We start from the raw sequence: 71,903 nt of genomic DNA, 5'->3' as shown, positions 1-71,903 counted from the left end.
TCCGAGGAGTTTAATGGCTCCTAAATGTCTGAAATCCAACACTGAGAATGCTTCCCCCACCTCCACTTGGGTAGAGGAATAAGAAACATCACTAGATCAGGGGTGAAATGGTACCGGTTCACACTGGTTCAGGAGAACAGGTAGTAATAAAAGCTACCAGTAAAAAAAAGCTACTGGTTCAGGTGAACCAGTAGTTTAAAAAAACTACTGGTTCATCCGAACCGGTATATCCAACAATCAGCTGTGCCGCACAGTTTATATTTGCTAGAAATGCAGGAAATCCTGCTTTCTAGCAAAGCTAAATCGCACGGCACAGCTGTTCCCTCCCTTGCTGTTCTACTTACCTTGTCAAGCCTTTTTTCATGTGCAGCGTGCATCTGGCGCACACCGCGCATGTGCGGGCAGCGAACCGGTGGCAAACCACGGAGGATTTCACCACTGCTGTAGATCTTTCAATCTGAATTTGGACAAATGCAGATCGTAATGGAGGCAACTGGCAAGATTCATATCCGTTATTGTTGCAGGGAAATCTACGGCTTTGCCCCTTTCTTAGGAGAGCTTGTTTCCATTATAATGCACTCGCGGTGGCCAAGATACGGAAGGCTACAGCAGTCTCTTTCATCCTACGCAAAGCTGACCTTACCACATTATCTTTAGACCTCTATTTGTCAAGGAAAAATGGGAAGCTTTTATCCAATGAATAACTGCAAAGAAACAGATGGCAAGCATACGCTTTCTACCTTGTAACTTAAAGCTGGATTAGCAGAGGGAGGTGGGCATTGCGCTCCAATACACCTGCATAACTTCAGGTTGGAGTGGCAACCTGGGCTGAAAAGATCTCTTATTGCAAATATATTCTTATTCCAAATCTTCCTTTTAAATCAGGACTGGAGAACGATAGCAGCATAACTAATGGATTAACAGAGCTGGAAGGGACCTTGGAGGTCTTCTAGTCCAAATCCCCTGCTCAAGCTGGAAACCCTACACTGCTTCAGACAGGAGACTGTCCAGTCTCTTCTTAAAAGCCTCCAGTGATGGAGCATCCACTGCTTCCGAAGACCAACCTCCTCCTAAAAACTTCCAGTGTTGGAACATTTACAACTTCTGGAGGCAAGCTGTTCCACTGATTTCCTGATGCCTGTCAGGAAATTTCTCCTTAGTTCTAAGTTGCTTCTCTCCTTGATTAATTTCCACCCACTGCTTCTTCTCCTGCCTTCAGGTGCTTTGGAGAATAGCTTGACTCCCTCTTCTTTGTGGCAGCCCCTGAGATATTGGAAGACTGCTATCATGTCTCCCCTAGTCTTTCTTTTCATTAAACTAGACATACCCAGTTCCAGCAACTGTTCTTCATATGTTTTAGCCTCCAGTCCCCTAATCATCTTTGTTGCTCTTCTCTACTCTTTTTAGACCAGGAGAAATCCATTCTGTCATGGCCATGAGGGCATCACATTGTCATCCCTGCCTCAATTGAAACCAAGCAGCCATTCAGCAGTTTCACGTTCATTAAATTTATTTTTATCCCTTCCGCAGGCCTGCACTGGGACCAAATACATTTGGAGGCAGGTGCGCTCTTCCTTTGGGGTCTTGCTGTGCGAGTTTCAAGTCGCCGTGTCTTTCTGCTGGGCTTCATGGGCACCAAAGCCTCCCGCCCTGCTTCTCGTGGCATGCCATTCAGCTTCTCTTGTGTGGGCTAATAAACCCTCCCAAAGAAACGACACACATCCATTGTCGGGCAGGAAGACAGCCCACTTGAATGAATAGCTCCGTCTCGGAATCCTTTCCGCCATCGGACAATCCATTAACCAAATAAAAAGGAACTCCCAGCCACGAATCTGGCATTGTGAGAGGCAAGGTGTTGGTTGCATAGCCTCTCCTGCTATCATGGCTTCGGCAAAAGGCAGGAGCTGAAGGGTTTTTTTTTTTTTTTTAGCCCTATTGAGGATATTAACTTTCCTTTGAAAAGCTCTCTCGCTGAGCTCCGTGGACACAAAGCGGGGATCAAAGAGAGCCGAGGGCCTTCATCTCCCTTTGCTTTGCAGATACAAAAGCCTTCGTTTTTAGCAGAAGGAGCTCAAGATGGCCACATTCAGTGATCTCATTTATTTACTGTCAAAAACGCCTGAAGTGCAAAAGTGTGCCAGGGAGCCTTGCTCAGAAAAGAAAAAGACAGGCCCCAGGCTGGCAATTGAATACGGGAAAGAAAGAATAGAATAGAATAGAATAGAATAGAATAGAATAGAATAGAATAGAATAGAATAGAATAGAATAGAATAACAGAGTTGAAAGGGACCTTGGAGGCCTTCTAGTCCAACCCCCTGCCCAGGCAGGAAACCCTCAGGCAGCCCCTGAGATAGAATAGAATAGAATAGAATAGAATAGAATAGAATAGAATAGAATAGAATAGAATAGAATAGAATAACAGAGTTGAAAGGGACCTTGGAGGCCTTCTAGTCCAACCCCCTGCCCAGGCAGGAAACCCTACACCATTTCAGACAAATGGTTATCCAACATCTTCTTAAAAACTTCCAGTGTTGGAGCATTCACAACTTCTGGAGGCAAGTTGTTCCACTGATTAATTGTTCTAACTGTCAGGAAATTTCTCCTTAGTTCTAAGTTGCTTCTCTCCTTGATTAGTTTCCACCCATTGCTTCTTGTCCTGCCCTCAGGTGCTTTGGAGAATAGTTTGACTCCTTCTTCTTTGTGGCAACCCCTGAGATATTGGAAGACTGCTATCATGTCTCCCCTAGTCCTTCTCGTCATTAGTCTAGCCATGCCCAGTTCCTGCAACCGTTCTTCATACGATTTAGCCACCAGTCCCCTAATCATCCTGGTTGCTCTTCTCTGCACTCTTTTCTAGAATCTTAGCATCTTTTTAATATTGTGGCGATGTCATAAACAATAACAATCACCATTTCATAAGTACGGAGACCGAAGGGCTACGGATACGAACAGGGTCACTGTCACTGAGAAGAAAAGGATCCATTTCTAGAATGGAATGGAAGGTCGAACTCCATTGAAGCCAAAATGAAAGCGATTTGAATATGAGAGCATAATTAAGGGGCATCATGAACTTCCGTTGGAAACAGGAGCAGAAGGGACAGGGGATTATATGGATCTCCCTACATGAATATCCAACCTTAATAAAGACAAAGCTAGAACAGATATTAAGTGATCAGATAAAAGAAAGTTACAGAAGAACGTAAGTCGTGTCCTGCTGGATTAGTTGTCCGGAACAAAAAATTAGGAACATGCATTTAGTTGAAATTCAGAAGATTTATTGCTCAAGGCTGTACATGAGAATCTAGTCAATGGAAGTCCAATACTAAACTGGCATCAGATAAGGGCCAACAGAATTTAAGAAGGGTTGGACTTTGACTGTTTATTGGAATGTAACAATTCTAGACTGATCACTCATTTAACCCTGCCTTTCCAGCTCTGCCTGCTGTTCTTCTACATCTGGATTTCGGGTCCATCTAATCCAGCACTCTCTTCTCATAGTGACAAACCAACTGCTCAAGGAAGCCCTACCAACAGTGAGAACCATTAACCAGTGGAACAGCTTGCCTTCAGACATCACTGGAGGTTTTTAAGACGAGATTGGATAACTTTTTTTTTTTTTGAAATGATATAGGGTCTCCTGCTTGAGCAGAGGTTGGACTAGAAGATCTCCAAGGTCTCTTACAACTCTGTTATTCTGTTATTCCTATGTGGCATTTCCGCAGTTGCTAAGTGAACCAATTAGTTGTTAAGTGAATTTGCTTGTCAAAAGCTGGCTGGGAAGGTCTCCAATGTTGGTCATACGATATTTGTGATGATGCAACTGTTGTCAATACACACCAGTTGCCAAGCGCAGAAATGTTGATCACGTGACTTTGAGGATGCTGGGATGGTTTTAAGGAAGCCCTACTAACAGTGAGAACAGTTAACCAGTGGAACGGCTTGCCTCCAGACGTTGTGGGTGCTTCACCACTGGAGGTCTTTAAGATGAGACTGGACAGCCACTGGTTAGAAATGATAAAGGATCCCCTGCTTGAGCAAGGGGCTGGACTAGAAGACCTTCAAGGTCCCTTCCAGCTCTATTCTGATTCTTACGATCAGGAACTGACTGTCTCTCAACGGATGCCTTCAGAGGCAGTCTACTGCCCTCATGGCTAACGCCATTGTTTCCCACCATTTCCTTCATTGGTCCGACCCTTTTTTGAAGCCAGCCAAACTGGTAGTCAAAACCACATCTTGTGGTACAGAACATTCTAGAACAGGGGTCTCCAACCTTGGTCACTTTAAGACTTGTGGACTTCAACTCCCAGAGTTTTGGGAGTTGAAGTCCACAAGTCTTAAAGTGGCTAAGGTTGGAGACCCCTGTTCTAGAATCACTGTTTGTCCCTTCTCTTCGACTAACAGCTGAATTACGTTTAACCCTAGAGAGAGATCTCAAGTGTTTTCTCAAAAAGGCAAAAAGGGGAAAAGAATAAGGCAGAAGAAACTGTAGGGAAAACATTCCCGTATTTCAGGGGTCTCCAACCTTGGTCCCTTTAAGACTTGTGGACTTCAACTCCCAGAGTTGAAGTTGAAGTTGGGACTCTGGGAGTTGAAATCCACAAGTCTTAAAGGGACTAAGGTTGGAGACCCCTGCCATATTTGACTTAAGCAACTGTAGCTCATACAGTATTGGGAGCTTTCCTTGTGATTATATTACAAAAGGCTGGGCGCTCTCATCTTTGGCATTCAGCCAGAGATCTCTCTTCTTGTGGTGACAGGTGGAAAAAATGAAATGGCCCGAAGCTCTCAACATTTCTGTCTATTTGCCACTTAGTTGAGCGCTAAGAAGAGCAGGGGGTTAGTTAACTTAGGCTGAGAAGCCGTGGAAAGGACCATATTCAAGTCCCACTAACAGGAGCGAGAGGATTAATACATTCCTGAAAAACAAACAGTAGCGCAGCCGCTCCCGTATCCTGCCTTGTTTTCACAGGCTGGGTAATATGTGCCAGCTCTTAAAGTCTGAATCTAGAAAGAAGCATGTTCACATAAACCAGAGTGGGCAACCAACACCTGCATGCTGAATGGAATCCCCTCTTCCACTTTTTGCAAAAACTCAGCTCCTCAAAACGGGTTCCTTGAGATTCAAGAGAAAAATGATTATTTTCAGTGGGGGAGTTTGGCTATATATGGGGCGCAATGGCATAGCAGTTAAGACATTGGGCTCACTGACCGAAACATTGCCAGTTCGAGACCCAGGCACTGCTGGACGGGGTGAGCTCCTATCCTCACCTCAGCTCCTGCCCATCTAGCAGTTCGGAAGCATGCAAATGCATGTAGATAAATAGGTACCACAGTGTTTGGAAGATAACAGCGTTCTGTGCACCTTGGTGTACAGTCATGCTGATCACATGATCATGGAAACGTCTTATGGCAATGCTGGCTTACTCGGCTAAGAACTAGAGTCGGACACGACTGGACAAGGGAAATATTTACCTGTAAAGGTAAAGGTTCCCCATGTACATATGTGCTAGTTGTTCCCAACTCTAGGGGGCGTTGCTCATCTCTGTTTCAAAGTCGAAGAGCCAGTGCTATCTGAAGACATCTCTGTGGTCATGTGGTTGGCATGATTCAACGCCAAAGGCGCACGGAACGCTGTTACCTTCCCACCAAAAGTGGTTCCTATTTTTCTACTTGCATTTTTTACCTGCTTTCGAACTGCTAACTGCTAAGAAGCTGGGACAAATAATGGGAGTTCACCCCGTTACGCGGCACTAGGGATTCAAAAACCACTGAACTGATGACCTTCTGATTGACAAGCTCAGCGTCTTAGCCACTGAGCTACCTTACCTCTACTTTGCCTTTAGTTTGGCTATGCATCCATGTCCCTGTGAACTTCTACATTCGGTGGTCTTTCAAAGCCAGAAACAGAGAGAAGAAAAACTGGGACATGACCCCTTTCCCCAATTTAAATGTAAAGGAAACTGTAACACATTTTGTTTTTGTGCTGGTCCTGCTACCGTTTGCGGTGTGGCACAGCATTAAAGGCAAAACCAATCCTTGCCTATGAAAATATTGCCCATCTCTGTCTGCTAAGATCAGAGTCACTATCACAGATTACAGCTGACATAATCATAACCCAGTCACTGGTTTAGATGATATTAAAAATCAAGTTTGGGACTGTAAATACTTGGAGGTTCAGAGAAAATACTATTTTTTTTTTCTTTTCAGTTGAGGTGCTATTTTTTTCTTTTCAGCTGAGATGCTATTTTTTCTTTTCAGCTGAGATTTTATTTTTGTTTTCATCTTTTGTTCATCTGTCATTTTTTAAAATACATCCCCTGGATTACCAAACTGTACCTTGAGGGCAACTTCACTTGCATTTAAGTTCTACTTCAACGTTAGCCACAGGAGCGACTAAAAAGAGAACTAAGAATTCCTGGAACTAAAGAGAAATTTCCTGACAGAGAAACAATTTACCAGTGAAACAGAAATTGCCTTCAGAAGCTGCGGGTGCTCCATCACTGGAGGTTTTTAAGAATAGATTTGACAACCATTTCTTTGAAATGGTCGACAGCCATGATGGTGTTTGGAGGCCGTACGGGTCTGGATGGGGAGAAACAGGCTCAAGCTTAATCCCTCCAAGACGGAGTGGCTGTGGATGCCGGCATCCCGATTCAGTCAGCTGCAGCTACGGCTGGCTGTTGGAGGCGAGTTATTGGCCCCAAAGGATAGGGTGCGCAACTTAGGTGTCCTCCTGGATGATCGGCTGTCGTTTGAAGATCATTTGACGGCCGTCTCCAGGAGGGCCTTCCACCAGGTTCGCCTGGTTCGGCAGTTGCGCCCCTTCCTTGATCGGGATGCCTTGTGCACGGTCACTCATGCGCTCGTTACCTCTCGCTTGGATTATTGTAATGCTCTCTACATGGGGCTCCCCTTGAAGTGCACTCGGAGGCTTCAGTTAGTCCACAATGCAGCTGCGCGGGTGATAGAGGGAGCTACGCGTAGCTCCCATGTAACACCGCTCCTGCGCAGACTGCACTGGCTGCCTGTGGCCTCTCGGGTGCACTTTAAGGTGTTGGTTACGACCTTTAAAGCGCTCCATGGCTTAGGGCCTGGGTACTTATGGGACCGCCTGCTGTTACCACATGCCTCCCACCGTCCCGTACGCTCTCACAGAGAGGGACTTCTCAGGGTGCCATCCGCCAAACAATGTCGGCTGGTGGCCCCCAGGGGAAGGGCCTTCTCTGTGGGGGCCCCCACACTTTGGAACGAGCTCCCCCCAGGTTTACGCCAAATATCTGACCTTCGGACATTCCGTCGCGAACTGAAGACATATCTTTTTATCTGCGCGGGGCTGGCTTGAACCAAATTTTAACCTTAAATTAAATTATTAATTTTAAATTTTAAAATTTTAAATGGGTTTTAGTTTATGCAAATTTTTAACTTTTCAGGCTAATTTAAATAAGTTTTTTAAATGGTATTTTAAATTGTACATTGTTGTTGGTTTTACTCTGCCTGTACACCGCCCTGAGTCCTTCGGGAGAAGGGCGGTATAAAAATAAAAAAATAAATAAAATAAATAAATAAAAATAAATGGTGAACCTATGCCATGTGTGCAGGAGTGAAATGCTCCCGATCCAGACCGGATCACCCGATCCAGTAGCAATGGCAGCGTGTGGTTCGGAGAACCAGGAGCAAAAATCCCTGCCCCCCACCCCCATGCCCAGCTGAGCCACACAATCATCAGAGGTTTTTTTAAAAAAACTTTTAAAAGCATTTTTTCTTCGGCTGAAAAAATGCTTTTAAAAGTAAAAAAAAAAAGCCTCTGAGGATCGCGTGGCTCAGCTGGGATCGTCAGAGGCTTTTAAAACCTCTTCAGCCAAAGAGGTTGTAGAAAGAATTCTTTTAAAAGGCTCCTCTGACGATCCCAGCTGAGTTGCCTAAGCAAAAAAAATACTTTTAAAAGAAAAGAAAAGCCTCTGACAATCAGGCAACTCAGCTGGGATCATCAGAGGACCCTTTTAAAAGCATTTTTTCTATAACCTCTTCGGCTGAAAAGGTTTTTTAAAAGTAAAAAAAAAAAGTTGGCCACATCCACCCAGTCACATTACCCACCCATCCCACCAAGCCATGTGTCGTGTCCCCCTCCCCCTCCGACAACCGGGTCTAGGAGGTCCGTATCAAACGTGACAACGAAGCCTCTGCAGCTTGTCAAATTCCTTCGAGGTTTATCAGGGCAGGCAGGAGTCCAAGTTGTGACTTCAGCGATATGGTCCGATATCAGCAAACTAGATAAGACTTTGCTTGACTCAAGATTGGAATGCCACAAGCAGGTCCTTTATATAGGCTGTGGGGTGTGGCTCCATGACTCAGCATTTATCCAGGCCTGCCCCTCCCTTCCTTCTGCTGGTGTCGCCTCTCAGATCTCCGGAAGCGAGGATCCTCCCACTTTGAATTCTCTTCAGCTGGAACTGCTGTCAGTAATTCCAGCACGTGGCTGGCTTCCTGCTCACATGCTGTAGGAGTGAGGTTTATCAGGTTTGTTGTTCATTCCTGGAATCCTCTCCGGGCATGGGACCAGGGCCGGGGGCTGGAGGCATGACAGGCCATTCATCTTCATTATCAGACTCGGAGTCTGATAACAGGCCCGGGTGGAGACGGGAGGGGCCCGGCTGAGGAGAGGAGGTTGGACGAGGCACAACACCACGCCCACAGAACCGGTAGTAACAAATTTTACATTTCATGTGTGCCAGAGGTGGCGTGCAGAGCCCTTTCTGTGGGCACATGCACCATTGCCAGCTGGTCTTTGCAGGTGTTGGAGCACCAGAAAACAGCCTGAAAACGGCCTGAAAAATGGCTTAAAAACAGCCCAAAAAACCCGCAAAAAACAGGCATATGCATGCTGGCCAGCTGGTCTTCGGGTTTCCGGTGCTCTGGCAAGCGCTCGTGTGCACACGCCCATGCATGCATGCTTGTTCCAATTTGGGCACTCGGTGTTGAAAAGGTTCGCCATCACTGGTCTAGGGTTTCCTGCTTGAGCGGAGATTGGACTAGAACAGAGGTCTCCAACCTTGGCAACTTTAAGACTTGCGGACTTCGATTCCCAGAGTTCTGGGAATTCTGGGAGTTGATCCACAAGTCTTCAAAGTTGCCAAGGTTGGAGAACTCTGGACTAGAAGACCTCCAAGGTCCCTTTCAAGTCTGTTATTCTGTTTTTGGCGACCTTCTCAGCCAGCTGAGAAGGTTGCCAATATTGGTCACGTGACATCTGAGATGCTGCAATGGTCGTCGATACACACTAGTTGCCAAGCACTCAAATGTTGATCCCATGACTGTGAGGATGCTGTGACGATTTTAAGTGAGGACTGGTTATAAGCCATTTTCCCCCCAATGCCATTGTTAACTTTGAACGGTCACTAAACAAATGGTTGTAAGTCAAGGATTACCTTTAGCTGGTTCTGTTCTTGCCTTACCTTGTTTCCCAGGCTCAACCTTTCATGAATGTCACCAAAGATTCAACTGACTGCTGAACCCAGAGTTCTGAGATCCAAAACTAGGAAGTGACAAAGATATTTGGTATTGTGTTGGTTTTCCTTATTCTCTTTTGTATGATATTCTGTTTATTCTTGACCCTTCTTTATTGCGTATGTAAGATTTGTAAACTTAGCTACTTCGTGTTACCTGCTTGCCATATGGCTGTTGTATGTGTTTAAAATTTGAGCAAAATTCTTATCTTGTATAAGAAAAATGAAAATTTACCATACCTGATATGTATTTGTATAAACCTTTTTTGACCAATAAAAACTTTTTGAACAAAAAAAAAAAAAAAAAAAAAAAAGATTCAACTGACTGGACAAACAATGGAAAACAGCAGAACTGGAAACAGAACAGAGTAACAGAGTTGGAAGAGACCTTGTAGGTCATCTAGTCCAACCCCCTGCTCAAGCAGGAGACCCTACACCATTTCTGACAAATGGCAGTCCAGTCTCTTCTTGAAAGCTTCCAGTGATGAAGCTCCTACAACTTCTGAAGGCAGCTTCTGTTCCATGGGTTGATTGTTCCCACTGTCAGAAAAGTTCTCCTTATTTCCAGGTTGAATCTCTCCTTGTTCAGTTTCCATCCATTATTCCTTGTCTGGCCTTCTGGGGCTTTGGAAAATAGCTTGACCCCCTCCTCTCTGTGGCAGCCCCTCAAATATTGAAACACTGCTATCATGTCTCCCCTGGTCCTTCTCTTCACTAGACTGGCCATGCCCAGTTCCTGCAACCGTTCATCATATGTTTTAGCCTCCAGTCCCCTCATCATCCTGGTTGCTCTTCTCTGCACTCTTTCTAGAGTCTCAACATCTTGTTTTATAGTGTGGTAAGCAAAACTGGATGCAGTACTCTAGGTGTGGTCTTACTAAGGCTTTATAGAATGGTATAAATGCCTCACATGATCTTGATTGAATCCCTGTTAATGAAACTTTGGGAGCAGGGAAATGAACAAATGACTGAATGTGGGCAGATCGGCCCACCTGTGGGGCAGGTGATGGAAAAGCTCCCATTGTATCACTTACAGGGCAAGATCAGCCCCTGCAGGAACGTCATGCATCTTTTGTTGAAATTGGAAAGCGGAAAGCAGGAGAACCTGTCTGAGAACTTGGCTGGGCATCCAGTCCTAATAAAGAACAATGTGACACACATAATTTGTCAAGGGTGTTTGGTTTGTTTCCCCCCCACCCGTTCTCCATGGGTCAGTATTTCAGGCATGAGTGACGAGAGGTTTTAGAGTTGGGTTATTTTGAATGATGACTAAAGAGGACACACTGGGAATAATAGCAATAGCACTTAGACTTATATACCGCTTCACAGAGCTTTACAGCCCTCTCTAAGCGGTTTACAGAGTCATCTATTGCTGAGTCCTCATTTTACCCATCTCGGAAGGACGGAAGGCTCAGTCAACAACCTTCCATTGAACCAGTCAGGACTGAACTCCTGGCAATAGGCAGAGTTAATCTGCAATAGCAATGGCACTTAGACTTATATACCACTTCACAATGTTTTACAGCCCTCTTTAAGCGGTTTATAGAGTCAGCCTATTTTCCCCTAACAATCTGGGTCCTCATTTTTTACCCAACTCAGAAGGAGGAAGGCTGAGTCAACCTTGAGGCGGTCAGGATCGAACTCCTGGCAGTGGGCAGAGTTCATCTGCAATAACAATAGCACTTAGACATATACCACTTCACAGTGGATTCATTTTCTTCCCTTTCCAGACTTAAAAGTCTTCCGAGTGGATTGTAAAATGATCACCCCAAGAGGAACAGCGACTGGGTCAGAGATCAAAGGATTTGGCTTTGGCTTCATGTATTATTCAAACCCAGCCAGCTGTGATTTATCCAACAAAGGTTAGTTTGTCCATCCTTGGCTATTTCCTGAGACCAAATGAGGCTCCTGGTTTCTTGTCCAAAACTGGTTGCGCACCCCCCCAAAAAAGGGGGAATGGGGGTTGAAAATAAAAGGAATAAGGAATTATAGGACAAGAATTGAACCACTATAACAAAATTACAGGAATCACATTCGCTGTTAAAAATGGTCAAATTAGGGTAGTAAAACTTTGAATACTTTACCTGACTCTGTGGTCTCTTCCCATAATCCTAAAAGTTTTATCCAAAAACTTTCTACTATTGACCTCACCCCATTCCTAAGAGGACCATAAGGGGCGTGCATAAGTGCACAAACGTGCCTACCGTTCCTGTCCTATTGTTTTTCTTTTCTTCTTCCTATATATATGCTTATACCTCCTTATATTTACCCATATATGTGTTTATTTACTATATAATCTTTTTGTATGATACCTACATATATTGTTGTGACAAAATAAAATAAAAAAAATAAAATAAATAAAAAACAAGCCACGAGAAGACAGAAAGCATCATTGGTACATTACTGATTCATCCTGAAGTTTGTTCCTCTAATCTAGTTTTATCTGGCTAACTAAAACCAGAAAGTTTTAAGGTTTTAAGAAAAAAAAAATAGACTAAAAATTGCCATTCTTTAAAATATTTAATTCTACTACCCTTCTGGCTTTTCTTTGACAAATGGCACACATGCACTGTTCTTAGCTGCTTGGTTGCAGTGTCCCTGGGCCACGCGATCTCCTTTCGCGACCTTCCGACAAGCAAAGTCAATGGGGAAGCTAGATTCATTTAACAACCGGGTTACTCACTAAACCAGTAAACTTTGCAAAGCTGGCTGAGGAACTCTGGGAGTTGAAGTCCACAAGTCTTAAAGTTGCCAAGGTTGGAGACCCCTGCACTGAACAACTGCAGTGATTCGCTTAACAGCTGTGGCAAGAAAGGTCATAAAACAGAGCAAAACTCACTGAACAACTGTCTCTCACTTCACAACAGAAATTTGGGGTTCAGTTGTGGTCGTAAGTCGAGGATTACATGCATTCTGCTATTTTATATTATTTTATATTTTATTTTATTTCTGTTATTTTATTCAGTTTGTTTTATTATTTCATTTCATTTCATTATATTTTATTTTATTTTATTTGTTATTTTATTTATCTGCTTATTTATTTTATTTATTTAATTCAGTTTTGGACTTCTGGCAAATGACTCTACTCCACTTCTCCTAGGCTCATCAACCGGGGCTCCAGTCCACAAAGCTCAAAGGGGGCCTCCTTGGTGCTCTCTGACCTTGATTGTTTTCTTGCAGAGGTTTCATTACCCACACTAGGTAACATCATCAGTGCTGCGGTAGAAGGGAGTGAGGTTTTGGGGTGGAAGAGAGGAGGAGGAAGAGGAGGAGGAGGAGGAGGACTGTGTGGTCTTTGGTGCTGGCTGAGCTTGCTTCTTTTCTTGCAGACGTTTTATTATCCACACCAGTAGTTGCTAGAAAGGATTGAGGTTTTGGGATGGAAGGGAAGAGAAGGAGGAGGACTGCTGGGTCTTTGACGCTCTCTGAGCTTGCTTCTTTTTCTTCGCAGGCGTCTCCTTAGCCACACTAAGTAACATCATCAGGGGTCGCGCGGCAAGACTGCGAGAAAACAAGCACCCAGGAGCGCTCCTTCCAACCGCGAGCTACAAAGATCCTGCTTTACGGGCAGCGCAAAGGCGTTTCTGCACGGGGCCAGAGGCGAGGCGCTCCCTTCGGAGCAGCTGTCACCGCCAGCCTCCCTGCCAATGCCGAGGCCCGGCCCTGGGGCCAGCTGCTGCCTACCCACCGTTCCCTCCCTCCCTTCCCTTTCCCTTCCCTTCCCCACCGCTGCCAGTTCAGCTCCTCCCCTGCCGCTCACTTGCTTGGTTGATCCGGCTCGGAGCGCAGGAGAGCCGAAGCGGGGAGCGTTGGCTGGCTGAGCAGGTGGGCAAGCAACCCAGCGAGGAAGAAGAAGAAGGAGAAGAAGCCCCGCGATCCTCTCTCTCGCGCGCGCAGAGGGCCGTGCGCGCCCTCCCTGACCCGGCACCATGGGGCCGGCGGAGCGAGCCTGCGTCCTGCTTGCCATCCTGCCCGCCGCCTTGCTCGCCCTGGCACCGCCGCCGCCGCCCGCCTCCCTCCCACTCGCCGCCGCCGCCAAGAACGCCAGCAGAAGCAGCAGCAGTATCATCCCCGGCGAGGGCGACACTCGCGACCCCCAGAAAGTCGGCGCCGCCTCGCCTCCGCCGTCTCCGCAACCCTCCGCCGGCAATCATAGCGGCGGCGGTGCCCAGCGCAACCCGGTCCTGGCGATGCTGCGCGATTTGCCGGCGCTCAAGGCCGCTGTCATCGGAGCCTGCGCGGCCAGCGCCTGTCTGATGGCCTGCCTGCTTTTCCGCGTCCTCAGGTGCGGCGGGAGGAAAGGGGCGTGAGGGTCCCACCCTGCCCGCGCCAACCCTTTCGCTCCTGGACCCCTAAAGCCCTTTTCCCCCAGCCCTCTATGCCAACCAAGCTCCTTTGGCAGCTTTTCCTGCGGGGGGGGGGGAAAGGTGGGGGGTGAAGGGAAGGTGCCTTTCCAGGGGTGAAATCAGTGGTGGGATTTCAAGTAATTTAACAACCGGTTCTCTGCCCTAATGATTTCTTCCGACAACCAGTTTGCTAAACTGCTCAGAAAGTTAACAATCGGTTCTCCCGAAGTGGTGCAAACTGGCTGAATCCCACCACTGGAAATCCAGCAGGTTTTGACAGTTTGTGGAGAACCGGTAGCCGAAATTTTGAGCAGTTTGGAGAACCAGCAAATACCATTTCCGGCTGGCCCCAGAGTGGGGTGGGAATGGAGATTTTGCAGTAACCTTCCCCTGGAGTAGAGTGGGAATGGAGATTTTGCAGTAACCTTCCCCTGCCATGCCCACCAAGCCACACCTACAGAACCCGTAGTAAAAAAAAAAATGGATTTCACCACTGTGCCTTTCTATCCTGCTTGGAGTGGGTGGGTTAGAAACTCTGCCCATCCATTATCTTCCTAATGCCCCCCCCCACCCCCACTACAATCTGACAAGGTAGGCCAGGAGGTTACCTCTGCCTTCCTGGTTGAAAAGTAAAGGGGGTAAACCCAGTTTGTGATTTCAAACCCACAAGGTTTGAATGTTCTCAGCCTGCCTCTTTGCATTTTAGGCCAATATGGGCTGTAAGGAATGATAAGGTGCATTATTTTCTTCATGTATTCCCAACTTGTGCTACTGTAGATGTCTAACAAAGCTGTGCATTCTTCTAAGGCAGCTCCTATAGCTGCCTTGACATAAGAGACTTGAGAATATAAAAGAGTAATTGCTTAAGAAGACAACCCGATCCTTGCCTGTGGCTTTCCCTATCCTGACTTTTGAACTTGCTTTGTTCTGTTGGCATTGGCCTAAATCGGAAATACTTCACGATTCTTTTGAGAAGGGCTTCTCTACTCCTATGCAAAATTCAGAAGGCGAAACCTTGCCGGGCACGTTTTTTACATTATGATGCCTTTTTTGCTTGTGAAGAGGCTTGAAAGCAGTTTCCAGCAGCCGATGGTTTAATGGTGAGGTGATGAGATTTAAACCGAGGCTATTCTGAATTAAAACGGAGCAATTTTGACCAGGCTGGACCGCAGTGGAGTGTGTGAGCCCTCCCCCACCACAGGGACAGCACTCGTTAAAAAATGTGACTTTTCAGGGAGGACTGTGGGAAACTTCCTTATTTCCCTTCTGAACAGGATATTTTTTCTGTAAGGGTGGAAACATTTCCCCACTTCGGGATTTTTTTGCAGCTTGATCTTAACGGGGACCTGAGCAATCAGAGCAGTAAATGGATACCAATAGCGCTTAGACTTATATACCACTTCACAATGCTTTACAGCCCTCTCTAAGTGGTTTATTGCTGGGTTCTCATTTTACCGATCTCGGAAGGATGGAAGGCTGAGTCAACCTTGAGCCGGTCAGGCTCGAACTCCTGGCAGTGGGCAGAGTTCATCTGCAATAATAATAGCACTTAGACTTATATATCACTTCACAGTGTTTTACAGTCCTCTCTAAACAATTTATAGAGTCAGCATATGACTCCCAACCATCTGGGTCCTCATTTTACCCACCTCGGAAGGATGGAAGTCTGAGTCAACCTTGAGCCCGGTGAGATTCGAACTGCCCAAATTGAAGGCAGCCGGCAGTCAGCAGAAGTAGCCTGCAGTACTGCACTCTAACCACTACGCCACCGCGGCTCTAGGAAGATGTTGGTGATGCAAATGGCAAGAAGGATTAACTTTTCAAGTGCTGAGTTTAGGATTGCTCTGACATTAGCCACCGGAGCGCCAATCCTTGCTTTTAGTCCTCTTCTCTATTCAACTGCCTGACAAACTCATCCTTTATCGCTGGAGCCAGCGTAATGTTGTGGTTAAGGCATTAGGCTAGAAACCAGCTGACGGTGAGTTCTAGTTCCACCTTGAGCACAAAGCCAGCTGGGTGATGCTGGACCAGTTCCCTGTGCTAGGAAGGAGAAGGCAACATAAGTAGCAAAGGCTACTTCCAAAATCTTGCCAATAAAAAGCTGCAGGGACTGATACAAGCAGTTGCCAAAAACCAATACATACTTAAAGGGGTGTGTGTATAAGGAATGTGATTCCTTATATATATATCTAAGGAATCACATACATGTAATTGTATGTGATTCAATACATGTAATTGAGCCTGGCATTACAGCCATAAGTCATTGCAATCATTAAGCAGGTCACCATCTGATTTTATACCTTTTTGTGACAGTTGTTAAGCGAACAACCGTGGTGGCTCAGACTGCTAAGACAGTCTGTTATTAACACAGCTGCTTGCAATTACTGCAGGTTCAAGTCCCACCAGGCCCAAGGTTGACTCAGCCTTCCATCCTTTATAAGGTAGGTAAAATGAGGACCCAGATTGTTGGGGGCAATAAAAAGTTGACTTTGTATATAATATACAAATGGATGAAGACTATTGCTTAACAGAGTGTAAGCCGCCCTGAGTCTTTGGAGAAGGGCGGGATATAAATGCAAATAATTAAACAAACACAGAGAGTGGTTGCTAAAGCAAACACATTTTATCCAGGGGGCATATTTTGCCAGACAATAGAAGTAAACACTGGAAATAGGCTAATCGCCATCATCATCATCATCAGTCAATCAATCATATTTGTGACACATTTTTAAATATTCAGTTGACTGAGTTTCATATTTCATGAATAAAAGATAATAATAACCCATCAAAAATCGGGCAGGTGCCTGCAGGACCTTGAAAATAGCTATGAAGGTAAGCCAGTTGCCAAGCACCCAATATGGGATCACATGGCCACAGGAGTGTGCGTTGCCATTGTAGTTTCAAAATCAGGTCATAAGTAGCTTTTTTTGGAGTGGGGGGGGGCGTGTCTGTTGTTTGAACGGTGACTTAGCAACCAGCCATAAATCAAGAACTACCTGCATAAGAAGGGCGTTAAAGTCTCTCTACGAAAACACGTCTTAATCCCACCTTCGGCCATCTGTCAGTCTCCAGATGTGCTGGGACAGCAGCTGTCGACATCCCCTTGTCATCAAAGCTTGGGATCCTGGGAGTTGTTATCCCAGCACATCTGCAAAGGTCTCAATTGAGAAAGGCTGTTCTCATCAGCTGCCGAACAGCTTCCAGCTTTCACGGCTTACGTTAGAAGCATCAACATTGTGGGTTAGGTATATTTTCCTTCCCTCAGGGCCGCGGTGTGGCTCAGGCTGTAAGAAGCCTGTTATTAAAACACAGCTGCCTGCAATTACTGCAGGTTCTAGTCCCACCAGGTCCAAGGTTGATTCAGCCTTCCATCCTTTATAAGGTAGGTAAAATGAGGACCCAGATTGTTGGGGGGGCAATAAGTTGACTTTGTATATAATATACAAATAGAATGAGACTATTGCCTTACACACTGTAAGCCGCCCTGAGTCTTCGGAGAAGGGCGGGATATAAATGTAAACAAAAAACAAAAAAATTCACCAAATTGGGATGATCAAAAGAACAGAATACAGTATTAAGAATTTCCAAGTCAGGCGTGTTAACTGTGTAAACCAGGACTGGTAATATTTGCTCCCAAATCCCCAAAGTAATTTTTCACTGCTGTCCTGATTTGAATCTTTTAAATGGAAATACAGGTTGTCCTCGACTTACGACCGCAGTTGAGCCCAACCTTTCTGCTACTAAGTGAAACATTTGTTAAGTGAGCTTCGCCCCATTTTACGACCTTTCTTGTCCCAGTTGTTAAGTGAATCACTGCGGCGGTTAAATTAGTAACACGGTTACCAAGCGAATCTGGCTCCCCCATTGATTTTGCCTGGCAGATGGTCACATAAGGGGATCACGTGACCCCAGGACATTGCAACCGTCATAAATATGAATCGGTTGCCAAGCATCTGAATTTTGATCACGTGACCATGGGGATGCAGCAACACTCGTAAGTGTGAAAAGCGGTCGGAAATCACTTTTTTCAGCGCCGTTTTAACTACGATGATATGGACCAGTGGTGAAATCCAATTTTTTTTTCTGTGGGCATGGCTTAGTGGGCGTGGTGTAGCTTGGTGGGTGTGACAGGGGAAGGATACTGCAAAATCCTCATTCCATCCCCAGTCCTGAGGGAAGGATATTGCAAAATCCCCATTCTCTCCCCACTCCTGGGGTAAGGATATTGCAAAATCTCCATTCCCACCCCATTATGGGGTCAGCCAAAGGTGGTATTTGCCGGTTCTCCGAACTGCTCAAGATTTCTGCTACTGGTTCTCCAGAACCTGTCAGAACCTGCTGGATTTCAGCCCTGATATGGACGTATGAATGGTCATTAAATGAACAGTTATAAGTTGAGAACTACCTATACAGTATATGTAAGTTTCAGGGTTCACCCAGAGTGCTTAACCGGTGAATTACAAACTGCAGTTTGTTCCTTTGTAGGCTTAGGAGTTCTGAACACCCAATGCTTTGGATTAGTTTATTTTGCGTTCTGATTCGTTTATTCATATCTTGATTAGTTTTATAATTGGGGTTTGACTCTAGAAAGTGGGTTGGTTCCATAACCAGGTTGATTTCCTGGTGTGAAATGTGTTAGAATCAGGAACTGTTTGTGTGGCTTTCTCCCCGCAAAGCACATGGGCTACCACGGACGGACGGACGGCTCTGATGCTTGAAGAGCTAATAATGACTGGGAAAGGTCACATCAGCCTTGGCTGGCTTCTGGGGTATTAAATGTCTTGTTTACAGGAAGCCTGTGTGATCTCTTTTGGAAATATATCTGGAAATCTCTCGTAGGTCTTTCCTGAACAGAAGGTTTGGGTAGGGGAGAGCTTTAGCGGAAACTGGTTTTTGGGTTTAGGGATTTAGAAAATTTTTCCAGAGCAATAATAAGCCGGGTGCTTCCTTGCAGAAGTCAAATAAGCAGGTTGAAAAGCATGTCGATAGATCTCTTCAAACCTGTTTTTCCTGTTCTGATTCATTCACTTCTCAGGTTGGTCTGGGGGGAGAAAAAGGACAAGGTAACACAGTAGTGAAATTTTCTCCATCGCTGGAGGTTTTTAAGAAAAGGCTGGGCAGCCATTTTGTCCAGAATGGTATAAAGTCTTCTGCTTCGTCAAGAGATTGGAGTAGATAGAAGACCTCTCAGGTCTCTTCCAACCCTGTCATTCTTTGTTCTATGTTCTTTGCTGTTGTTTTGTTGTTGGTTGTGGTGGTGTGTGTGTGTGTTGTGTGTGTGTGTGTTGATTTGTTTTCTTCCATTTTTAGGATGGAGGTATACCTAAAAAAAAGATCGTGAAATGGGGTCACTCATGCAGGTTACCTGCTTTACAATCGTCATGACTTTTTTTTTATTTTGTCACAACAGTATATACAATCATCAACATCAACAATAACCCATCATGAGAGAAAAAGTATATATAAGTAAAAGTATAAGTAAAAGTATGCATATGATACTATAATGAAGAGAACAATAGGACAGGAACGGTAGGCACTTTTGTGCTCTTATGCACGCCCCTTATAGTCCTCGTTGGAATGGGGTGAGGTCAATAGTAGACAGTTTTTGGTTGAAGATTTTGGGGTTTTGAGTAGAGACTATAGAGTCAGGCAGTGTGTTCCAAGCGTTAACAACTCTGTTACAAAAGTCATATTTTCTGCAATCAAGTTTGAAGCGGTTAACATTAAGTTTGAATCTATTGTTTGCTCTTGTATTGTTGCGATTGAAGCTGAAGTAGTCTTTTACAGGAAGGATATTACAATAGATGATTCTGTGTGTTAAACACAGATCATGTCGGAGACGGCGGAGTTCTAAGTTTTCTAAACCCAGGATTTCAAGCCTGGTGGTAGAAGATATTTTGTTGTTTTCGGAGGAACGAAGAACTCGCCTAGTGGACTTATGACCATAATAATGATGATGATGATGATGATGATGATGATGATGATGACTTATGACCATAATAATGATGATGATGATGATGATGATGATGATGATGATGATGATGATGATAATAATAATAATAATAATAATAATAATAATAATAATAATAATAATAATAATAGTGACTTATGACCATAATGGGCAGCCTCCCTTTCGGTCGTAAATCAATGACTCTCTGTAGTCCCATAAACAGCCGTTGTTTACATACGGGACTACAAAACCCAGAATTCTTAGCCAGGATGTCTACCCCAGGCTGTGCATACATTAGGTATAAGAAGAGAGGTATAAGAGGGGAGAAATTACCTTGTTTGTACCTGGGTTCTCCTTTATCAGACAGAAATCAATTATAAGTAGTCCTTGATTTATAACAGTTCATTAGGGCAGGGGTCTCCAACCTTGGCAACTTTAAGCCTGGTGGACTTCAACTCCCAGAGTTCCCCAGTCAGCAAAACTGGCTGGGGAATTCTGGGAATTGAAGTCCTCCAGGCTTAAAGTTGCCAAGGTTGGAGACCCCTGCATTAGGGGACCGTTCAAAGTTACAACGACACTGAAAAAAACTGATTTATGACCCCTTTTTCACTCTTACAACCCTTGCGGCATCCCCAGGGTTACGTGATCAAAATTCAGATGCTCGGCAACTGACTCGCATTTACGACGGTCGCAGCGGCCCAGGGTCACGTGATCCCCTTTTGCGACCAGCAAAGTCAAACGGGAAAGCCAGGTTCACTTAACAACTGTGCCACTAATTTAATCAGCGCAATGATTCACTTAACACACTTGTGGCAGAAAGATTGTAAAATGGGTCAAAACCAGAGGTGGGTTTCAGCAGGTTCTGACCAGTTTTGGAGAACCGGTAGTGGAAATTTTGAGTAGTTCGGAGAACCGGCAGTAAAAATTCTGATTGGCCCCATCTATTCTCTGCCTCCCGAGTTCTAGCTGATCGGGAGGAAATGGGGATTTTGCAGTAACCTTTCCCTGGAGTGGGATGGGAATGGAGATTTTACAGTATCCTTTCCCTGCCACACCCACCAAGCCACGCCCACAGAGCCAATAACAACAACAACAACAACAACAACAACAACAACAACAACAATAATAATAATAATAATAATAATAATAATAATAATAATAATAATAATAATAATTTAATTTTTATACCGCCCTTCTCCCGAAGGACTCAGGGCGGTTCACAGCCAAGGAAAAACAACAGTCAATAAATACAATACAAATAAAATCAATAATTAAAAAACTTATTCAATTTGGCCCCGATTTAAAAATACATTTAGAATCATAAAACCCATTAAAATTTAAAAACCCAATAATAAAAATTCTAAATATTCTATGCCAGTCCAAATCTAAAATTTAAACATTTAAAAATTTTAAAAATCTAGTCCAGTCCTGCGCAAATGAATAGATGTGTCTTAAGCTCGCGGCGGAAGGTCCGAAGGTCAGGAAGTTGTCAAAGTCCTGGGGGAAGTTTGTTCCAGAGGGTGGGAGCCCCCACAGAGAAGGCCCTTCCCCTGGGGGCCGCCAGCCGGCATTGCTTGGCTGATGGCACCCTGAGGAGTCCCTCCCTGTGAGAGCGCACAGTAAAAAAATTTGAAACCCACCACAGGTCAAAACTCACTGGACAAATGTCTCCTTTAACGAGAGGAATGCTGGGCTCCATTGCGGTCATAAATCAAGGATTACCTGAATTGCTATTACTAATTATTGTTACAGTCCCTTCGTGGTTCCCAAAGGGCTCAAGTTCTTGCAAAAAAAAAACCAAAAACCTGTCTTGGCCTCCAAGCATTCTGTTGTTCCGGTTTTGAAAGAAAAAGACTTCTTGCCAATTTCCCAACAAAATTTGGGCTGGTTCATCTGTAAGGCGGATGGCTGAACTGCAGCCACAAGTTATGCAAGAAGACATGTTTTTCTTGGAGGGAGTTAGCCTAATTGTCTTTCTTTTGCCCCAAGTAGCATGTGGGGAAAAGCAAAAAAAGGGGACCCGTAAAGGCAGGGAGGGGCACATGACACGCTTAGAAATGGGTACAGTTAATGAATGGGACTGTGGAATTATTTGATTAACTACAGTACGGTCGTAAAGATACTTTTCTGAAAGGAAACTAGATTTTCTCAGGTTTTTTCCTTCAAAATATTTTGCTTCTCATCCAATGAAGCTTCTTTACTTCCGTCCGAACTGAAGAAGCTTCTTAGATGGGAAGCGAAACATTTTCAAGGAAAAAAAAACCCCAAAACGTCCACTTTCCTTTTGGCAAAACACCTTTGGGACAACCGTGACCTAGATGATTGAGAGACAGCATAGGCAACTGCAATACAGATAGTCCTTGACTTATGACCATAATTGGAAGCAGAATTTCTGCCACTAAGCAGGGCCGTTTGTTAAGTAAGTTGCGCCCAATTTTACGACCCTTTTGCCAAGGTTGTTAAGTGAAGAAGTTAACAAGTAATTGTTACTGTTATTGTTACTGTACTGTTATTGTTAAATTATTAAGTGAATCCAGCTTCCCCCATTTCTGACTTTGTTGTCAGAAGCCAGCTGGGAAGGGTTCAATCTGGTAGTCACCTGATCCCAGAAAGGCTGCAACCACTATAAATACAAGTGGATTTGATTTTGATCATGTGACCATGGAGTTGTTGTGGTTTATAAGCAGTGGTGGGATTCAGCCAGTTCGCACCACTTCGGGAGAACCGGTTGTTAACTTTCTGAGCAGTTTGGCAAACTGGTTGTTGGAAGAAATCATTAGGGCGGCAGAGAACCGGTTGTTAAATTACTTGAATCCCACCACTGTTTATAAGTGTAAAGACCAATTGTTAGTCACCCTTTTTTTTCAGGGCTATTGCAACTTCAAACAGTTGCTAAATGAATAGTTGTAACTTAAGGACTTACCTGCATTGCAGCTTGTTTATTTTTGTATGGTGTAATAGAAGCATAGCCTGCCTTTCTTCAAGCAAGCCTTGGTAAGGCCACACTTTGGAATCCGTCATCCAGTTTTGGTCGCCACAATTTAAAAAAAGATGTGGAGACTCTGGAAAGAGAGCAGAGAAGAGCAACTAAGATGATTAGGCTAAAACATATAAAGAACGGTTGCAAGAACTGGGTATGTCTAGTTTAATGAAAAGAAGGGCTAGGGGGAGACATGATAGCAGTCTTCCAATATCTCAGGAGCTGCCACAAAGAAGAGGGAGTCAAGATATTCTCCTAGGTACCTGTAGGCTGGACAAGAAGCAATGGGTGGAAATTAAACAAGGAGAGAAGTAACCTAGAACTAAGGAGAAATTTCCTGACAGTTAGAACAATTGCCTCCAGAAGCTGTGAATGCTCCAGCTGTGAATAACTTGCCTCCAGAAGCTGTGAATGCTCCAGCACTGGAAGTTTTAAAAAAGAGATTGAATAGCCATTTGTCTGAAGTGGTGTAGGGTTTCCTGCCTTAACAGGGGGTTGGACTAGAAGACCTCCAAGGTCCCTTCCAACTCTGTTATTCTATTCTATTCTATTCTATTCTATTCTATTCTATTCTATTCTATTCTATTCTATTCTATTCTATTCTATTCTATTCTATTCTATTCTATTCTATTCTATTCTACAGCACGATTCTGTCAGGGTGTCCTCAGAAACGAATCGAAAAGTCAAGTTAGTGGCTATCATAGAATCATAGGGATGGAAGGGACCTTGGAGGTCTTCTAGTCTAGCCCCCCTTGACCAAACAATCCCAGTCATCCCGGGATATACTATCCCAGATAAAAGATGGTCCAATCTCATCTCTTCTCTTCTCTTCTCTTCTCTTCTCTTCTCTTCTCTTCTCTTCTCTTCTCTTCTCTTCTCTTCTCTTCTCTTCTATTCCAATCCGTTTCATTCCATTCCATTCCATTCTTTAGTTTGCACTCTTTCCTTCTAGTTTTCTACACAGTAAAAACCACCCAGAAAAGTGAACACCCTGAAAAAAATGTGTTCAGTTTAAAGTAATCCATTTGGTTACCAAGGTTGTAGAAGGACTTTCTCGTCTCTTTCTGTCTCTTTCCAGCATCTTTAAAACCTTTCCGCTGTAGTAGCCGATACTTCTTGGTCACGTTTGTTGTTCGTTTTGCCTCAGGCTTAAAAAAGCAGTATTATTTTCATATCTTTCTGCTTCTTTTGATGATCAGGTTTGTAGAACAGCTTGGAATATTTTAATAGGCCTATTCTGGCTTTGTCGTTCCCACCGGTAATATTTTATCCTCTCTCCTGCCTGGTTCAAATTCATTGGAAAAGGCAGTGGTGCTAGGAGTGGTTAGTGGACAAAGGAAAGGAAAGGGCAAACAAAGAACATGCTGGTGTGATAACATCAAATCTGATGCAAAGTTGAACATACAACAATTGAAAGAAGCTGTGCTTTTACAGGGTTGAATGGAGAGCATGTGCCTACAAAATCACCAAGAGTCGGACAGGTCTAAACGGTTAAAACAAGCCTGCCTGGTTCTCCTGCTGCAGCTTTGTTTCAAGCATCATCTGACTAGCTTCTTCATTTGAAAAATGGTTGCAGGAACTGGGCATGGTTAGTCTAGCGAAGACCAGTTAAATACGAGCCAAGAGTGTGCGGCGGCAGCCAAAAAAGCCAATGCAATTCTAAATTGCATTAACAGAGGGATGCGATCAAGATCAAGTGAGGTGCTAATGCCACTCTATAAAGCCTGAATAAGATCACACTTAGAGTACTGCATCCAGTTTTGGTCCCCACACTATAAAAAAGAAAAAGTGCAGAGAAGAGCAACCAAGATGATTAGCGGACTGGAAGCTAAAACATATGAAGAACGGTTGCAGGAACTGGGTATGTCTAGTCTAACAAAAAGAAGGTCCAGGGTAGACATGATAGCAGTCTTCCAGTATTTGAGGGGCTGCCACAGAGAGGAAGGGGGTCAAGCTATTTTCCAAAGCACCTGAAGGCCAGACAAGGAATAATGGATGGAAACTGAACAAGGAGAGACTCAACCTGGAAATAAGGGGGAATTTTCTGACAGTGAGAACCATCAACCAATGGAACAGAAGTTGCCTTCGGAAGTTGTGGGAGCTTCATCCCTGGAGGCTTTCAAGAAGAGACTGGACTGCCATCTGTCAGAAATGGTGTAGGGTCTCCTGCTTGGGCAGGAGGTTGGACTAGATGACCTACAAGGTCCCTTCCAACTCTGTTCATCTGTTCTCATTATGTCCCTGGGCAAAAACTAGCACCATCCTGCATTTTCAGGATCCTAGAAACTTTTGCTTAAGGTGGGAGGGGATACTAATTTCAGCATTGTGGAGCTTCCCCTGCAAGGTTCATTCTGCATTTTATCTCCCCAAAGAGACGCTGCTGCCAGCCGGCCTCCGAGAGAGGACTCATTTTTGGATCTGCTCTTGAATGGGTGGTTGAGCATCGATCCTTTTCTCCTTTAGGCTGCTTGACTAAAAATAGATCTCCAGCTCAAGATCAGCCTACAGAACTAACTGGTTGAAGCCAACGATCAGATGAGGAAACTCAGCTGCTTCCCATGTGACGGTGCGGAGGGTGGGGTGTTGGTTCACAGCTCTCCTGCCAACTGCCTTGACTGCATTTTAAAATGAAGCAAACAGAAAAAAAAACATTTCCATGCTTTTGATTGCATGGTCTTAGTCTTACTGGCTATTTGGCTTATTTATGGGAGGAGGAGGAGGAAGAGAAAAGGAGAAGCAGAAGGAGGAGAAGAAGAAGGAGAAAAGCAGAAGCAGAAGGAGAAGAAGAAGAAGAAAAGGAGGAAGAAGAGAAGAAGCAGAAGGAGGAAGAGGAGGAGGAGGAGGAGGAGGAGGAGGAGAAGAAGAAGAAGAAGAAGAAGAAGAACAAGAAGAAGAAGAAGAAGAAGAAGAAGAAGAAGAAGAAGAAGAAGAAGAAGAAGAAGAAGAAGAAGAAGAAGAAGAAGAAGAAGAAGAAGAAGAAGAAACCATTTAGATATGAGCCAGCAGTGTGCAGCAGCTGCCAAAAAAGCCAACACAGTTCTGGGCTGCATAAACAGAGGGATAAAATCAAGATCACGTGAAGTGTTAATACCACTTTATAATGCCTTGGTAAGGCCACACTTGGAATATTGCATTTAGTTTTGGTCACCACGATGTAAAAAGGATGTTGAGACTCTAGAAAGAGTGCGGAGAAGAACAACAAAGATGATTAGGGGACTGGAGGCTAAAACATATGAAGAACGGTTGCAGGAACTGGGTATGTCTAGTCTAATGAAAAGAAGGACTAGGGGAGACATGATAGCAGTGTTCCAATATCTCAGGGGCTGCCCCAAAGAAGAGGGAGTCAAGCTATTCTCCAAAGCACCTGAGGGCAGGACAAGAAGCAATGGGTGGAAACTAATAAAGGACATAAGCAACCTAGAACTAAGGAGAAATTTCCTGACAGTTAGAACAATTAATCAGTGGAACAACTTGCCTCCAGAAGTTGTAAATGCTCCAACACTGGAAATTTTTAAGAAAATGTTGGATAGCCATTTGTCTGAAATGGTGTAGGGTTTCCTGCCTGGGCAGGGGGTTGGACTAGAAGACCTCCAAGGTCCCTTCCAACTCTGATATTATTAAGAAGAACTTAGACTTACATATCGCTTCACAGTGCTTTACAGCCCTCTCTAAACAGTTTACAGAGTTGGGAGGAGGAGGAGGAGAAAATAATTTAAGATTTTTAAAAATTCCTGTAGACCCAGCTAAAGCCAGGTGACTTTCATAGGAAATGGTGAAGTAACAAAGAAGAGTAGCTAAGTAACTCGAGACTAAGCTGAGGAAACTCAGCTGCTTCCCATGTGACGGTGCGCCTTCACCGAGCAGCTGGAGTGGCGGAAGGTTGGTTCACAGCTCTCCTGCCAACCGCCTTGATTGCATTTTAAAAGGAAGCAAACAAACAAAAAAACCAAACATTTGCAAAATCGGAAGAACAGCTGCCCACCTGCGTTTCTCTCACAGCTGTTGTAGGCAGCTTCTTCGTGCGTCGTTGTTGCGAGGTTCTGAAGGCCGAACAAGGAGCAGTGGATGGAAACGAATCACGGAAACGAATCAACCAACCAACCTCGAAATAAGGAGAAATTTCCTGACAGTTAGAACAATGAATCAGTAGAACGGCTCGTGTTCAGAAGTTGTAGGTGCTCCATCACTGGAGGCTTTTAAGAAGAAATTGGACAGCCATTTGCTGAAATAGTACAGATAGTCCTCAACTTACAACAGTTCATTTAGTGACCTTTCAAAATTCCCATGGCACTGAAAAAAGTGACTTATCACCATAGAATAGAATAGAATAGAATAGAATAGAATAGAATAGAATAGAATAGAATTTTTATTGGCCAAGTGTGATTGGACACACAAGGAATTTGTCTTGGTGCATACGCTCTCAGTGTACATAAAAGAAAAGATACGTTCATCAAGGTACAACATTTACAACACAATTGATGGTCAGTATATCAATATAAATCATAAGGATTGCCAGCAACAAAGTTACAGTCATACAGTCATAAGTGGAAAGAGATTGGTGATGGGAATGATGAGAAGATTAATAGTAGTGCAGATTCAGTAAATAGTTTGACAGTGTTGAGGGAATGATTTGTTTAGCAGAGTGATGGCCTTCGGAGAAAAACTGTTCTTGTGTCTAGTTGTTCTGGTGTGCAGTGCTCTATAGCGTCGTTTTGAGGGTAGGAGTTGAAACAGTTTATGTCCAGGATGCGAGGGATCTGCAAATATTTTCACGGCCCTCTTCTTGATTCGTGCAGTATACAGGTCCTCAATGGAAGGCAGGTTGGTAGCAATTATTTTTTCTGCAGTTCTAATTTTTCATACTTACGACCATTGCAGCATCCCCATGGTCACATGATCAAAATTCAGATGGTTGGCATCTGGTTCATATTTATGAAGGTTGTAGCGTCCCAGGGTCTTGTGATCTTCTTTTGTGACCTTCTGACAAGCAAAGTCAATGGGGGAAATCCAGATTCACTTAACAACCGTGTTACTAACTTAACAAATGCAGCGATTCACTTAACAACTCTGGCAAGGAAAGCCGTAACAAATGTTTCATTTAGGAACCTGAATATTGGGCTCAATTGTGATCGTAACTCAAGGACTACCTATATAGGGTCTCCTGCTTGAGCAGGGGCTTGATCCCCAGTGGCGGAGTGGTTAGAGTGCAGGACTGCAGGCTACTTCTGCTGACTGCCGGCTGCCTGCAATTTGGCAGTTCGAATCTCACCAGGCTCAAGGTTGACTCAGCCTTCCATCCTTCCAAGATCAGTAAAATGAGGACCCAGATTGTTGGGGGCCAGAGGCTGACTCTGTAAACCGCTTAGAGAGGGCTGTAAAGCACTGTGAAGCATTATATAAGTCTAAGTGCTATTGACCTTCCTTCCTTCCTTCCTTCCTTCCTTCCTTCCTTCCTTCCTTCCTTCCTTCCTTCCTTCCTTCCTTCCTTCCTGTACAGTGGTTAGAATGCAGTATTGCATGCTAATTCTGCCCACTGCCAACTGCCAGGAGTTCGATCCCGACTGGCTCAAGGTTGACTCAGCCTTTCGTCCTTCCGAAGTGGGTAAAATGAGGACTCAAATTGTTGGGGGCAAGAGGCTGACTCTTCTTGTCCTGCTGTCAGGGCTTTGGAGAATAGGTTGACCTCCTTTTCCTTTTGGCAGTCTCTTAGATATTGGAAAAGTGCTATCATGTCATCCAGAGGTGGGATTCAAAGAATTCAACAACCGGTTCTCTGCCCTAATGACCAGCTCAGTAAGTGTGGCTCGGTTATGTGACGGTGTAGGCGTGGCCAACTCAACGTCACTCATGTTGATGGGCACTTCATCTTAACTGCTACAATGTAACAAGGGTTAACCAGAGAGGCAGGTTCTGTAAGCGGGGCAATAAAGATTAGGCTAGAAACACCAGAATGTTTCCTTCCTGACTTCCTTACAGGATTAGCCCTGTAAAGTGGAAAAAAACAAAATAAGATTTCTTCCAACAACCAGTTCTCCAAACTGCTTAGAAAGTTAACAACCGGTTCTCCCGAATAGGTGCGAACTGGATGAATCCCACCACTGATGTCATCTTTCTCTTTGTTAGACTGGACATACCTGATTCCCTCAACCATTCATTGTATGGTTTAATCTCCAGATCTGTTATCATTGCTGTTGCTGTTCTCTGCACTCTTTCTAGAGTCTCAACATCTTTTTTGTATTGACCCAAACTGGAAGCAGTATTCCAAGTATGGTCTTACCAGTGCACTGTAACTATCCCACCATATTAACCCCCCCAGGGGGGTTGGAGTGGTGTGGTGGCCTACAGGTGGAGCTCTCGCCTCACTTTCAGGAGGCTGTGAGTTCGATCCTAGGTAGAGGCAGATATTTCTCTCTCTGGGCACAATGAGAATATATCTGCTGAACAAAACTCCGCATTGGCGACAGGAAGGGCATCCGGCCAGTAAACACTCAGCTCGATTCAGTTGCCCAGACTCCACCCTGCAAGGGATTATGGGGGTCATTAAAAGATGATGATGGTGATGATGATGATGATGATGATAGCGAATTGGCAGGGAATAAATGCAACTTGGGACTTGCTCTGTGCATTTAACTACCTGCACAAACTAGTTTGTAGAAGCACACGATTCATGTCCTTCAAAAGTGGACTGTTAAGCCACCACAAAAGTGAACGTAAAAAGGGGTGTTGGCAGCGGTGACTTTTTCGAAGCTTGCACTGAACAACTAAATCCACCCAGGTTAAGTTGAGTAAATATTTGAAATTCGTAAATGCAAGGTGTTTAAATAAACCCAGAACAAAGGCTGCGTGAGTAATAATGTCCATAAAAAAGATCGGCAGGAGTGTTTTCACATCTCCACTTTAAACAAAAAAGCCATTTGAGATTAATGCTGTCTGCAAAGGGATTGAAAGTTCCAGTTTCTACCGGTCCAGCTCCTCCAGCATTAGGTCTTCCAGATGTGTTCTTTTTACAATGTTGGCTAGGAGGGAATAGAAGGGGAACTTTGCAGATGATTTATTTATTATTTATTTATTATTTATTTATTTATTATTTAGATTTTTATACCGCCCTTCTCCCGAAGGACTCAGGGCGGTGTACAGCCGGATTAAAACAGAACAATATACAAATTAAAACCATAGTTAAAAAACGTATTCTATAAATGGCCGAAAATTAAAACCGTCAAATTTGACCCATAGATAAAATACACCAGTTAAAATTATTAAAATTTTAAAAATTTAAAAATTTAGAATATTAAAAATTAAGCCAGAATAAACAAATACATTTTCAATTCACGGCGAAAGGTCCGAAGGTCAGGTAATTGACGCAAACCAGGGGGAAGTTCGTTCCAGAGGGTAGGTGCTCCAACAGAGAAGGCCCTACTCCTGGGGGCCACCAACCGACATTGCTTGGCGGAAGGCACCCTGAGAAGACCCTCTCTGTGTGAGCGTACGGGTCGGTGAGAGGCATAAGGTAACAGCAGGCGGTCTCGTAAGTACCCGGGCCCTAAGCCATGGAGCGATGATACAAGGCTGGCAGGAATACTCAATATCCTAGAACAGTGATGGCAAAACTATGGCACCTGTCCCACAAGTGGTATGCAGAGCCTCTCTGCGGGCACACGAGCCGTCGCCCAGCTCATCTTCGCTGCGCATGCACGCATGCCTCCTGCCAGCCACCTGGTTTTTGAGTCTGCCGTGCATGTGCGGGGGGTAGGGCACACGCGTGGGGGTTGCATGGGGGCAGGGCACGGGCACATGCCGGGGTGGTGGTGTCATGCGCACATTGCATTATGGATGTGCGCATGTGTGCGCTTTTGGTACTCGGTGCCGAAAAGGTTAGCCATCACTGCCCTAGAAGATAGGCTCAAGATCCAGATGGATCTTTATCATTCCCCCCCCCCTTTTTGTAATTTTTTAAGATATGAAATTAAAATTTAAAATGATATTGGGGATGCTCGACTGCCATTTCAGAAAGAAAAGGAGAGAGGAGTAGAAGGAGGGAAGAAAGTAGGTAGGAAAGAGTTGAGAAGGAGGAGGGGAATAAGAAGGTTAGATAGGGTGGAAGAAGGGAGGAGTGGAGAAGGAGGAGAGGAAGTAGTAAAGTGAAGGAGATGAAGGATGTGAAAGTAGTAGAGGGTAGAGAGGGAGGTTGTGAAGAAAGGAAGTGGCAGTCGGGCAGGCCTGAATCAGTAATAAATAAAAATTAATGATTAATGATGGATAAAAGTTTGTACATAAATATGATGTGGGAAAATGGAAATAAAAATTATTTAGAAAAAAAAAAGATCCAGATGGATCTTGACAGACTTGAACACTGGGCCCTATCTAACAAAATGAAATTCAATGTAGAGAAAAGTAAAGTCTTACACTTAGGCAAGAAAACCCAAAAGTACACATATAGACTGGGTGAAACCAATCTTAATAGCAGTAACTATGAGAGGGATCTTGGAGTTTTAGTGGACAACCAGTTAAATATAAATGAAAAGTATGCAACGGCAGCCAAAAAAGCCAATGCAATCCTAGGTTGCATTAACAGAGGGATACAATCAAGATCAAGAGAGGTACTAATACCAATCTATAAAGCCTTAGTAAGACCACACCTAGAATACTGCATCCAGTTTTGGTCACCACACTATAAAAAAAGACATTGAAATTCTAGAAAGAGTGCAGAGAAGAGCAACCAGGGTTAGTGGACTGGGCATGAAATATGGTTACAAGAACTGGGCACGGCTAGTCTAGTGAAGAGAAGGACCACGGGAGACATGATAGCAGTCTTCCAATATTTGAGGGGCTGCCACAAAGAAGAGGGGACGACCTATTCTTCAAAGCAACAGAGGGCAGGACAAGAAGCAATGGATGGAAACTGATCAAGGAGCGATTCAACCTAGAAATGAGGAGGAACTTTCTGACAGTGAAAACAATCAACCGATGGAACAGAAGTTGCCTTCAGAAGTTGTGGGAGCTTCATCACTGGAAGCTTTCAAGAAGAGACCGGACTGCCATCTGTCAGAAATGGTGTAGGGTCTCCTGCTTGGGTGGGGGGTCGGATTAGATGACCTACAAAGTCCCTTCCAACTCTGTTAATCAATATCAATTCTGGTTAGATTTTGCACTGGAGCATGCAAGGGGCAAAAAGAAAGGATCCATTCATCATCCCAGGAATGATTCAGTGTTTCATCAGAACAAGAGTACTTGGATCACCAATCTCTTTTGAGATCTTCTTTCCCTTCAAACCCCATTTTCTTCCCCAGGAGGTACTTTTACAATGGACCTTGGGAGCCCTTTGTGCTGCTGCATAGAACATACTTCAAAGCCACAGTAATGCTCATTTCACTAGCAGAAGATGGTGTGTTCAAAGCAGAGAAAGCTCAAAGCTGGAAGGTCCATGCTTCGCCTGGTGCAGCTGACTATAAGGAATTGTGAAACTGAGTCATGAGTACATGGTCAGTTAAGATCAGGGAGTTTAAGAACGTCTCCTCAGGAAATTTCAAGGCACCTAAGATGAGCTCACCCCGGCCACACCAGAAGCAGTGAGATGGTTCGCTTCCTTAGGTATAGAATTGTAATATCTATTCTATTGTAATTCTGTGGATCCATGTTATGGCAATTTTATTATGGCTTCATTTTAATTTAATATATTATCTCTTGTATTGTATTGTCTACATCTCTATCTATCTATCTATCTATCTATCTATCTATCTATCTATCTATCTATCTATCTATCTATCTATCTATCTATCTATCCAGTGGTGGGATTCAGCCAGTTCGCACCACTTCAGGAGAACCGGTTGTTAACTTTCTGAGCAGTTTGGCAAACTGGTTGTTGGAAGAAGTCATTAGGGCAGAGAACCGGTTGTTAAATTACTTGAATCCCACTACTGTATCTATCTATCTATCTATCTATCTATCTATCTATCTATCTATCTATCTATCTATCTATCTATCTATCTATCTATCTATCTATCTACCTACCTACCTACCTACCTACCTGCCTACCCATACATACATATCTATCTCTATAGCTATCTATCTATCTATCTATCTATCTATCTATCTATCTATCTATCTATCTATCTATCTATCTATCTATCTATCATCTATCTATCTATCTACCCATCCCCCCCTCTCTCTTTGCTGATGCTTTATTTAAATTAAATTTGTATACCAGTGATTGCATGACCTCTATAGATACCATACTCTAAATAACTAAAAAGTTAAAATCTGTTAGCGAATTTGAACATGGGAAAGTGCCAAAGAGGAGGTGAGAAAGAGGAGATGGTATAGAACAGTGATGGCAAACCTTTTTGGCACTGAGCGTCCAAACCAGAACGCAGACGTGCACGCCAGAAACCCGAAGTCCTGCTGGCCAGTGCGCCTGTGCATGCCAGCCACCTGGTCTTTCGGTCTTCTGGTTTCTACCGATCCGGCGCGTGTGAAGACCGGCTGGCCGGCATGCATGCATACACCGGAAACCAGAAGGGCAGCTGGTGATGGCATGCGTGCCCACAGAAAGGGCCATTGGTTCGCCATCATGGGTATAGAATTCCTGAAACAGGGGTGGGTTCCACTTATCTTTACTACCGGTTCACAACGGGATCGTGCGAGCACACTTGCTTTGCTTGCACACGCATGATGAGCTTCTGCACATGTGCAGAAGCTTCTGCGCATGCACAGATTGTCTATGATGACATCCGGGTCAGTGGGCGGAGCCTCCCACCAGTTTTATTACTGGTTCTATAGTACCCACTGTTCTGAACCCTCTTAAAAACACCTTTTAAATGTGCAGGAATGGAAAAATTGTGGCTTTGACTTCAGTGTTTGTAAACTGTGGACTAAGAACTTCTCAGCCATGGGAGTCTGAAATATACAGGCTACATGGTTGTTAGCATCACTCCTTAGAATCAGACATGACTGGACAGGGGAACCTTTTACCTTACCTTATTAAGGTACTATATTTGGAGAGAACATGTAAGGTGCAATGAAGCCCATCAAGAAAGGAGCCACTAAGCATACTCCACCCAACACTGACAGGACAACCGTTAGCGTGTAAAATAAGAGTCAACCACCAACTCCGCTCCAGCACTGACAATATTACCTAGTTTGGTAATGAAACATCTACAAAGAAACCCACCGAACTCCGAGAGAACCAAGAAAGGGTTTGTGGTCCTGCCTCCGGGGGAGATTCAAGTAGACAAAGTGCTGTTTTCTTTCAAGAGGCATAAAGCTACGTTCAACATAGCTGAAGTCTTTGTGATAAGGAGGTCTGCAACGTGTCAGCCAGAACAATGCAAAACTGAGCGGACGTCAAATAAATCTATAATAAAGGCACAGAGGGGTGATTTTAATTAATGTTATTGATGGTGAAACTTGAACTAGAAAGCCAGGATGTTTTTCTGAAATAAGTAGCGTAATCTTGAGAACATTTTCTAAACACCTGCCAGCCTGTATTGGTTTTTAATAGCTCATTATGCAGCTCGCATCTAACAAGCTCATTCAAATGGCAGTTGAACCGATAGCGTACAAGCTGTTTAATCACTGGCAATTTCGTTCCTAAACTGATGTAATGTGATGGCTCCAGGGTTTTTTTGGGGTGGTGGTGGTGGGGGTGATGAGTGGGCAGGATTTAGACAGGGCAGAATGCATGTACATATTTCTCCCAGCATCGTTGGCTTTATTCTCCAGAAAAATAAAAGACGCGTGCTTTCGATTCGTCTCATGAAATAGATTTGACTCTAAAACAGTCACAAACACGAATGACAAGAGCTGGATCCCTCAGCTGAATAAGATGCTGGGCCACAGATACTGGATGCACAAGGAAAGTGGGAGGAAAAGTGAATATTATTCCTCTTAAGTGGGAGGAAAAGTGAATATTATTCCTGTTTAGAGCAGGGGTCTCCAACCTTGGGAACTTTAAGCCTGGTGGACTTCAACTCCCAGAATTCCACAGCCACCTTTGCTGGCTGTGGAATTCTGGGAGTTGAAGTCCTCCAGGCTTAAAGTTCTCAAGGCTGGAGACCCCTGGTTTAGCGAACAGGACATGAAATGGGCAATGGCTGCGTGCTGATATTGCAATGCATTTAATGAGTCAGCTAACTTAGGAGGTTGCATGCACACAACACGACAAGCTTGGATAACTTTGATTGGTTTCGGTTTATAATGTTGGGGGGAAAAACCAGCCCATCTGGTTTTATCAATAGTGTGTTGGGGCAAAACCCAACAAATGTTTTGTGTTCCAACTTGCTGTTTTAAGAGAGCTTCTTAGAATTGTGAGCTTGGAAGTGAAACGACTGACCCCCTTCTAGGATCATATGTTGAGAAAGAATAAAGAAATAATCTTCTTTATTGTTTCGGGCGTGGACAAAATGTTTTAAGTGAGTAAATCATATTGTCGTGTCCCACTCCTCCGCTGACGGCTGGGTCCGGGAAATCCAAATCAGGCTTGCCTCTGCAGCTCTGCCCAAAGTCCTAGCAAAGTCCTCAGAGCAGGCAGGAGACCAGTAAGTGACTTCAGCAAGATAAGTTCGACTTTTGCCTGACTCAGAGAATGCCAGAAAGCAGATCCTTTATATAGGCCATGGGGTGTGGCTCCATGACTCAGCACTCATTAAGGCCTGCCCCTCCCTTCCCTCTGTTGCCTCCGCCTCTCCAATCTTCTGATGCGAGGGTCACTCCACTCAGCTGTTCTTGGGAGTAAACCCTCCTCAGGCGCACCTGCTGTGGATGAGGGGGAGGGGTCTAGCTGCTCCATTTGCCTGGGCATGGAGTCAGGGCTGGGGCAGGGAGATGCTCCTTCTTCTGCAGTTTGTGGGGGCATGGAGCCAGGACTTGGGCCGGAAGGCATACATTCCTCAGTGTTGGGGAGCAGGTAAGAAGGCCCCGGCTGCTCTGAGGGCGGGCAAGACACAACACATATGGTCTTAAGCCAGAAAGTCCTAAAGTTTAAATCTGTGATTCTTCTCCCTGCCCCACCCCAAGTATCATGTTTAATAAGGTGATCAACTTTTTTACAATGAGAAGGAGGACACAAATAATATTTATTTTTATCATGTCGTGTTTCAGTAAGAAGTCAACAAAGCCAATTGCACGCAGCGCACTCTCTCAAAACAATTCTGCGCGGAGCACATGCATCTCATAATCGCATCTCGCCGCACTGTTCCGAGCCTTGACAAATTGTCATGTCAAATACAAATACGTCACATCACAGAGTTTTTAATACAGCTTATATATATGCTGTTGTGGCTCCCGCCCCCGAACCTGGCCCCATGCCCGAAAGTGCCTTGGAGCCGGGCCTGCTGTCAGAAAGTGACTCGGAGCCGGGCCTGCTGCCAGAAAGTGATTTGGACAGTGAGGGGGAAGGGCCATCAGGACTTACCTTGGAAGCACCAGCCTCCCTGGATCAGCTCCAGGAGCCAGAAGCAGGCCAAGCGAAAGGGATAACGAGGCCTCCTTCTCCTGACTCTTTCCTCCCCCCAGGCCACGCCTGCAGACCCAGCTGACAGCAATCAGGCTTGGCTCAAACCCAGATTTCGTAGGCAGAAGAGAATAAAACAACAGAAGCAGGGGAGGGGCAGGCCTAGGAAGTGCTGAGTCATGGAGCCACACCCCACAGGATATAAAAGGCAGCAAGAGCTGGTGTGTCTCTTTGTATCAGGCAAATCCACGGATTGACTAGAGCTGAAGGTTGTGACTCACCAGCGTCTTGGCAGCTATCGAGGGCTCTTGGCAGACACTGGCTCTTTTGCTGCCAGAGCTGATAAGAGTCATCATTCGGCTAATTATGCCATCATTTGGACGGAGGCGAGGAGGACACAACATATGCTTATATATTGTATAGTTATTTCATGCTTATGTTTATATATACTGTGTGACAAAATAAATAAAATAGAAAATAGAAAAAACCACGCAACGGATCGGCTCAGCATCCATCGAATTTACAGATTAATCTTCAAATATTGAAAAGGAGGACCTGTAGGAGGACACTTTTTGAGAGAGGACAGAACTTACAAAAGAAGGACTGTCCTCCCTAAAGGAGGATGATTGGTCACCTTATGTTTTAACCAAGTGGCTGTTGATAGCTTGGAGCACCTTGGTTCAGAGGTGAGCTTCAAAAGTTTTAGCAAGGGATTCTTTGCCCGGTTGCTGGGTAGGCGTGGCCATGGTGGGCGTGGTCTAGTCAGCCTCCTGAATGACACTGGGGGGGGTGCGTTTTTGCCCTCCCCAGGCTCCAGAGGCCTGTTTCTGGCCTTCCCGAACTTCCAGGAGGCCCGTTTTTCGGGCATCCAAAATGGGCTCGTGGGGACTCCTGGGAGAGGCAGGGTGGGGTGGGTGGGGCCAGCCAGGAGTGGGATTTGGGGGTTCTCTGAACTACACAGAATTTTAGCTAGAGGTTCTCCTGAAACCCCTGTGAACCCCCAGCAGCCCCCCCCCTGCCTTGGTGGTATTGAAGAGATGGTTGCAGTCTTTTTGAACAGACATCAGTATCACACAACATCTAATGTCTTTTCTTCTTCCCGTTTTAGGTCTAAGAGAAGGAATAAAAAACCCCGCAAATACGATATTATCACGACTCCAGCAGAACGGGTGGAAATGGCTCCCTTAAATGAAGAGGATGATGAGGACGAAGATGCCACAGTGTTTGATATAAAATATAGGTAGGGAGAAAGAAGGACGGACACACAAGCCTGGAGATTACTGGGGGGGGGCCTTCATTTTGGGGCTATTATATGACCCCAAGGAAAAACACAGCTTCATTAAGGAGGTGCCCTTTGAATCTGATTCCACTGTGGGGCCCCATGGTGGACATCAGGGTAGGATCCAGGGGTGAAATGTTCCCGGTTTAGACCGGATTGCCCGATCCGGTAGCGATGGCAGTGGGTGGTTCACAGAACCGGTAGCAAAATTCCCTGCCCCCCCCCATGCCCAGCTGAGCTGCGCGATCATCAGAGGTTTTTGGTTTTTTTTTACTTTTTAAAGCATTTTTTCTTCAGCCAAAAAATGCTTTTAAAAGGCTCTGACGATCCCAGCTGAGTTGTCTGATCATCAGAGACTTTTTTTTCTTTTAAAGGCAAAAAAAAATGCTTTTAAAAGTAAAAAAATGCCTCTGATGATCGCACAACTCAGCTGGGATCATCAGAACCTTTTAAAAGCATTTTTTACAACCTCTTTGGCCAAAGAAGTTGTAGAAAAAATGCTTTTAAAAGTAAAAAAAAAAAGTTGGCCGCACCCACCCAGTCACATTACCCACCCCCCCACCAAGCCACACCCATTTTACATTTCACCACTGGTAAGATCAGTTCTGTATACCAACCCAGACAAATGGTCGTCCAATCTCTTCTAAAGAACATCCAGTGATGGAGAACCCACAGTTTCTGGAGGCAAGCCGTTCCACTGATGAATTGTTCTCATTGCCAGGAAATTTCTCCTTCTTTTTAGGTTAATTCTCTCCTTGATAAGTTTCTATCCATTGCTGCTTGTCCTGCCTTCAGATGCTTTGGAGGATAGGTTGAACCCTCCTCTTCTTTGTGGCAGCCCCTCAAATATAGGAAGATGGCTATCATGTCACGCAGTCCTTCTTTTTATTAGACTAAAGGTAAAGGTTTCCCTCGCACATATGTGCTAGTCGTTGCCGACTCTAGGGGGCGGTGCTCATCTCCATTTCAAAGCCGAAGAGCCAGCGCTGTCTGAAGACCTCTCCATGGTCATGTGGCCGGCATGACTCAACACCAAAGGTGCACAGAACGCTGTAACCTTCCCACCAAAGGTGGTCCCTATTTTTTCTACTTGCATTTTTAGGTGCTTTCGAAACTGCTAGGTAGGCAGAAGCTGGGACAAGTAACGGGAGCTCACCCCGTTACACGGCAGCATTAGGGATTCGAACCGCTGAGCTGCTGACCTTTTGATCAACAAGCTCACTGTCCTAGCCCCTGAGCCACCACGTCCCTTCATTAGACTAGATATGCTTCATTAGACTAGATATGCCCAATTCCAGCAACCGTTCATATTTTTAGCCTCCATGCCCCTAATCATCTTTGTTGCTTTTCTCTGAAATCTTTCTAGTCTCTCAACATCTTTTTTATTGTGTGGTGACCAAAACTGATATTCCAAGTGTGGCCTTACCAGGGCATTATAAAGTAGTACTAACACTTCACATAATCTTGATTTATCTTTTCAGGTAGCTGCAGCACACTGCTAGCTCATATTTAAGTGATTTTCCACTAGGATTCCCAGATCCCTTTATATATCCTTTTATAAGGTAAAGGTAAAGGTTCACCTCACTCATATGTGCTAGTCGTTCCCAACTCTAGGGGGCAGTGCTCATCTCCGTTTCAAAGCCAAAGAGCCAGCGCTGTCCGAAGACATCTCCGTGGTCATGTGGAAGGCATGACTAAATGCCAAAGGCGCACGGAACGCTGTTCCCTTCTCACCAAAGGTGGTCCCTATTTTTCTACCTGCATTTTTTACGTGCTTTCGAACTGCTAGGTTGGCAGAAGCTGGGACAAGTAACAGGAGCTCACCCCATTACGCGGCACTAGGGATTCGAACCACTGAACTGCTGACCTTTCAATCAACAAGCTCAGCATTTTAGCCACTGAGCCACCACGTCCCATTATATCTTTTATAGGCATAAGATAAGTTTTCTTGAATATTTTATACATTGCTCCTCATACTGTCAAAGTTCCTGCGGCAGGCCTGGTCCATTTCGAACTTGACACATACCCTTTGAGCAGAAGAAAAATCTGCATCTCTGGCCAAGCCTTGAATTGCTGATTGTTTATGAATTTTAGTATTTTTAAGGCATGCATTTAAGGGTATATATCCTCTTCCTTGAGGACTGCCAGAGAAGAAAGACAGGGAATCAAGTCACTGAAAAAAAAATACTTCTATTCAAGAAGGCAAGATGAGCATATCTACACATCTGCCTGCCCCATGCTGTTTTTTTCTTTGAGATATGCCACTTGTCACAAGTTCTGACAGTGGGTGACCTTCCTAAGCATCTAAAGCATGCATTACTTGGCTGTCCACCCACCAGATGGCCATTCCCATGACAGAGAGATATATTGAAGGAATATAACCCCCATATAAAGAATTGGCGAGTTTAAGCAAGAGGTGGCTTAAACTCTGGTTGCACATCTGGCCCAGGAAGGTAGGCAAGGTTGACCTTGGTTATTCAACGACTTGGCATATCTTACCTCCAGAGGTTGTGGGTGTTCTATCACTGGAGGTTTTTAAGAAGAGATTGGATAATCATTTGTCTGAAATAGTATAGTCAGAGGTGGCATTCAGACAGCTCGGACCGGTTCGGGCGAACTGGATGCTAATTTTACATCTGGTTCGCTGAACCGGTAATTGCAAGGACTGGCTGGCCCCGCCCAACCTCCCTCTCCCCTCCCAGGAGTCTCCACGTGGCCTGTTTTGGATGCCAGGTAAGTGCAGCGCCTGCCCGGAGGCTCTGGCAGGATGAAAAATGGGCCTCCCAGAAGTTCCGGAAGTCTGAAAATGGGCTCATTTCCAGCCTCTGGAGGACCTCCGGAGCCCAGGGGAGGCCGTTTTTGCCCTCCCGGAGGTTTGAAGAAAGCCTCCAGAATCTGGGGAGGGCAAAAAAATGGCCTCCTGGAAGTTCCAGAAGTCCAAAAACGGGCCCATTTCTGGCCTCCAGAGCCTGGGAAAGGCCATTTTTGCCTTCCCAGAGGCTCAAGGGAAACCTCCAGAGCTTGGAGAGGACAAAAAAAAAACACCCTGTGGTGTAGGAGGCCGAATAGGCCATACCCACCATGGCCACGCCCACCCAGCAACTGGGCAGAGAACCGTTTGGTCAAATTTTTGAATCACACCCCTGGGTATAGGATTTCCTGCCTGAGCAGAGGTTTGGACTAGAAGACCTCCAAGGTTTAGTTTAGTTTAGTTTACTGTCATTGTACCTCGTACAAAGAAATTAAATGCCATCGTCAGTGTACATTATAATATAAAAATAAAAATATACATCCTTCACATTCTATACAATTGAATCGAAAACTCGATATTGCATTAATATTGCACTATACAGTAGAATTCAGTATAGTTACTGCCTTGGGATAGAAGCTGTTTTTCAACCTATTTGTCCTTATTTTTATTGTCCTGTACCGTCTGCCAAATGGTAATAGTTCAAAAAAAATGGTGCCCAGGATAAGATGGATCTTTAAGAATGTTTTGAACTTTCTTAAGGCAGCGGGAACTATAAAGCTCTTCCAAAGAGGAGAGAGGACAACCAATGATCCTCTGGGCAATGATGTTGACCCTCTGGAGTGCTGTCCTATCTGCCACTGTGCAATTGGCAAACCATACACAGGTGCAGTACGGTAAAATGCTCCCTATGGTGCAGCAGTAGAAGGTTACCTTTTTCATTCAGTTGTTGTTTTCTGAGAAGTCTCAGGTAGTATAATTCCACCACCCCATCGCGCATGCGCACGTTTCCCACATGCGCCCCCCCCCATGCATGCACGGCAGAGACTTGAAAATCAGCTGGCCGATGGGAGGAGCGCATGTATGCGTGGCAGAACTGAGATAGGGGGACAGCTCACGTGCCCACAGAGAGGGCTCCGTGTGCCACCTCTGGCACGCTTGCCATAGGCTTGCCATCATGGTTCTAAATGATGCTAATTTGGCCGTCTGTCTTTCGTCTTGTTTTCTCAGGTGAGGTTGTTGGACCAGACTTCTCGGGAACGTTGTCTCGTGTAGAAAATGATGCAAGAACTTTGGAACCAAGGGAGAGATGGAGAATCACCCTTTTTTTGGTTTTTTTTGGCTCCATAACATTTTGATCGACTACTCTTTTAAATAGAAAGGAGTGAGATGTCAAATTTTGACATTTGGCCCATTCCTAATAAATACGGCTGTTACGTTCCTGGATGAATGACGTGACGGACTGAAGGACCTCTTCTTTTCTGAACTTCTTTTTCATTCTAAAGACAATCCTTCTGATTTACCGTAGCTTCAGATGCCACCAGCAAATTAAGAAAACTGAGGTCAGCCACAAGCATTCGACAATTCAGAAGCGGCCCAGGACGTTCTTTGCTCAAAATATTAAAGGAGACAGATAGATTCCGATGGCATTCTGGGATCGGTTCTGAGTCAGCTAAAACCTTTGCTCTTCTTGTTTGCGACTTGCAACCCGTTATCAGTTGTGCTGAAATTGCTTAGCAAGGTTGTGTGTGCATATCTGTGTTGGAGGGGAATTTTTATGGGTAACCCTTTCAATAGATAGCTCACATCCCTTGGTATTAATGGGGACCAGTGCGCTACTGTATTAATTTACAGTAAGTTTTTCACAGGGAGTTTCTCGCAAACTTTGTATTATTTTTTTTTCCACCAGAAGGTGAATTCTGATAGCAGGAGAAAGCAAAATCCAATGGTCCATTTAAGAAGAAAGGATTAAAAAAAAAAATCCCCTGTACTTCCCACCCTGGCGAGGATAACTTATTTTTTTCATGTGCACTCTTTTCCTTTCTGTAGCCTCTCGTCGTTTTTTCACCTCAAGGCAATTAGCAATCGGATTACTGAATTGGAAGAAGAGGTTTTGCATTCATGCCAGAGTGGTCCCATCTGTTCTCTCCGACCGAAACTTTTTCCCAACCTGTTTTCTCTCAAGAAATGTTGGTGTGTTTCTTCTCTCTCTCTCTCTTTTTTAACTGACTGGCAATTAGGACAGCTGAACCTCCGCATATCGAGTGTCTTTGGCTCCAATCATTTCATCTTGGTTTGAACCTTTCTTAGTGGGGATTTCCCCCCCACCCTTTTAATTATATCTAACAAATAAATAGAAGGCAAAGTAGACGGTGGGTTTCCCCCCACCCTTTTTTCCCCCTTTTCTCCAGGAGAGTCAAATGCTTCTTTAGCACCACTGATGAAATGGCCCGTTTAACCTCAGAACCGTAGAATCATAGGGCTGGAAAAGACCTTGGAAGTCTTCTAATCCAGGGGTCTCCAACCTTGGCAACTTTAAGCCTGGTGAACTTCAACTCCTAGAATCCCCCAGCCAGCTTTGCTGGCTAGGGGATTCTGGGAGTTGAAGTCCACCAGGCTTAAAGTTGCCAAGGTTGGAGACCCCTGTTCTAGTCTAACCCCCTGGTCAAGGCAGGAGACCTTAGACCAGTGATGGCAAACCTTTTTGCCGTCGTGTGCCAAAAAGGGGGGGAGCACGGGAGGGTCGCGTACGTGTGCCCACACCCATAATTCAATGCTCCACTCGCATGCATACGTGAGCCCCCTGCGCTCCCCCCGCTTTTGGCACATGATGGCACGGTGAGCCCAGTAGGCCCATTTTTTGCTCTCCCTAGACTCCAGAGTCTTTCTAGGAACTTAGGGAGGGCAAAAACGGCCTTCTCGACCCTTCCGGAGGCCCTCCGGAGGCCAGAAACAGCTTGTTTCCTGACTTCCGGTAGACCTGGAAGGCCCAAAAATCAGCAGACAAGCATGTGTATACACAGCGGAGCTGAACTAGGGTGATGCTCGTGTGCCCACCAGTATGGCTACGTGTGACACGTGTGCCATAGGTTCGCCCTCATGGCCTTATACCGTGATTGTCCAGTCTATTTTTGAAAACCTCCAGTGATGGAGCATCCACAGCTTCAGGAAGAAAGCTTAATCCGTTGATTAATTGTTCTCACCATCAGAAAATTTTTCCTTACTTTTAGGGTTGGATCTCTCTTTAATAAACTTATACCAGTTGCTTCTTGTCCTGCCGTCTGGTGCCTTAGAAAAGACAGTAAATCCATCCCTTCTTCTTTCTGGCAACCTTTAAAATTGCAGGATCCAAGCTGGATCAGTCACTGGGACCAGAGTTTTGTGTTCTGAGCGGTGGTAGGATCCTTCCGGTTTCACAACCGGTTCGGTGATCGCGCGCTTTGCTGTGTGCGCGTGCGCAGTTCAGTGAAAAATCACCTTCCGCGTTAGTGCTAGAAAAATTAAAGCAGCTGAGGCGCGACAATCTGCTCGGCCGCGCTAATCAGCTGCAAAGATAAAGGTAAGTAAAGCGCAGGGGCGAACAGGTGGGCCCAGCTGATCATCGGAGCAAACCAGTTCGCTCCCAGCTGATCATCGGAGCTACCAGTTCAGCTGAACCAGTCTGAACCAGTAGACTCCCACTCCTCCTTCCAAGCTTTTGGACTCATGGTGAAGCCCACATTCAGGGAACTTCTCTCTGGCAGAGTATAGATTGGATCCTACAACCTTATCCTGGGACATGTATATTTGCCTTCATTTGTGAGCCCTTAAAGTATAGGAAGACAGTAATCATGTCCCCTCTTGTCCTTCTTTTTGATAGGTTAGACATACCTAATTCCCTTAACTGTTGAACATATGGTTTAGCCTCCTCCTTTATCATCTTTGTTGCTCTTCTCTGCACATTTTCCATGGTCTCTGCCTTTAACAAGTGACTATTCTTAAAGGGAATGCAATGGCTCAGCGGTTAAAGATGTCAAGATTGTCAGCTGAAAAGATCATAGCCCAGGTTTGAGACCCGAGCACCTTGCAATGGGGTGAGCTCCCTTTCTTGCCCCAGCTTCTGCCCACCTAGCAGTTCAAAAGCATGCAAATGTGAGTAGATAAATAGGTATCACTTCGGTGGGAAGGTAGCAGCTATCTGTGCACTTTGGTATATATTCATGATGGCCACGTGATCTTTGGACAAGGTTGGCTCCTTCACCCAGAAACGGAGATGAGTACCACCCCGCAGAGTGGGACATGACTGGACAGGAAAAACCTTTATCTTTACCTTACTCCTAAAGGTTGTAATAAGGACTATAAAACATAGAATAATAGGGTTGGAAGAGTTGAGTTGCTGCTTCTGTACAAAGTAGACTTTGGGGTGCACCAATCCCGCATCCCAGCTTCCTTCTTCCATGCTGTATCTAAAAGCCCTATTTACAGAGAGTTCTCCTCCCCCGCCATTGGTAATTTTACGATAACAAAAAGACCTTTATTCTCTTGATTCAGGAATCCAGACTGGGACCGATGTTCTCAGAAAAAAAGGGAGAAGTTTAATCTCTTAGATACCTTAGTTAAGATCCGTCTGTTCTTGTCGTGCCAATTTTGAACTATCCTGAGCTGGCAGCCACAAGATATTCGACTCTTGCTTTCCCTTTCTTTGTTGTCCCAGCGATATTGAGCAAAAATATATACTTTCCCACCCCGCCCCCAGGTTCTTCTTTTCTCTTGGGATTTTCTGTTTCTGCTTTTCTTTTGTGCGTGTTGAACTCGGTGGAGGGAAGGAGAACATGCAGGCAAAATGGTAATGGTAGAAATTTAGTAGAGGTGATAGCAAAGTAGCTTGCAGTGCGTCTTGCATCACCCTTGAAGTTTCTGAAATCCTCCCAGACGTTTCCTTTTTTATTGGTTCGCAATAGCTCTTATGGATCAACATTGGAAGCGCCTGTGGTTTTGCAGGCTGACTTTCTTAAAAAGTAATTGTATGTGATCCGCCCCCAGCAATAACCCAAATATCTCTGTGTCACTGAGAATGCAGCTCATTCTGGCTGATCCTTGTTGAATCGATGTCTTTCCACCAATGTTTTTATTTCCCGTGGGAGGGGGGGAAACCCTGAAGTTTCCAGGTTAGCTCTTTTATTACTCAATTTGGCGGCTCGCATCCATTTCCCCATCTGCTTCGTCCTTTGCAAACTGATCTGTATTGCCCAAGTGGCTGGATTTCATACCTGCCCATAAAAGCATTTCTGAATTTCAATAACAGAATTAGCTGCATTTAGCAATTGTTCTCCAACACAGGGGTCTCCAACCTTGGCAACTTTAAGACTTGTGGCCTTCAACTCCCAGAGTTCCTCAGCCAACTTTGCTCTGGGAGTTGAAGGCCACAAGTCTTAAAGTTGCCAAGGTTGGAGACCTGTGCTCCAAGAGACATTTCCTTAGGCTGGTAGGTACCCTTTTAGCCTATGGTTCTGCTCCCTAGGAATTATAGGACACGAAAAGCAACACAACTAGGGACCTAGAAATTATAGGCTGTGAAAAGCGACACAATTAGAGACCATTTAGTCAGAGAAGGCAAGTCAAAAATGGCAAGGAGCGTTGTTCATTTGTTTTGCAATTCCTGAGGCTAGCTCACTTCTTCAAGTATGGTTTAATGAATCCTGAAAACACAGTAGCAGAACCACAGCTCCCAGCTTCTATTTTTCTTGGTTGCATTACGTGGGGCTTCTGGGAAATGTAGTTCACTGCAGGGGTGAAATTCAAATTTTTTCGCTACCAGTTCTGTAGGCGTAGCTTGGTGGGCATGGCAGGGGAAGGATATTGCAAAAATCTCCATTCCCACCCCATTCGGGGGCTAGCCAGAGGTGGTATTTGCCAGTTCTCTGAACTACTCAAAATTTCCGCTACCGGTTCTCCATAACCTGTCAGAACCTGCTGGATTTCACCCCTGGTTCACTGGCTTCTAGATAGCTCCTTCCTTAAGGCAAAGCATATTTCAGACAATTAAAGCAAATTAACTTTGTGAGTGGTGTGGGTGGCCTAGTGGTGAAGACTCTTGCTTCCCATTCAGAAGGTTGAGAGTTCAATCCTAGGTAGCGGCAGATGTTTCTCTCCTAGCGTGCAAAGGAAAAAAATATCTGCTGCAAACTCCACGTAGGTGTCAGGAAGGGCATCCAGTCAGTAAATGCTCAGCTCCATCCAATTGTTCCAAATTAAGGGACTACATGGTCGTAAAAAGACAGGGGGGAGCAAATTAACCTTGTATATGAGCCATGTCTTTGATACAAAACACCTTTCAAGTCATGGGCATTTTCCCCCATTTTTGAGACACTGAGATTACCCCCCCCCCAAAAAAGTGGGGGGGATAGCCCCTCCTGGATCTAAATTTTAAAGGTTGTTTTTTTTTTAAATTTCAGAGAAGTAAAGACTGGCTCCATAGTGCACTAAATCAGGGGACACCACCAACTTTGACAACTTTAAGACTTGTGGACTTCAACTCCCAGAGCAAAGCTGGCTGAGGAACTCTGGGAGTTGGAGTCCACAAGTTCCACAAGTCTTAAAGTTGCTAAGGTTGGAGACCCCTGCACTAAATCATACCTTGTTTTAATAACCATGTTTGTTAAACAGTCTGGATTCTAACAACAGTTTAACAGACTAATCCAACCTGGGCATCTCCCAGAATTCTTAGCTAAGAAGTTAACTGCTGAGAATTGTGGGAAGTGAAGTCCATACATGGCACTGGATGGCTCTCTCCTAAGGCATAAAGTAAGATCTACCTACAAGAATAGTGGGATCACCATCACGTCAGAGGTGGGTTTCAGGTGGGTTCTGACCAGTTCTGGAGAACCGGTGGCGGAAATTTTGAGTCGTTCGGAGAATCGGTAGTAAAAATTCTGACTGGCTCCACCCCCATCTATTCTTTGCCTCCCAAGTCCCAGCTGATCGGGACAGAATGGGGATTTTGCAGTAACCTTCCCCTGGAGTGGGGTGGGAATGTAGATTTTACAGTATCCTTCCCCTGCCACACCCACCAAGCCACGCCCACCAAACCATGCCATGCCCACCAAGCCACACCCACAAAACTGGTAGTAAAATTTTTTGAAACCCACCACTGCATCACATGCTTTGCCACAACTGAAGAAATCATAGACATGTTTCCCTAACCAGGTCTGAATTTCACCAAAATGTATTTTTGTTCCGAAAGTACAGTTGGAATATTGTGATGGCATAAATGTAAACACCCCTCATTAAAAAAACAGCAATCACCATCAACCCAAATCCTTTCCTGCTTATTTTTGTTTGTGTGTGTATGTATTGCCTTGTACTTTTTAGCAGTTTGTCTTTTTTTCTCTTTTATAGGAATAAAAAAATAAATAATAATATTTTGACAAAATCAGTTATTTCAGTGCACAGCTGCCTTTCAAATCAGCTGTTTTACATTAACTATAATAGTGGCCAAAATTGTGGAAATCTTTTGGGAAAAGTGTATTTTCTAAAACTAGCTAATAACACCACTTCTTTTTTTTTTTGGAGTAGTATCATAACATTATATATCAATGGAAAGATACTTTAATCAAGAATGTAATGTAATGCAATAACTTTTATGAAGGACTTGCTATTAGAATAGCGGTTACAGTGCAAAGAAGAAAAGTGAAACACGTAGAAAAAACAAGATATACAAAAATGATCACCATAGAAAAAACGAGATATACAAAACTGATCAGCATGAAAGTTAATACTTAGTTGGGTAACCTTTAGCATGAATTGTGGCTGTTAAGGGTAATCTGGGTTCACAACCAAGGTTGTGGACTGTAGAGCAGAGTACCCTATGCGTGAAAACGACTGAGACTGGTTGTATACAATAACAGTCACTTGCAGACAAACTGGGGTTTGATATTCCTTTACTTTTAGGGAAAAGACAAAGTCGTAGTCCAGAAACAATCCAGGTCATACATATAAGTCAGTCAGTCAGGGATGTTACAAATACCAAGTCTTCTTACCAACATAGACTTGCACAACAAACAAGGTCTTCTTTCAGTTCAGTTCAATTCACAACAGTCAGTATCTTGAGGAATCAGTAACTAGCCATGATCAAGCAATGATCATAAAGCTCAAATATAGTTGCAGCATGTCATCAGGTTACAATGCTGTAGCATCTCTGTAGATTCCCAACAAGTCATAATTTAGTAGTCCTTTTATACATTGGCTACAGAGCTCAACCAATCAGGATGCTTGCATGATGCAGCACAGCCTTAAAGCAATATCATGCCTTTCTACAAACATACATGGTTAGTTTATATATTGCCTGGTCAACTAGTTAGGCAAATAATAATTTCCTGACAGCGGCCTTACGTCTTCCCATGGAGTGAACTGCAGCTGTTATGCTGCAGCTGTTAGTTCTGCAGCTGTTATGTGAAACCAAGATTGAATGATTGCTTCTATTAACTGGGTTTTATTCAGGAGTGGGCTTCAGATCCTTTAGCAATGGGTTTGCTGTCCCGTTGCTGGGTGGGCGTGGCCATGGCCTAGTTGGCTACCTGCACCACAGTGTGTGTGTTGGGGGCTGTTTTTTGCCCTCCCCAGGCTCCAGGGGCTTTCCTTGAGCCTCCGGGAGGGTAAAAACTGCTTCCCTCAGGGTCTGGAGGCCCTCCAGAGGCTGGAAACAGACCCTGGATTTCTGGAACCTCTGGGAGGCCCGTTTTTTCCCCCTCCCAGACCTTCCACGCGGCCCCTGCACTTACCTGGAATGTTGAATAGGCTGCGTGGAGACTCCTGGGAGAGGAGGGGCAGGCTGGGCGTGGCCAGCCAGGAGTGGCATTTGGAGGTTTGCTGAACCCCAGCAATCCTTGGCTAGAGGATTGTCCGAACCTTGCTGAACCCCCAGGAGCCCATCCCTGGTTTTATTGCTCGGTCCCTTCTGACTAAAAAGTTTCTTTAGTCGGCTCCATGGATTTTCAATTGGGTTAAGATCTGGGCTATTCCCAGGCCATTCCAGCAGTGGAATATGATTATCTTGAAACTCCAGAAAAAAGGTGGTGTCATTAGCCATCAAACCTCAAAAATACACTTTTTCCAAAAGTTATTTTGGCCACTACCGTATATATTATTATAACTATTAGCTATATATTATTATTGTGAGCAGGTCTAATTTCTTAGGGAAATTCCCCTTTTCCCCCACATTCCAAACGATGGCCCAACCTACTGAAAATATGTTGAAAACAATCCACTAACTCATGTTTAATGATATTTAGCTTAATGAGAGCTCATTATTATTTAGCCTCCATTTTTCAAATTTATGATGAGCTGCAGATGTCATTGTTACTTTAATCTCATCAGTTAAAGATTACAGGAAGCCATAAGATTAGCAAAACTATTCCTAGGGGTGTTTAAGATTAATCAAAGATTTTAAGCTAATTGTTGTGCTTGGTTAATTTTAATCATCAAGTCAACCATCTACATTCTCCCCTTTTGAAAGAAAGATTGTCAATTTAGGCTTCCGTAAGGAAATAGGCTCCGTTCATGCAATATGATTATGGGCAGGGGTGGGATTCATAAATTTTAGCAACCGGTTCTCTGCCAGGTTGCTGGGTGGGCATGGCCATGGCGGACGTAGCCTTCTCGGCCTCCTGCACCATGGGGCGGGGGGGGGTGTCGTTTTCACTCTCCCCAAGCTCCGGAGGCTTTTCTCTGTTATCTCCCTTGATGCTGATGAGTCAACAAACAATACTTCAGCTCTAGTTAAGCAGTTGATTTGCCCGCTACGAAGTGGCATAGCAGCCCTCGCTGCTTTTATATCCTGTGGGGTGTGGCTCCATGACTCCCACCCCTGCTTCTGTTGTTCCTGCCTCTCCTGCCTACGAAACTTAGGGTCCAGCCAGGCCTGATTGCCATCAGCCGGGTCTGGAGGCGTGGCCTGGGGAGGGAAAGAGTCAGGGGACGGAGGCCTTGTTATCTCCTCCACCTGGCCTGCCTCTGGCTCCTGGAGCTGAGCCAGGGAAGCTGGTGCTCCAGAGGTAAGTCCTGATGGCCCTTCCCCCTCACTTTCCAAGTCACTTTCTGGCAGGGGGCCCGGCTCGGGGAGCGCAGACACAACACCACCAGTGCATCACATGCTTTGCCACTCTTCCCAAGCTCCGGAGGCTTTTCTCGAGCCTCCCAGAGGCTCCCGAAAACACCTTCACCCAGGCTCCGGAGACCCTCTGGAGGCTGGAAACGGGCCCATTTCTGGACTTCTGTAACTTCCAGGAGGCCCATTTTTCGCCCTTCCAGAGCCTCCACACAGGCGCTGCACTTACCTGGCATCCAAAATGGGCTGCGTGGAGACTCCTGGGAGGGGCGGGACGGGGTGGGAGGAGCCAGCCAGTCCTTGCAACTACCGGTTCAGCGAACCAGATGTATAATTAGTATCCAGTTCACCCGAGCCGGTCTGAATCGGGTGAATCCCACCCGATTATGGCATCTGCATGGGAGAGGAGTGATATCATTCAACTCATGGTGCCATCATGCCAACGTCAGAAACCACTGCATCATAGTTATGATGGCTGCAGCGTCCTGCGGTCATGTGATCCCCTTTTGTGACCTTCTGACATTGGGGAAGCCAGATTCACTTAACAACCGTGTTAGTACCTTAACCACTGCGGTGTTTCACTTAACAACTCTAGCAAGAAAGTTGCTAAAATAGGGCAACATTCCCTTAAGAAATGTCTCACTTAGCGACAGAAATTTTAAGCTCAGTTGTGGACATAAGTCAAGGATTACCTTGTTCTTATGGAAGTGCCTAGTTTATACTACAGGTAGTCCTCAACTTACAACAGTTCATTTAGTGACCGTTCAAAGTTACAACAGCATTGAAAAAAGTGACTTATGACTGTTTTTCACACTTACAACCGTTGCAACATCCCCATGATGTCACATGATCAAAATTCAGATGTTTGTCTACTGGCTCACATTTATGACGGTTGCAGTGTCCTGGGGGGTCACGTGACCAGCTTTTGCGACCTCCTGGCAAAGCAAAGTCAACGGGGAATCCAGATTCACTTAACAACCGGGTTATTAACTTAACAAATGCAATGATTCACTTGACGACGGTGGCAAGAAAAGTTGTAAAATGGGGCAACCCCACTTAACGAAGTTGCCCTTAGCAACATAAACGTGTGGTCGTAACTCGAGGACTACCTATAGTATATAAAAGTAAAAAATTGAGGTTTGATGTTATTGTTTTATTCTACTGCACCGACGGAAGTTGGAAGTCGACACCTTCTTTTTCTTTTTCCCCCTTTCCCCCCCCCCCCACTTCTTCCTTCCCTTTTCCCCCTCCTATCTTTCCTACTATTTCCTTTTGGGTACCAAAGGTGCTTTTTCCGGAGGCAACTGGACTTTCTGGTTTTTTCTTCTTTGAAGACGTTTCGCTTCTCATACAAGAAGCTTCTTCAGCTCTGACAGGATAATGAGGAATGGAGGGATTTATATTCCTTGGACTGCAAGGCGAACAAACAAGTCAGTTCTAGAGGAGATCAACCCTGACTGCTCTTTAGAATAGAATAGAATAGAATTTTATTGGCCAAGTGTGATTGGACACACAAGGAATTTGTCTTGGTGCAGATCCTGAAGATGAAACTGAAATACTTTGGCCACCTAATGTGAAAGAAAGACTCCCTGGAGAAGAGCCTAATGCTGGGAAAGATGGAGGGCAAAAGAAGAACGGGACGACAGAGAACGAGGTGGCTGGATGGAGTCACTGAAGCAGTCGGCTTGAGCTTACATGGACTCCAGAGGATGGTAGAGGACAGGAAGACCTGGAGGAATGTTGTTCATGGGGTCACGATGAGTCGGACATGACTTTGCAACTAACAACAACAACAACATATTCCTTGCAGACAGCTGGTCATTTGCATCCTTTTTGGAGGTTTACCTATGTCCTCGGGGTCATCCTGAAGTCTGTAATTTTTCTCCCCTCTGGAAATCCATTCCTCCTCTCACACCATTCCAAGGGTGTTCATCCCAAATTGCATAGCTAAAAGTCTGTAAGGGTTCTCAATCATCCAGATCATGGTTGTCCCAAAGCTACTTTTTCAGGAGGCAACTGGAACATCCCCCACTATCTTGTCAGAGCTTAAAAAACTTCTTGGATGAGAAATGAAACATCTTTCAAAGAGAAAAAACAAGAAAGTCCAGTTGCCTCCTGAAAAAAAGCACCTTTGGGACAACCATGACCTGGATGACTGAGAATCTCTACAGACATTTTCTTTCGAATTTCTGTATCTTATAGTAAAAAGGTAAAGGTTCCCCTCACACATGTGTGCTAGTTGTTCCCGACTCTAGGGGGCAGTGCTCATCTCCATTTCAAAGCCGAAGAGGCAGCGCTGTCCGAAGATGTCTCCATGATCATGTGGCCAGCATGACTAAATGCCAAAGGCGCAAGGAATGTTGTTACCTTCCCACCAAAGGTGGTCCCTATTTTTCTACTTGCATTTGTTACGTGCTTTCGAACTGCTAGGTTGGCAGAAGCTGGGACAAGTCACGGGAGCTCACCCCATTACATGGCAGAACTAGGGATTTGAACCGTTGAGCTGCTGACCTTTCGATCGACAAGCTCAATACCTTTAGCCCCTGAGCCATCGCGTCCCCTATAGTATCTTGTAGTATCAATACATAAATAAATAAAACTTTGGTTAAGCATAAGCCAAGGACTACCTGTCCATCCGACGATTGAAAAAAGATAACATCCTTGGCCATCGCAATCTGGCCAGGTTCGTTGGGAGGCTCCAGATTTTCCTGAGTCTTGACTTTCTTATTTCTTATTCCTTAACGCAGGCGGGAATTGCCAAAAGCAATTCTGCCAAGGAAGCAAAAGGCAGCCACCATGCCGTGGGGTCTCTCCTAAATTACCTTCTCCTGCCACGGCAGCCAATGTAGGACTTGCAGTCTGCAATAAATCCATCAGGCACAGCTGGAATGGGTCAGCGGCCCTCGTCTTGCTTGGGTTGCGTTGGAGTTAGAGCCGCTCATGGAAATCTTGCAAAAGTGACTTGCGTTGTGGCGGATGAGCCAAAATCACGAAGCTAAAGGCTGCATTTACCTAGTTCTTCTTTCTTTCTTTAGCATTCTAAATTCAGTTATACATTTTTTCAATTATTATGCACTCCCCGGCCCCAATTATATAGGTTTTCTCAATTATTAAACAAGGATACACGTCAATATTTGCACAACCCTGGAAGATGAAAAATTGTTGTTTGTTGTTGCTTACGATGTCATTACATTGAGAACATGATTTTTTTACCACTACTACTAATCTTCTTCTTCCTCTTCCTCCTCCTCCTCCTCCTCCTCCTCCTCCTCCTCCTTTTCTTCTTCTCTTCCTTCTCCTCCTCCTCCTCTTCTCCTCCACCACCGCCACCTCCTCCTCCTCCTCCTTCTCCTCCTCCCCCTCCTCCTCCTCCTCCCCCTCCTCCTCCTCCCCCTCCTCCTCCTCCCCTCCTCCTCCTCCTCCCTCCTCCTCCCCTCCTCCTCCACTTCCTCCTCCTCCCCTCCTCCTCCTCTTTCTTCTTCTTCTTCTTCTTCTTCTTCTTCTTCTTCTTCTTCTTCTTCTTCTTCTTCTTCTTCTTCTTCTTCTTCTCCTCCTCCTCCTCCTCCTCCTCCTCCTCCTCCTCCTCCTCCTCCTCCTCTTTCTCCTTCTCCTTCTTCTCCTTCTCCTTCTCCTTCTTTTTGATGTGTTTGATATGTTTATTTATTTACTTAGTGTAGGCTGCCCAGGGTCACTTCTTGTGAGATGGCCAGTCTGAATGAATGAATGAATGACACTAAAGAACAGTGAATGGATGATTGTAACTTTTGTCTTAACAGAAGGTTCATGATATTTCATGAGTTTATGTCTTGTTGCCCATCACTTTACTTCTTGAAATAACTTTTGTACACCCATCCATGTTTATCAAGCCTAGAGAGTAGAAAATAGAAACTGTCAATCACTTCTACGATCCCACTGTTTATGTTACATTCCTCCAGGTTTTTTTTTAAATTTGCATTTATATCCCGCCCTTCTCCGAAGACTCAGGGCGGCTTACACTATGTTAGCAATAGTCTTCATCCTATTTGTATATTATATACAAAGTCAACTTATTGCCCCCAACAATCTGGGTCCTCATTTGACCTACCTTATAAAGGATGGAAGGCTGAGTCAACCTTGGGCCTGGTGGGACTTGAACTTGCAGTAATTGCAAGCAGCTGTGTTAATAACAGATTATCTTAGTCTGTTGAGCCACCAGAGGCTCTATGGATATTTATCCTGGTTGTTTGATGTTCAAAGAAAGCAAGGCCTTGTCGTTCATCTGTTTTAGAATGGCCATTCTTAGGTCTTACAGAAATTCTCTTTTAAATCATAATTTCATATAATTTTTAGACTCGTCCACATATTTTTCCCATTGTTCGAACATCACATTATATCCAAAATTCCTGGTCCACTGAATCACACAATGTTTTACATGTTCATTTTCCAAATTCAATTGCAATAATGTTTTATAAATCTTAGCAATAATACATTCATCGTTACCGCATAGTGAAATTTCCAGTTCGTTTTTAACAAAGTTAAACCCATAACACTTTTTATCCAATTTGAACCTTTCTTTCAGTTTCCGATAGCAATGGAACCTTCTGATTCATGTTTCTTTATTCAGTTTCTGTAACCAATGTAGTGTCATCCACAGATCTTACCCATATTTTTTGGAATCTAAGACGCACCTTTCCCCCCACCCCCCAAATAGAGGGTGAAAATCTGGGTGTGTTTTATACTCCGAATGTAGCCCCACCCAGCTTCTCAAAAAGAGGTTTCGGAGGCTGAAAGAAGCTTCAGAAAAGAAGCCCCCAAACAGAGCTTCAGAAAAGAACCCCCCAAATGGAGCTTCTGTTTTGGAGGCTTTCAGAGGCAGAAAAAAAAAGCAAAAAAATAAAATAAAAAAGCAAGGCACAGAGCTCACAACCAAGGAACCTGTTGCTAAAATTCACCTCTGGGAATAGCTGATTGGGGGTATTCCGGGAGGCCGATCCACCTGCCAATCAGCTTTTTTTCTTATTTTCTTCCCTAAAAACTAAGGTGCGTCTTATACTCCGAAAAATATGGTACTTTACTAACATTCCTTCCGCCTAATTTGGTACCATCCATTAGTTCTTCCCTACCTGGACCATGTATAATGTCTTAATTATATAGATGAAACAGATATATGCAGCCTTTTCTGATTCCTATTCTGGAGTCATGCGTGTATGCTGGCATGCCACTCACATAGCCCAGTTCTCCTTCCCGCTCGCCAGGCCACCAAGCCACAAGGGTGGGAGAATGCGGATCTAGTCCCAACCTTGTTCGAGCAGGAGACCTTCTACTGTTTTAGACAAATGGCTGCCCAGACTCTTCTTGAAGGACTCCAGTGTTGAAGCACCCACACCTCCTGAAGGCAAGCCGTCACTAAACGCCAAAGGCGCACAGAGCACTGTTCCCTTCCCACCAGAGGTGGTCCCTGTTTTTCTACTTGCATTTTTTACATGCTTTCGAACTGCTAGGTTGGCAGAAGCCGGGACAAGTAAAGGGAGCTCACCCCGTTATGCAGCCCTAAGGATTCGAACCGCTGAACTGCCGACCTTTCGATCGACAAGCTCAGCGTCTTAGCCTCTGAGCTACCACATCCCTTTTATACCTAATACTACCGCCCTTCAATTTCTAGACCTCCCTCTTATTACATATGTCTTGTTATATTAATACGTATGTACTATTATTCCCCTCTTATTTCTATCTCTACTTTAACTTTTTTTCCCCTGTCATCGTAATATTCAAGTTGTCGAAGTGCTGTCCCGGTGTTTGGAAGCCGTACGGGTCTGGATGGGGAGAAACAGGCTCAAGCTCAATCCCTCCAAGACGGAGTGGCTGTGGATGCCGGCATCCCGATTCAGTCAACTGCAGCCGCAGTTGACTGTTGGAGGCGAGTTATTGGCCCCAAAGGATAGGGTGCGCAACTTGGGTGTCCTCCTGGATGATCGGCTGTCGCTTGAAGATCATTTGACGGCCGTCTCCAGGAGGGCCTTCCACCAGGTCCGCCTGGTTCGGCAGTTGCGCCCCTTCCTTGATCGGGATGCCTTGTGCACAGTCACTCATGCGCTCGTTACCTCTCGCTTGGATTATTGTAATGCTCTCACATGGGGCTCCCCTGAAGTGCACTCGGAGGCTTCAGTTAGTCCAGAATGCAGCTGCGCTGGTGATAGAGGAGCTCGCGTAGCTCCCACGTAACACCGCTCCTGCGCAGACTGCACTGGCTACCTGTGGCCTTTCGAGTGCACTTTAAGGTGTTGGTTACGACCTTTAAAGCGCTCCATGGCTTAGGGCCTGGGTACTTACGGGACCGCCTACTGTTACCACATGCCTCCCACCGACCCGTACGCTCTCACAGAGAGGGACTTCTCAGGGTGCCGTCCGCCAAACAATGTCGGCTGGCGGCCCCCAGGGGAAGGGCCTTCTCTGTGGGGGCTCCCACACTCTGGAACGAGCTTCCCCCAGGTTTACGCCAAATACCTGACCTTCGGACTTTCCGCCGCGAACTGAAGACACATCTTTTCATTCGCGCGGGGCTGGCTTAAATTGAATTTTAAATGTTTAAATTTATATTAATTTTAAATGGGGTTTTAGCGTTTGGTAAATTTTTAAATTTTCAGGCCAATTTGAATAAGTTTTTAAAATTCCATTTTAATTGTATTTTGTATTGTTCATTTTATTCTGCCTGTACACCGCCCTGAGTCCTTCGGGAGAAGGGCGGTATAAAAATCAAATAAATAAATAAATAAATAAATAAATAAATAAAAAAATTTGAAAAAAGAAAAACCACATTTCTTTTCTATCTTTCATCTTTCACCTGCTCTGTTATTCATAGTTCCCTTATTTAGCTCTTCACATCTATTTATATTAAAGTTTTGTCCTTCATTCTTTCGTTGTTCAGTGTTTCAGTGTACTTCTAGAACCAATCACAATCATTTAAACATATAGAGCAAATCTATTCAGATTATTTCCAATCATTTATTTATTTATTTATTTATTTATTTATTTATTTATTTATTTATTTATTTATTTTATTTGATTTTTATACCGCCCTTCTCCCGAAGGACTCAATCATAATATAATATAATATAATATAATATAATATAATATAATATAATATAATATAATATAATATAATATAATATAATATAATATAATATAATATAATAAAATATAATATAATAATATAAAATAATATAATATAATATAATATAATATAATATAATAATATAATAATATAATAATATAATATATATAATATAATATAATATAATATAATATAATATAATATAATATAATATAATATAATAATATAATATAATATAATATAATATAATATAATATAATATAATATAATATAATATAATATAATATAATATAATATAATAATATAATAACAACAGAGTTAGAAGGGACCTTGGAGGCCTTCTAGTCCAACCCCCTGCCCAGGCAGGAAACCCTACACCATCTCAGTCAGATGGTTATCCAACATCTTCTTAAAAATTTCCAGTGTTGGAGCATTCACAACTTCTGCAGGCAAGTTGTTCCACTTATTGATTGTTCTAACTGTCAGGAAATTTCTCCTTAGTTCTAAGTTGCTTCTTTCCTTGATCAGTTTCCACCCATTGCTTCTTCTTCTACCCTCAGGTGCTTTGGAGAACAGCCCGACTCCCTCTTCTTTGTGGCAACCCCTGAGATATTGGAACACAGCTATCATGTCTCCCCTAGTCCTTCTTTTTGTTAAACTAGACATACCCAGTTCCTGCAACCGTTCTTCATATGTTTTAGCCTCCAGTCCCCTAATCATCCAATCTATTGTGTTTCTACTATTAATACATTGCATTACATGACTTAGTCCCGGAGCCACCACGACCCTCTTTCACTAGACTAGATATACCCAATTCCGTTCTTCGTGTGATTTAGCCTCCAGTCCCCTAATCATCTTTGTTGCTCTTCTCTGCACTCTTTCCAGAGTCCCTTTTTTATATTGCGGTGACCATAACTGGATGCAGCTTTCCAAGTGTAGTCATACTAAGGCTTTGTAAAGTGGTACTAGAGCTTCATGTGATCTTGATTCTATGAAGAATCAAGAAGACAACGACATTTTTAACGTTACTCTGGGATAACGTAAAATCTTGCAAACTGCAAGCGTAATTTCCCAGCCTCATTGTCTGCGAGTTCACGAAGGTGGAATTCCTTTGAATGATTTCAAATGCTTTCCCTAGGATTTTTCTCCACTTCAATTGGCTTGCAGTTTATGAGATTAGCTGCCAATGCCTTCTGTCTCTTGATAGTTTCTGGGTAATCTTCCTTCTGTTCTTTTCTTTGCCAGGCCACAATCTTTCACAACTAGCAAATGACAGTCAATATTCTCAGGCTTCAGTGAGCGAGAACATCTTAATACCGGGTTGACAGGATGCAGTTAACCAAGTGTTGACTCTGCTTCTCATCCAAAGGCCTTGAAAGCAATCAGTGCAGCTGCATTACGTCTCATTTTTCAGAGGGCATATTTGTCCATTTCACTTTCTTTCAGCTTTCTCTTTTTCCATATTAGCTTGACTTTGGGAAAACATCGTGCTTGCAGAACATTTTATGCTCAGACCTTTCCTTAACACGAATTTAAACAACAACAACAACAACAAGCAGTAAAATCCAAGGAAAGACAATACAAAAGCTGAATCTTCATCTGAGTAATAATTTAAAAGTGCAAAAAACCAGGCAAAAATGCATTGAAATCAAGAGCCATTTTTCTCCCATGCTTATTGACTGATTTTATCCATATTTTTTTTTTTTGGAGCCATGGTGGTGCAGTGGTTAGAATGCAGGCTAACTCTGCCCACAGCCAGGAGTTTGATCCTGACCGGCTCAAGGTTGACTCAGCTTTCCATCCTTCCGAGGTTGGTAAAATGAGGACCCAGATTGTTGGGGGCAAGAGGCTGACTCTGTAAACTGTTTAGAGAGGGCTGTAAAACATTGTGAGCCGGTATATAAGTCTAAATGCTATTTCTCCTCCTCCACCACCTCCTCCTCCTGACTCTGTAAACTGCTTAGAGAGGGCAGTAAAGCACTGTGAAACAGTATATAAATCTAAGTGCTATTTCTTCTTCTTCTTCTTCTTCTTCTTCTTCTTCTTCTTCTTCTTCTTCTTCTTCTTCTTCTTCTTCTTCTTCTTCTTCTTCTTCTTCTTCTTCTTCTTCTTCTTCCTCCTCCTCCTCCTCCTCCTCCTCCTCCTCCTCCTCCTCCTCCTCCTCCTCCTCCTCCTCCTCCTCCTTATGCTGACTCTGTAAACTGCTTAGAGAGGGCTGTAAAGCACTGTGAAGCGATATATAAGTCTAAGTGCTGTTGCTGTTTTGTATTCACACCATTCATTGAGCAATAAATTAACCAAAAGGGATCCTTTGTATCTTACACTGTGCCACAGTAAACATGTCATAATGCACTTTAACAGGTGTTCAGGCAACCCCATTAGATCATTGTTTAATCTGCTCAAGGACACCACATGAACCCAACCAATGTGAAGATTGATTCCTCTTGATCCGAAAGCCACACTGGAGACAGCAATAACCAGGGCAGAATCTCCAACGGCTGCATTTGAATGCGCCCATTTCTATGGATAAATGATTGTCCATTCAGCCTTTGCTGGCAAGCTGCAGAAGGCCGATCCTTGGCAACAATCTCTCTGCATCAAAGTCCCAATGGCAATCCCCCCCCCTTTCCTGAAGCACCTTCGATTCAGCAGGTTCATCTCATTTTAAAGCCTTTCTCCTTAATTGCTCCTCTCATAACTCAGGGCGCGGGGAATAGTCTAAATGCCTCTTTTTATTTATAAATGCTTTGGATTACTTATTAATGAAGCCCTGCCAAGCGAGGAATTTATCATCCCTCCTCGTTCTGCTCAGAGAGCAACGGTTGCTGCTGCCGTGGCAGAAATGAAGAAAAGTGGAGCTCCCAGGCTGCAACAGCTGCTCTTGAATCTGGCATTCCAAGTAATGATATAAAGGTGAAGGTTTTCCTGTCCAGTCGTGTCAATTCTAGGGCACGGGGCTCTTCTCTGCTTTTTGGCCAAGGGAGCCAGAGCAGGGGTGGGTTGCTGGGGGTTCTCAGGGGTTTGGGAGAACCTCTTGTTGTGGTACACCAACAGCCTGCGGAGCAGGCAGCAGAGTCGGACAGCGATGAGGCTGAGGAAGAACATGGGCCAGTCCTGGAGGCTGGGGAAGGCCCAGATGAGGGTTCTGCATTAGAGGCAGAGGTGGGGCCAGGATCATCGGGGAGTGAGGTGCGGGCTCCAGAGCCTCCAGAGGCTGACAGTAGTGAGGCAGAGGAACAGGAGGAGCCTGTACCTAATGCACGCATGAGAAAAGTTTCCAGAAGGCAAAAGCAGCTAAAGCAAAGAGAACGACTCGGGAGTAGGGCCAAGAGATGATTGGCCCCTCCCATAAGGCTTAAAAGACCAGCAACGATGTTTGGGCTCTTTGCCGGAAAACAACGTTGATAGCTTCATCTTGTTGCATTTGTTTTGTATCAGTGTCTTCTGAACTTTTGCCAAAAAAGGGCTTTGGCAGTTTGCCTAATTGGACCAAGATTGGTGATAGGACTGAGGAATTGTGTTGGGAGGAATTTGTTTTAATTTAGTTGAACTACGCTGGGAATGAATTAATTCTCAGCTGTTCGAATAAAGTTTGTTTGTTTTTACATTGACTGAGTTTCCTACTACCTACTTGGGCCTGGGTCACAATACCTCTAGCTAAGATTCTGTGCAGTTTGGAGAACCCCCAAATCCTACTCGTGGCTGGCCCATCCATCCATCCCGCCCCTCCCTCTCCCTCCCAGGATGTAGGTAAGTCAGGGCGTGCACGGAAGCTCGGGGAGGGCAAAAAACGGGCCTACCGGAAGTTCAGGAAGGCTGGAAACAGGCCCATTTCCAGCCTCCAGAGGGCCTCCAGAGCCTGGGGAGGCCCTTTGAGGAAAAACACCCCCCCCCTTTGCTGTGGTGCAGGAGGCCGACTAGGCACACAACACTGTTACCTTCCCACTCAATCAGAATAGAGCTGGAAGGGACCTTGAAGGTCTTCTAGTCCAACCTCCATTTCAGATAGGTCCAGTCCTTAAAAACCTCCAATGATGGAGCACCCACAACTTCTGAAACCAAGCTGTTCCACTGGTTAATTGTCCTCACTGTTAGGAAGTTTCTGCTTAATTCCAGGTTGCTTCTCTCCTTGATTACTTTCCATCCATTGTTTCTTGTCCTGCCTTCTGGTGCTTTGGAAAATAAGTTGAACCCCCGCCCCCGGGGTGAAATTCAGTCAATTCTATCCGGCTCAGGCAAACCAGTAGCGGTGGCTGTGGATGTCATGACGTTGCTTTTTTGACGTCCGCATGGATGTCATGACATCGCTTTTTTGCAACAATTTTAAGCCTCTGCGCATGCACAGAAGGCTTTTTGCATGCACGGATGACGGTGTGCATGAGCAAAGCGAGCACATGCACAGTGCACGCACTTCTGCAAACCGGTAGGGAAAGTAAGTGAATTTCACCTCTGCCCCCCACTTCTTTGTGGCAACCCCTCAAATATTGGAACACTGCTATCATGTCAGCCCCTAGTTTTAAGGGTTGTTTTAATTATGGTGTATTTTTGTTTGTATTTTATTTGCCTGTTCACCGCCCTGAGTCCTTCGGGAGAAGGGCGGTATACAAATTAAAACATCATCATCATCATCATCATCATCATCATCATCATCATCATCATCATCATCATCATCATTATTATTATTATTATTATTATTAGTAGTAGTAGTAGTAGTAGTCCTTCTTTTCTCTAGACTAGCCATATCCAATTCCCACAACTGTTCTTCATATTTATCTACTCTATACCTGTTTATCTACTCACATTTGCCTGTTTTCAAACTGCTAGGCAGGGCTGGAGCTGGTGCAAGGAACAGGAGCTCACCCCATCATGTAGTGCTCGGATCTTCAACCCAAGCTTGTCAGCTTTCCAGCTGACAAGCTCAACATCTTTAACCATTGAGCCATTGCACCCTTCAAGTAGTTATAGGTGGATGGGATTTCCCATATAACACCAGTGGTCTGTTACACTTGTTGCCCGTTGGTTTTGAGGACAATCCATTTTGTTGGCTGTCAAGACTGTCAAGACTTTTTCTTTCTCTCCTTTCTTCTTCTTCTTCTTCTTCTTCTTCTTCTTCTTCTTCTTCTTCTTCTTCTTCTTCTTCTTCTTCTTCTTCTTCTTCTTCTTCTTCTTCTTCTCCTCCTCCTCCTCCTCCTCCTCCTCCTCCTCCTCCTCCTCCTCCTCCTCCTCCTCTTCTTCTTCTTCTTCTTCCTCCTCGTCCTCCTCCTCTTCTGCTTCTGCTTCTACTTCCTTCTCCTCTTCTCCTCCTCCTCTTCTCCTTCTCCTTCTCCTCCTCTTCCTCTCCTCTTCCTCCTCCTCCTCCTCCTCCTCTCCTCCTCCTCCTCCTCCTCCTCCTCCTCCTTCTCTTCTTCTTCTTCTTCTTCTTCTTCTTCTTCTTCTTCTTCTTCTTCTTCTTCTTCTTCTTCTTCTTCTTCTTCTTCTTCTTCTTCTTCTTCTTCTTCTTCTTCTTCTTTTGACTTTTTCCTTTGGATTTAACCATCTTGGATTTACAGAAAGGCTTTCAAACTTGGTTTTTCCATCCAGCTTTGGGAGATTAGAACATTGTGAACTTGTCCCTCCTTAGCAGTGGTTGTTCTCTTTCTAGCGTTGGCTGGACTGATTCCTTCAATTAATGGTCCCAGCACTGGCTATATCTTGTCCTAATAAGATTTATATGCTTGTTTTTATTATACTTGACATACAGAGGTTGGGATGTACACTGCGGTAATAGAATGTGTGAATGACCTTGGGGGAAAGAGGGGAAGAAATGCTGCTCTGGAAACAATCAGATAAAAGGGAGAGTAGCACCCAGTGGGACGCGGTGGCTCAGTGGCTAAGATACTGAGCTTGTCGATCGAAAGGTCGGCATTTATGCCGTTCGAGTCCCTAGACCCTCACTTGACACACCCACACAAGACCCATCACAAGACCCATACTTGGGTTTTCCCAGATTTATGACATCTCTAATAAAATGGAGAAGAGCCTAATGCTGGGAAAGACTGAGGGCAAAAGACTGAGGGCGAAAGAAAGAAGGGGACGACAGAGGTGGCTGGATGGAGTCACTGAAGCAGTTGGCGTGAGTTTAAATGGACTCCGGGGGATGGTAGAGGACAGGAAGGCCTGGAGCAATGGTCGGCAACCTTAAACACTCAAAGAGCCACAAACGTCCTAACCGGAAGCCCCCGTTCAATTCTGGAGCCAACCAGAATTATGGTTCCCCCATCATAGTCTCCTCCTAGTGCTGTGTCCTTCTTCCTCTGCTGACTGGAAGTCCGGTTCCCCTACCATAGAGTCTCCTCCTAGCACGGCGTCCTTTTTCCTTTACCTGTCCTAACCGAAAGCCCTATCAATTGTGGAGCCGACCAGCAACACGGAGCCGCAGCAGAGGGATAAAAGAGCCACATGCAGTTCCAGAGCCATGGGTTGCTGACCCTTGGCCAGGAGGAATGTTATCCATGGGGTCGGGATGGGTCGGACACGACTTTGCAACTAACAACAACAACAACAACAAACAAACAACAACAAAAAAGGAACTTTGAGGGTACTCAAGCCTTGGAGTTTTCTTTCCTTGGGGGTGTTACTTGGAACCCTGACACTTGGAGAACAAACCTCCACCTTCACCCTACACCTGTGCTACAGGTATTTGCCGCCATTTATTTATTTATTTATTTATTTTATTAGATTTATAGACCGCCCTTCTCCTGAAGGACTCAGGGCGGTGTACAGCCAAGGTAAAAAGAAACAATATACAATTAAAAGTAAATTAAAAAAACTTATTATACAATTTGGCCAAAAATTAAAATGGTTAAAAATCTAAAAACCCCAGTTTAAGACTTAAATAAAATTTAAAATTCAAAATCTAGACAATTTAAGAAAGCCCCGCGCGAACAAACAAATATGTTTTCAGTTCGCGGCGAAAGGTCCGAAGGTCAGGTATTTGGCATAAACCAGGGGGAAGTTCATTCCAAAGAGTAGGAGCCCCCACAGAGAAGGATCTTCCCCTGGGGGCCGCCAGCCGACACTGCCTGGCGGACGGCACCCTGAGAAGTCCCTCTCTGTGTGAGCGTACGGGTTGGTGGGAGGCATAAGGTAACAGCAGGCGGTCCCGTAAGTACCCAGGCCCCAAGCCATGGAGCGCTTTAAAGGTGGTAACCAGAACCTTGAAATGCACCCGAAAGGCAACAGGAAGCCAGTGCAGTCTGCGCAGGAGAGGTGTTACATGGGAGTTACGTGGAACTCCCTCTATCACCCGCGCAGCTGCATTCTGGACCAACTGAAGCCTCCGGGTGCATCTCAAGGGGAGCCCCATGTAGAGAGCATTGCAATAATCCAGGCGGGAGGTAACAAGAGCATGAGTGACTGTGCATAGGGCATCCCAATCAAGGAAGGGGCGCAACTGGCAAACCAGGCGAACCTGGTGAAAGGCGAACCTGGAGACGGCCGCCAAATGGTCTTCAAATGACAGCCGTGCATCCAGGAGAACACCCAAGTTGCGCACTCCCTCCTTTGGGGCCAATAACTCACCCCCACAGGGAAACTGCGTACAGTTTCCCAGTTCCTCAGACTGGCATCTATTTCCCATTCAAATTCCAACCATGTTCCCATCTTGCTCAGGTTCTGAGCCCCCTGGGTGGCTAACCGTGTCAGCAGGACAGAGGGGAGAGGGGAAAGGAAACCTCTGTGGATCTTGCTCTAAAAGAGATGCATTCCAATATATATATATATATATATATATAACAGCTTGAAGCTTTCAATAGGGGAGGGAAGACCCTTTTCGATGGACAGGTTCCAAAACTTGGCACTCAGTTTGCACGAACTGGAAACGGAGCAGGTTGGAGGAAACAAATAATCCTGTAGGTTTTGAGAATAAAGAGAATAAACCAGCAAGTAGAAAGAAATGTGGGGGCTGTATTGTGTTTTTGGTGTCACGATGAGACACACAGTTCCAAACAGTGGCAATCTCATTGCCCTTCGTCTTAAAGTGAGTTTGGTTTTAAGAACCAAAACTGGTTCTCAACCTCGCCATTTACTGGGTCCCTAATCCAAGATGAGAGAAGGAGTGTATTTTGTGCATCATTTCTGTGCATATTATGCCACTTCCCTTCCTCCCCGAGGGATCCAGATAAGCACAATAAAAGGAACAATAAAAAGAATTTTCAGCAGAAGCAGTTGGACACAAAAAACACTTAACACAATAAAACCATCCGGTCTAAAAGGAAGGATAAAAACGATAGGAATGCAAAGAATTAGAGTGTTAACCTTTGGAGGGGGAAAAAACGAAACCAAAGAGTGCAAAGAATGAGCTAATCTCGAGGAAATGGTGGGTCGACTTTTGTATCAGGAAAAATGTTTTGTTGTTCCAGGAGGAGAGAAATCGAAAATTTCTGCATCCAGTTCACTTTGGCTCGGGTCAAGAGTGTGTCTCAGAATAAAAGGGCTAGAAATTCAGTGAGGGCAATAGCTTGCCCTCTGCCCCAGCGGTGGGATTCAATTTTTTTACTACTGGTTCTGTGGGCGTGGCTTGGTGCGCGTGGCAGGGGAAGGATATTGCAAAATCCACATTCCCACCCCATTCCAGGGGAAGGATACTGCAAAATCTTCTGCCTGGACCATGCCTTGTGGATGAGACTTGGGACCCTGGACCTTGTCCTGTGACTGTGCTCCTACTCTGTGGGTTGTCTTTGTACTACTGGGGCTGTTGTTTGGGAGACTGAGGGTGGCTGCCTTCAGGGTAGGATGGGGATGGAGCCTTACCAGTTGTTAGAGGGCCATTGGCGGGAACATTTGTTGAGAGAAATAAAGATCTCTCTAGAGACCTGTGGACTCAGATCTGAGTGTGATAGATATATGTCTGATAGAGATCTGAGGGACCCTATGGCTCAGTGGCTAATACACTGAACTTGTCGATCGAAAGGTCGGCAGTTCAGCGGTTCGAATCCTGAGTGCTGCATAATGGGGTGAGCTCCCACTACTTGTCCCAGCTTCTGCTAACCTAGCAGTTCAAAAGCACATAAAAATGCAAGTAGAAAAATAGGGACCACCTTCGTTCCATGCGCCTTTGGCATTTAGTCATGCCGGCCACATGACCATGGAGACGTCTTCGGACAGCGCTGGCTCTTCGGCTTTGAATTGGAGATGAGCACCACCCCCTAGAGTTGGGAACGACAAGCACATATGTATGAGGGGAACCTTTACCTTTATCTTAGAGATCTGCCTTGCCTTGACCACCTGTGTCATAATAGCCAAGGAGCTTCCAAAGACAAATGCATGCTCTTGACATGCTCAGATATCCTTCCTTATCCTTCCCTTCCTTTATATTTGATGCTGGAACTCTACCCCTGAGCTTGAATTAATTACACTTTAATACACTTAATTGAAGTTACGGTTTTTTAACTTGGGAGAAGCCACTTTTGTAGAAGGACGGGGGGAAGGCCATGTCGCTCTTAGCTCCCATCGCAGTTTATGCCCATATTTGTCAATTATTCAATTCTCCTGTTGTGCAGCTCCTTCAGTTCCTGCTGTTTAAGATTTGCTCTAAATTCAAAGGTCCCCTTTGGCTAACATTAATTCATCTTCACAGTTGCGTGGTATTTTTGTTTTTTTGTTATCCAGAGACATTTCTCCAAATAAATTCTCTCTTTTAAAAAAAGACAGCACAAAAATACAGCTTTCCACTGTTTACACAGTAATCCCTCTGCTAATTCCATTTGAAGTGCAATCTACACTGAAGTTTTTGTTTTTTTTTGGAAATGTTCTCATAATTCTGCTGTTCTGGTATAATTTCCCCAATGCTCCATGCACCTCCATCATAGTACTATGCGAAGCAAAGGACTAATTTCTCAAATTTTGGATGTAGCCAAAGAAACTGCTGTCAGTCCCAGAGAATCAGGACCGTATGTTAAGCTGCGGCAGAGAAGGTTTATTCAAGCCTATACACAATAAGGGCTCAATGGCTCAGTGGCTATGACGCTGATCTTGTCGATTGAAAGGTCGGCAGTTCAGCAGTTCGAATCCCAAGTGCCGCGTAATGGGGTGAGCTCCCGTTACTTGTCCCAGCTTCTGCCAACCTAGCAGTTTGAAAGCACATAAAAAGTGCAAGTAGAAAAATAGGGACCACCTTCGTTCCATGCGCCTTTGGCATTTAGTCATGCCGGCCACATGACCACAGAGACGTCTTCGGACAGCACTGGCTCTTCAGCTTTGAAACGGAGATGAGCACCATCCCTTAGAGTTGGGAACGACTAACACACGTGTGACGGGAACCTTTTATAGACAAGAAGGTAGTCAACTAAGGTTCAATACTAAACTGGCATCAGCTAAGAATTAACGGAATTCATTAGGGGTTGGACTTGGATCATTTGTATCAATGTAAGGATTCTAAGCTGATGACACATTTGACTCTGACCCCCAGCACCGACTGCTTTCCTCCGAGAATCGCTTAGCAATTGTAGGTGATTCTGTGGGCTCTACATTGCTGGCTTAGAGGCCACTGACTGTTCACCCTTTTGACTTGGCAATCAGTTGGAAAGTATTCAAGAAAAAAGAATAGAAGTTGAAAGTAGAAGTTGAAATTTTAAATTCTCAATTTTTAGAAAAATACAGTCCGCTAGTTAAAACCCACTTCTGTCACATGTGATTTTTGTTGTTGTTCCTGATCTTTGGAACACCTTAGCTGAAGAAAAACAGAAGAGAAATCATTCGCCGGATATCATAATTTAAAACGAATTGAGCAAACGCTGTTGAACAAGATACATTATTTGATGGAGGAGAAGGGGCCATTTCCATATGTTCTCTGTAGCAAATTCTTCCTTAACACGTGCTTGTAAATTGATCCACATGCCTTGTTCCCATCATTGTTGCATATGGAAAGTAATCTAAACCAAGTGGTTGGCTGGGAATATCTTCTCCTTAACCTTTAACCCAATCTCCTTAACATCTACAATTCCTCAATCACCATGGCAGGCTGAGGAATTCTGGGAGTTGGTCCACAAGTCTCAAACTTGCCAAGTTTGGAGATCCCTGTTTTAACCTCTTGTTTCTCAACCACAGCAACATGTAGGTGTGTGGACATCTTCTCCCAAAAATCTGGCTGAGGAATTCTGGGAATTGAAGTCTACACTCATCTACAAGTGGCCAAGGTTGAGAAAGACTGCCTTAACTCAATTCACCATGCATTTCAGTTTGCTCCCTAAGGAAGTTTGCTTCCTTCTGCTTCATGGGAGGCCTAAATAGAGGGCCCTAAATAGAACAAAACCTTCCTTGCGGTCAGTGAACAAGCACATAATAAAATTTGATACTGTAAACAAATAACATGTGTGCCGGAAAGTATTACTCACAAAATTAATTAGGCATATCCTTAGTCAGTTACACATTTATTTATACACACACAAACACACACACACGCGTATATAATATATATATAAATATCGGTATATCAGCAAAATTTGGCTACACTTAAAGTAACAGAATCACAGGTATCTGAAAGTAGAAATAGAACCAGCTGGAATGAATTTGTTTAAGGTTATCAGCCAGAGGTAGGACTGAAAATTTTTAGAACTGGTTCTCTGCCCAGTTGCTGGGTGGGCATGGCCATGGGGGCGTGGCCTACTCAGCCTCCTGCACCACTGGGGGGGGGCTTTTCACCCTCCCCAGCCTCTGGAGGCCTTCCTCGAGCCTCCAGGAGGGCAAAAGCGGCCTCCCCTGGGCTCCGGAGGCCCTCCAGAGACTGGAAACAGGTCCATTTCCAGATTTTCAGAACTTCCGGGTGGGAATTCTGGGAGTTGAAGTCCACCAGGCTTAAAGATGCCAAGGTTGGCGACCCCTGCCCTATTCTACTGCAAACGGAGAGAGTTGGAAGTCAATGCTTCTTTTTCTTTTCTTTTCTTTTCTTTTCCCTACCTTTCCTCACTTCTCTTTCCCCTTTCCCTTCTCCACCTCATTGCCTCTTTAATTTACTTTTGTATTTTGTATTTTATAGTACTTCATAACCTCATAAAAATGTTTGATGGATAATAATAATTGCAAAAGGCGGCTTTACTCGGAAGAGGTTACATCCCATGACGATATTTGCCTTCCTGCAGACCTTCCTCATTTATCAGCAGGAAGATTCAAATCCAAGAAGCCACCACTGGCACATCCACAACTTCTGCCCAACAACTTTAACACCGATTCCCATTGGAAAATCAAATGGGTCACTGAACACCCAGACACAGGTAGACATATAAATGACATCCCCCCATCCAAAAAAGGCAGCAGGCTTTGAACTACCACATCAGTAGTGGTAGGTCAAACTCACAACTCACACAGCAGCTGCCGGGACTTTCTGTATAAATGGGGCCCAGTAGCCTCCCATCAGGGTGACTACGGGGTTCCACGTCAAACTGTAGATCACATTGTGACCGGCTGTAAGATGAGAGCATCTACCAGTCCAGTATCTTATTTTTTTTTAATATAAACGATGCTGCGCTTTAATGATTAGATGGCCTAGACCAGTGTCGTGTCCCACTCCTCCGCTGACGGCCGGGTCAGGGAAATCCGAATCAGGCGTGCCTCTGCAGCTCTGCCAAAGTCCTAGCAAAGTTCTCAAGGCAGGCAGGAGACCAGAAAGTGACTTCTGCAAGATAAGGTAGACTTTGCCTGACCCAGAGAATGCCAGAAAGCAGATCCTTTATATAGGCCATGGGATGTGGCTCCATGACTCAGCACTTATCCAGGCCTGTCCCTCCCTTCCTTCTGTTGACACCGTGTATCAATTCTCCTGAAGCGAGGGTCACTCCAGTCTGCAGTTGTTGGTAATTGACCTTCCTCAGGCTCATATGCTGTGGGGGAGGGGGAGGGGTCTAGTTGCTCCGTTTGCCTGGGCATGGAGCCAGGGCTGGGGGCTGGAGGCGCTTCTTCTTCCTCAGCCTGTGGGCATGGAGCCAGGGCTGGGGCCGGGAGGCATGCTAGGACATTCCTCAGCGTTCGGAAGCAGATAAGAAGGCCCCGGCTGCGGGGAAAGCGGACGAGGCACAACAACCAGGAGTCTCAAACTCGATTTCATTGAGGGCCGGATCAGGGTTGTGTTTGACCTTGGGGGGGCCGGGGTAGGCATGGCCAAGGTGGGCATTGGCCAGCTCAGTGTCACTCGTGTGATCAAATGCCACTTTTGCTCGTTGTTTGTTTTGCTAGTGCTCTGCCAGCGAAAATGGAGCTTGTGAGGGATATGCACTGCCCTCCTGGGCTCCGTTTTTGGCCATCATTGCCTCTTGCAGCCCTCAGCCAGCGAAAACAGAGCCAAGGCTGCAGGAGGACACAGGAGGACTGCAGGAGGCCATCGCAGCTGCACATGGCCCCTCCTGAACTCCATTTTCACTGGCAGTGGCACCGTCAGCCAGTCCTTCGCTGATTCCAGGGCGGCCCCTCAGGCCAAATCTAAGCACTCCAAGGGGCAAACCTGGCCCGCGGGCCTTGACTTTGACACCCCTGGCTGAGACATTGATGTTTATAGATTTATATTTATAAATCAGAAATGCACATCTGCCTCTCCCAAGGTCCTTGGAAAGGACTCGACAGGTAGATAAAAATGCCAGATCCAGTTTGAACATTTGGCTGACTGTGCAATGAACCATAAGAACAGTGTATAAAACTTCAACACTGTCTGGATCTCAGTGCCTCTGGCTGCTCGCAGCAAATCAAATAAAGGGATTGCAATCAAATGAATAAAATGTAAAAGATTTGTACGACTGTATGACTGTAACTTTGTTGCTTGTATCCTTACGATTTATATTGATATTGATTGTTTCCTGGTTGCTTATTTGTACCCTATGACTATCATTAAGTGTTGTACCTATGACTCTTGTATCTTTTCTTTTTATGTACACTGAGAGCCTATGCACCAAAGACGAATTCCTTGTGTGTCCAATCACACTTGGCCAATAAAGAATTCTATTCTATTCTATTCTATTCTATTCTATTCTATTCTATTCTATTCTATTCTATTCTATTCTATTCTATTCTATTCTATTCTATTCATGATTCTTTTTTTTTTTATAAAAAAAGGTTTTTATTTTTTCCATAATAATTCCAACAAATTAACCAGTGTACAGTACAACCACTTATCCAAGAATCCATCCTCTCCAATTATGCTCAATCGGGCCTGCTCAGCCACCACTCCCTTCCTTAATCCTTTCCACCCTTCTCTACGTTCCTCTACTTTCCCCATCCTTCCTCCTCCTCACTTTCCTACTTCCTCTCCTCCTTCCTTCTGTTGACACCGTGTATCAATTCTCCTGAGCGAGGTCACTCCAGTCTGCAGTTGTTGGTAATTGACCTTCCTCAGGCTCATATGCTGTGGGGAGGAGGGTCTAGTTGCTCCGTTTGCCTGGGCATGGAGCCAGGGCTGGGGCTGGAGGCGCTTCTTCCTCAGCCTGTGGGCATGGAGCCAGGGCTGGGGCCGGG

At 44.7% G+C, this 71,903-nt stretch overlaps 1 protein-coding gene across 2 annotated transcripts; it reads left to right on the top strand.

The window, feature by feature from the left end:
• Positions 1 to 13,187: 13,187 nt before the first annotated feature.
• On the top strand, positions 13,188 to 47,544 carry FAM174B (family with sequence similarity 174 member B). Of its 2 annotated transcripts, none has more exons than XM_058156183.1 (4): positions 13,188 to 13,788; positions 37,335 to 37,466; positions 41,485 to 42,754; positions 42,894 to 47,544. In XM_058156183.1, the coding sequence occupies exons 1-3, from the start codon at positions 13,433 to 13,435 to the stop codon at positions 41,486 to 41,488; spliced, it is 492 nt and encodes a 163-aa protein (XP_058012166.1). In that variant the 5' UTR covers positions 13,188 to 13,432; the 3' UTR covers positions 41,489 to 42,754; positions 42,894 to 47,544. The 2 variants fall into 2 exon arrangements, with proteins under 2 accessions (XP_058012166.1, XP_058012165.1); XM_058156182.1 differs by having other exon boundaries at positions 42,879 to 47,544.
• Positions 47,545 to 71,903: the final 24,359 nt, after the last annotated feature.

This window comes from Ahaetulla prasina, chromosome 13, assembly GCF_028640845.1.
Source record: "Ahaetulla prasina isolate Xishuangbanna chromosome 13, ASM2864084v1, whole genome shotgun sequence".
Taxonomy (NCBI): Eukaryota; Metazoa; Chordata; class Lepidosauria; order Squamata; family Colubridae; genus Ahaetulla; species Ahaetulla prasina.
The sequence above is the reverse complement of the archived record's forward strand: the minus strand, read 5'-3'. Positions and strand labels throughout refer to the sequence as shown.

Excerpts from the sequence above, each read along its gene's own strand:
- FAM174B (XM_058156183.1), top strand. The coding sequence starts at position 13,433 with ATGGGGCCGGCGGAGCGAGCCTGCGTCCTGCTTGCCATCCTGCCCGCC. Across the intron at positions 13,789-37,334 it reads CTGCTTTTCCGCGTCCTCAG|GTCTAAGAGAAGGAATAAAA; the intron begins GTGCGGCGGGAG and ends TTCCCGTTTTAG.